This window comes from Cajanus cajan, chromosome 1, assembly GCF_000230855.2.
Source record: "Cajanus cajan strain Asha chromosome 1, NIPB_CcT2T_4, whole genome shotgun sequence".
Classification (NCBI taxonomy): domain Eukaryota; kingdom Viridiplantae; phylum Streptophyta; class Magnoliopsida; order Fabales; family Fabaceae; genus Cajanus; species Cajanus cajan.
Genome location: NC_138517.1, coordinates 84,689,707 through 84,742,988, shown reverse-complemented (window position 1 = coordinate 84,742,988; position 53,282 = coordinate 84,689,707). Strand labels below are relative to the sequence as shown.

Genomic DNA, 53,282 nt, shown 5'->3' with positions numbered 1-53,282 from the left:
ATATTAATTGCTAAAAGTCATATCAACTATTTGTTGTATACGTAGTTTGATTTTATACATGTAAACCTATTATGAAACACTTGATCCGATAAGTAAAGTGCTTATCCTAGATTTATTTTTTGGTAATGAAATTAGAAAGCAACTATGTACTGACTTTAAAATTGTATTATGTAGAAGAAATTTGAACATTATTTGAATAATTTATTGACAATGTATTTGTAAATAACTAGTGTGTTTAGTTCTGTATTCTTGAGCATTCCAAATCAAGAATTGTATCATTTAATTTTATGAAAAATGTCTATTATAACCTTTTAGGCTGCAATATGAAAAACAAATGAAAAACAATATGCACAAATCATAACTACTATAATGGGTGAATTTGTATACATAAATTTAAATAATTATTTTGTTGTATGAATTATGGCAAGAGATAATCTCATTGACTATTTCAAGACCACTTTGTTAAACTAAAACAAATCTCACTGATTGATTATGCTCTCAATGATAAATTCGTATTGTTTAGAAGTAGTAACATCAAAAATTATTTTATAACAAATAAAGAGTGAAAATGTTACTACACAATAAATAAATAAATAAATAAATATATATATATATTATCAATTTAATTGTTAAAAGTATAAATTCTTAATATCTTAGAATCTACGTCCAGATTATGAAAGTAAATAACCTAAATTTGATAGAAGGGTTAAGTATTGGAAATTTAAGATTTGAGGTATCAAACTAACAAATTATGTTATAATAGATCAAATTAAAAAAAAAATTTATATGATCAAAATAAAAATTCACTCATTTACATAAAAATTCACTCATTTACATGAACTAAAAACATATCTAAGTCTTTTTTAATTTTTAGAATTCGGAATTATTAGTTTTATTATTTAATTCCATTACATTACTAATATATATTTTGATACTATTAATCAATTAAAATAAATTAGAACAAATATTATATGTAAGAGTAATTATTACATATTTAAAAATTTTTAATTAAACGACAAATTATAATTAAATAATGGTGTATAAATTTTATACTAATATATATATATATATATATATATATATATGTATTCGTAACGGTTATATTATAACTTATAAGCGGGTCTGTGGATGATCCGGCCCATTTCTAGACCCAATGAAAAACCCTAAGAAATCTATTACAAACCTGAATTTCTATAAACCCTCCCCAACTGCTCTATTACTTTTGATTCAGTTTGCGTTTTTAATTTTGTGCTTAGGATCACTTTGTCCTCTAACAACATCAGGAATCTCCAGAAGGGTATCTATCTATCATTTCCATCGTTCAGTACTCAAATCCTACTCTTAAATTAGCTTTTTTCGATATCTTTTATTTCATAAATTTGGTTTTGCATTTCATCTTGTTTATTTATTATTATTTTTTCTTTAACGATAGCTTGACCCGACCTAGTTTGTGGTGCAAGGACAAGTGCTTGTTCTTCACATCACCACCAGGAAATCCCCATTTGGTGAAGGTAATTTTAGTTTAAATTTGTTCTTATAAATTTCATTTTTATGTACTTCTTTCTAGATTCTGATAAAAAATGCAGCTTTATGATTTTCTTTTGTAATTACTCGTATTCCCTTGTGCTTTTGGAAACCAGAAGTTGTCTGACGAGTGCTCATTATGGTCATGATGCCCTCAATTCCTTTCATTTTACTTGAATTTTATATATTTATATCTTATATATTTCAGATTCAAATTTTTCTGTACCTTTATCTTAATGGACAATATATGATTGTGTTGGTGATTTTTTGAAGCTGAACAGAAAAGAGAAGAAATGGGGTTAGGGCTGAGAGAGATAAGGTGTAGTGGAGAGCCTCTCGTAGACAGTGAGAATGGGGAGGAGTTGATGAGGGTGCAGCCTGGTGTAGGCATAGCCTTGGCCGATCTTCCTTGCGAGTCCCCTGGCACACTTTATATCACTAACAAGTATGTTATCCCTTATCCTCTCCTCTTTTTTCTCTTGTTCCAATTTTTTTGTATTGTTGTGTGCTCTATTCTGTATTCATTTACACTTTGATTTTACATACAGGCAAATAATTTGGGTGAATGATGTAGACAGGAGTAAAGGATATGCTGTTGATTTTTTATCTATATCTCTTCACGCCATCTCCAGAGACCCTGACACTTACCCCCTTCATTGTTTATATACCCAGGTATCTTTCATAATTATTTTCTATTTTCTATTTTATGCTTCTTCACTGTCATCTGTCTAATTTGTTTCTATTCTTCTAGATTGACATAGAAGAAGCAGATGAGGACCATTCTGATTCAGATTCTAATCATATTCAACAAGATTTGTCTAACATATCAGAGATGAGGCTCATACCCTCTGATCCTACTCAATGTAACTTTTTCTTTTCTTCATCACTTTGCACATTATACTTGCTTTCTGTACTTTTGCTTATGTGTCATCTCATTGTTTTTCAGTGGACGCTCTCTTTGAAACATTCTGCCGGTGTGCAGAGCTTAATCCAGAACCAAATGATGGTCAGCATTAGTTTTTACTTCCTCACTCTCGTGTTTTCTTCTTTTCTGAGTTATTTTCTTCTTTTAGAGGTGGAAGAAGAACATAATTGGATTTTCAGCGCTGACCAGATGGAAGATGAAGAAGCAGGTTTATATGCGGGCATTTAATCTTGATTCCTAGTACATTGTATAGGCTTATTGTATTATTCTTGAACGTATTTCTTTTCTTTTTCTATCAGAGGATGAAGGTTATTTGTCTCATAATCCAGCCAACACTATTGGTCAGTCAAATGGAGATCATGATCTGGCTCGTACTGTGCTTGAGGTAGGGTCTTCTTTCTTGTATTGACTCGAGGTACTAGTTATTTGTTTCCTTTTAATCTTAAAACTGTTGAACTAGAAAACTGTTTCAACTAGGGGGATACACAGTTGAATGAATGAAGCTACCCTTTCCTATCTTAATGTGTAGAATAAGTGATGTTAATACTTTCCTATCAGGATTAAGTGGCACATGTTTGTTTAAAAGAGAGTGTAGAATCTTAACTAACAATAATATTGATGTATGATGCATTTTATTATTTATTACGAAGTTTGGCAAGATTTGTTACTAGGCGTGGATGACTTGTGAGGCTGTGAACTGGGTATATCGTCATAAAAAGTTTTGAACTTGTCATGAAAACAAGATTGCTAGGGTTTTATTTTAATCTGTGCAATGTGCAGACATTTTAGATCTATGATGAATAATTTGTATGTAATAATTTATTTTGTATGATTTGTTTTCTCTATGCTCTCCTTGTTTATATTCATTTTAATTTATTACAGCTTCAAATCGATGATCGAAGATTTGAGGATGCAGAAGAGATGGAGGATAATGGAGATGGCACCCATCATTGAGTGTCGGCGTATTCTTCAAAGTAGCATTTTCTAGTGCTTATCATCGTTGAGTTTAGGTGTTTTCTTCAAAGTAGCATTTTCTAGTGTTTATCAAAAGTCATATCGACTGTCTATTGTGTAGTTTGGTTCTATATATGTAAACCTATTATGAAACATCTGATCAGAGGCATAGAGCTTGGAGTGGTTTTTATCTTGAGCTTTTTTCTCTATTATAAATTGCTGAATACCGAGTTTAAAGCTGACTATGTAGAAGAAATTTGAACATTGCTTGGATAATTTATTGAAAATGTACTTGTAATTAATTAGTGTCTGGTGCTCCATTCATGTGCATTGCAACGCAGGTTGAAATTAATTACTGTCTCTTTATTCCAACAAGAATTCTGAAAAACGTTTTTGTTGAGGAATAATTTAAAAATGCTCTTATTCAGTGCAAGTAATTCTATTATGCGCAGAGAGGATGAAAACATGAATTAGCAAGTAATTCATGTTCTTATTTATTAGTCATTTTGATCAGATAAATGTATTTTTTATACAAGTATTTTTAAGTTCGAGGACTTGGCCTAAATATCATCCTTTTTTTTTCTCTTAAAATTTACGTGCTAAAACCTAAAAGTAATAACAAAAATGTGTTTTTATTTAAACTACTAGGTTTAGGTTCAGCTTGTTGGCGAAAGGTTTAGAATATTTCGTTGTAATTCTTACAGAATAAAAAAAAAATGTGTTTTTAGTTGAAGTAATGAAATTTCTGAATTTTTTTTTTTTCAAATTTATTAAAATTTTAAAACATTATTAGTTTCATTTTATAATAAAAACTGAAAAAAAAAATAAGACGAGGAATATGAGAAAACATGCTTTTCTTCTTTTAACCATACTATTTTTCAGGTAACCATGGGAAAACAATATAAACTGTAAGGTTAAGTGAATGTTATAGAAAACATGCTTTTCTTCTTATTTATTTCTTTCCAATTAAATAATCAAAATTTTACTCAATTTTTTATTTATTTATACTCAAATTTTTTATTTTTTTCCGATCAATTTCTCACCTATAATTTTTCTCTCTAGCCTGAACAAACGTAATTTATAGGTTAAAACTCTTATTTAGTCCCTGATAATATTTTTTTGTTTCAATTTAGTCTCACTTCAATTTTTAGTTTCAATTTGGTCCTCAATAATTTAAATTATTGCAATTTGGGACTTCCGTCAAAATGATTTAAACAGAGTTAAATATTGACCACGTGGATGCCACGTAGATGGATGCCAAATTTCTCGAATACACCTAGAACCAGAACGACCCGTTCTGCTGTTAGAACGGACCTTCAAGGTGTATTCATGCAATTTTGGCGTCCAGCTATGCATCTACTGACATCTACTGAAACCAGAACGGCCCGTTCTGAAACCAGAACAGCCCTTTCTACTGTTAGAACGGACCTTCCAGGTGTATTCATGCAATTTTGGCATCCAGCTATGCATCTACGTGGTCAATAATTAACTCTGTTTAAATCATTTGGACGGAAGTCCCAAATTGCAATAATTTAAATTATTAGAGACAAAATTAAAACAAAAAATTAAAATAAAACTAAATTAAAACAAAAAAAAAATTATAAGGGACAAAATAGTTTTAACCTAATTTATAATAATGCTTTACGCCTTTACCAACATTGTAAAATAAAGTACTGGGATGTGTTTGAATAAACTTTCATCTAAACCTAAACGTACATTTGTCTAAAAAAGATACCTCACACTTATTTCGGTGAATTCTCTGACGGACCACTTTCACAAGTGGTCTATGGGTGCATCATCAATTTTCACCCTTAGATGTATCTAAACTAGTACACCATAATACACCTTACCACACTGGATCTAAATTTTTGATTTTTTTACTATTTTTTTTTAAAAATTACCCAAAAAAAAAAACACGTGGCAACAGACGCAGCTGCTACTGACACTCGGAACGGGCCGTTCTGAAATCAGAACGGCCCGTTCCAAATGAACAAATAACACATAAATATTGGACCAGAACGGGCCGTTCTAGATGACAAAAAAACACATGACGAATGGAACGGAACGGCCCGTTCCAATATCAGAACGGCCCGTTCCGAATTCAAAAATGACACATCAATAATTAAATCAGAACGGGCCGTTCTGAAAATAGAACGGCCCGTTCTAACTACAAATTTGTCACACGAATTTTTTAAAGCAAAATAATATATTTTTTTCCATTCTACTAAATTACATCTACACCCTAAACCCTAAACCCAAAAAATCTTATACTAAGGTCCATAATACAAGACAAAACAATATAAACTCTTGTACTACCAAATATATAAGAAAAGTGGTCATCCACTAAGGCTCATAATACAAGACCAAACATTATAAACTCCTATACTACCAAATATATGAGAAAGGTGGTCATCAATGTAAAGTCCAAGTAAAGAGAACCTTAGGCCCACCAAACCCATTGGGCTCACTAAGCTCAGAAGTAAACAAAAGTCCAAAGGCCCACAAAGCCCAAAACTAGGTCCAATAAGCTTAAAACCCAAAAAGTCTTATACTAAGGCCCATAATACAAGACCAAACATTATAAACTCCAATACTACCAAATATATGAGAAAGGTGGTCATCCATGTAAAGACCAAGTAAAGAGAACCTTAGGCCCACCAAACTCATTGGGCTCACTAAGCTCAGAAGCAGTCAAAAGCTCAAAGGCCCATGAAGCCCAAAACTAGGCCCAATAAGCTTAAAACCCAAAAAGTCTAATACTAAGGCTCATAATACAAGACCAAACATTATAAACTCCTATACTACCAAATATATGAGAAAGGTGGTCATCCATGTAAAGCCCAAGTAAAGAGAACCTTAGGCCCACCAAACTCATTGGGCTCACTAAGCTCAAAAGTAAACAAAAGTCCAAAGGCCCATAAAGCCCAAAACTAGGCCCAATAAGCTTAAAACCCAAAAAGTCTAATACTAAGGCTCATAATACAAGACCAAACATTATAAACTCCTATACTACCAAATATATGAGAAAGGTGGTCATCTATGTAAAGCCCAAGTAAAGAGAACCTTAGGCCCATCAAACCCATTGGGCTCATTAAGCTCAAAAGCAATCAAAAGTCCAAAGGCCCATGAAGCCCAAAACTAGGCCCAATAAGCTTAAAATCCAAAAAGTCTTATACTAAGACCCATAATACAAGACCAAACAATATAAACTCTTATACTACCAAATATATGAGAAAGGTGGTCATCTATGTAAAGCCCAAGTAAAGAGAACCTTAGGCCCACCAAACCCATTGGGCTCACTAAGCTCAGAAGCAGTCAAAAGCTCAAAGGCCCATGAAGCCCAAAACTAGGCCCAATAAGCTTAAAACCCAAAAAGTCTAATACTAAGGCTCATAATACAAGACCAAACATTATAAACTCCTATACTACCAAATATATGAGAAAGGTGGTCATCCATGTAAAGCCCAAGTAAAGAGAACCTTAGGCCCACCAAACTCATTGGGCTCACTAAGCTCAAAAGTAAACAAAAGCCCAAAGGCCCATAAAGCCCAAAACTAGGCCCAATAAGCTTAAAACCCAAAAAGTCTAATACTAAGGCTCATAATACAAGACCAAACATTATAAACTCCTATACTACCAAATATATGAGAAAGGTGGTCATCTATGTAAAGCCCAAATAAAGAGAACCTTAGGCCCACCAAACCCATTGGGCTCACTAAGCTCAAAAGCAATCAAAAGTCCAAAGGCCCATGAAGCCCAAAACTAGGCCCAATAAGCATAAAACCCAAAAAGTCTTATACTAAGGCCCATAATACAAGACCAAACAATATAAACTCCTATACTGCCAAATATATGAGAAAGGTGGTCATCTATGTAAAGCCCAAGTAAAGAGAACTTTAGGCCCACCAAACCCATTGGGCTCACTAAGCTCAAAAGCAATCAAAAGTCCAAAGGCCCATGAAGCCCAAAACTAGGCCCAATAAGCATAAAACCCAAAAAATCTTATACTAAGGCCCATAATACAAGACCAAAACAAAAGTCCAAAGGTCCATGAAGTACAAAACTAGGTTAGTGAGCCCAATGGGTTTGGTGGGCCAAAGGTTCTCTTTACTTGGGCTTTACATAGATGACCACCTTTCTCATATATTTGGCAGTATAGGAGTTTATATTGTTTGGTCTTGTATTATGGGCCTTAGTATAAGACTTTTTGGGTTTTATGCTTATTGGGCCTAGTTTTGGGCTTCATGGGCCTTTGGACTTTTGATTGCTTTTGAGCTTAGTGAGCCCAATGGGTTTGGTGGGCCTAAGGTTCTCTTTACTTGGGCTTTACATAGATGACCACCTTTCTCATATATTTGGTAGTATAGGAGTTTATATTGTTTGGTCTTGTATTATGGGCCTTAGTATAAGACTTTTTGGGTTTTAAGCTTATTGGGCCTAGTTTTGGGCTTCATGGGCCTTTGGACTTTTAATTGCTTTTGAGCTTAGTGAGCCCAATGGATTTGATGGGCCTAAAGTTCTCTTTACTTGGATTTTACATAGATGACCACATTTCTCATATATTTGGTAGTATAGGAGTTTATATTGTTTGGTCTTGTATAGTATATGACTTTTTGGGTTTTAAGCTTATTGGACCTAGTTTTGGGCTTCATGGGCCTTTGAGCTTTTGACTGCTTCTGAGCTTAGTGAGCCCAATGAGTTTGGTGGGCCTAAGGTTCTCTTTACTTGGTCTTTAGTATAGGAGTTTATATTGTTTGGTCTTGTATTATGGACCTAAGTATAAGACTTTTTAGGTTTTAAGCTTGTTGGGCCTAGCTTTGGGCTTCATGGGCCTTTAGACTTTTGATTGCTTTTGAGCTTAGTGAGCCTAATGGGTTTGATGGACATAAGGTTCTCTTTACTTGGACTTTACATAGATGACCACCTTTCTCATATATTTGGTAATATAAGAGTTTATATTGTTTGGTCTTGTATTATGGGCCTTAGTATAAGACTTTTTGGGTTTTAAGTTTATTAGACCTAGTTTTGGCCTTTATTCATAAGATGTTTGATGTCATTGAGGAAGGGGCTTCATATCTCGCTCAATTGAAAAACTATACTTAAATTTTAAATGTGATTTAGTAGAATGAAAAAAAAAAAAACAAATATGTAGCCAGAACGGGCCGTTCCGAATTCAGAACGGCCCGTTCTGGTTTAAGTAATCATATGTTACTTTTAAATCTGGAACGGGCCGTTCTGAAATCAGAACGGCCCGTTCTAGTGTAGTTTATCACGTGTTTTTTTTCTTTCTAGAACGGCCCGTTCTGTTGCATTATTCCTGTGTTATTTTTCATCTAGAACGGGCCGTTCTGGTTTCAGAACGGCCCGTTCCGAAAGTGATAGCTGCTGCATCCTCGTAATACGTGTTTTTTTTTAGGTAATTTAAAAAAAAATATATTTCAATAAAAAATTCAGAAATTTTATCCGGTGTGAGAAGGTGTACAATATATTTTCTCACTAAATCACAATCTCAACTATTCATTCTTTTTAATATTATATCTAGGGTGATTTTAGATGCACCACTCATGGACCACTTGTCTCTCTGGACTATCAGAGACATCACCCACTTATTTCACCGTTTTATGTTTCGGAAATTGGGATTGTTCGTTTGAAGCTTCAAAGGGAGATCCAAACATACAGTAGGTAGTAAGAGGAGGGAGAGACGCAGATCGAAATGGAAGCGGTGAAGAGAGTGATTCGGCAGCGTTGGAGTCTAAGAGATTATTCTCACCACTTGTCACGCCTCACACCCAAACGCTTCCTCGATCTTCATCAGGTTTTTTCCTCCCTCTGTTTCCCTCCCTTTTCTCACCTTCTTTTTCTCCAACTTTTCTATTTCATTTTTGCAGTTTGTAAATAAGGATGCAGTTGAGAAGGAGCGCGCTCGACTGTAAGTTCAATTTTCCTTTCCTGTTTTTTAGGGTTTTATCATGGTAAGTGTTAAACTGTGTGATGTTGACTAGGGTTTTTGTGCAGTAAAGATGAACTGAATAGGGGATACGTCGCTGATATGGCTGAGTTCAAAAAGCATGGTGGTAAGGTAAGCTATATCAATATGGGTTTTCTCGTGCTTAATTCAGGTTTCTATGTTCCAATCAAGGTGATACACCATTACTCATCAGCCAAAATTAACTTTCCAAACTCATGTTCTCAGTTTTTAGATGAGTTGGTCTGTTCATGCTTATCTGCTAGGCTAGCTAACCTCAAAACAGTTAGCTGTATATTGTTTGGAATATGGATCAATATATATTTATCTATAAAGGAAGTGGTTGACTGATTAGGCTAGAAGCATGTCTTGTGTGTACCCGTTCACATTTGTCTGTGGTTTGTGCAGATTGCTGCAGCTAATAAGGTGCTAATACCCGCAATGGTGGCCACCAAGTTTCCTGATTTTGAAGTCAGCTTCTCAGATGGTAAAACAATGAAGCTTCCTATCCGTGTTTCTGATGGTACAGTTGGTTCAGATAAATCATCCGTCCCCAAGGCATCTTTGGTTTGTCTCTCATTTCGAGCAAGCTCCCAGGTAAATGCATCATGGCAGTGTTTTGTAAACATATGATTTCTATTGTCTACGTTATTTCATTGTGTACTCATCTTACTGCAGCCGACACCAACCATGTATCATGTATGTCTTAAATGGTTGACACATTTGATGTTTCTTGCAGTCTTTCTATTCTATTTGAAATCTGAGCAGTATCTGCTATCTGTTGTCCACAGTAAGGGGAATTTAAATGTCACTGGAGAAAACAGTATAAAGAACGAGAGTTGGGAAGTAAAAGATAGGGTAGAAGATATTGAAAAATGCAATGAAAAGATACTTTTTTCCCCTTTCCAGGCTAAGTTTGCAATTCAGCTTCATTCTAAATGATTCTTGGTTTTTTATAGCAACTGTCATAAATTGCTACAATCATGGCATGACCTCCCCCCCTAAAGACGTGCCCTGTACACCTTTTAATTGGATAACAAGTGATTAAGGAACTAGATTTATGTTCTTTGTATTATTTAGTTTGATGGTAACAATCTTTTGGTTTGGTTTTTTGCTTACTGTTTCTACAGTAAATTCATTTCTCTGTATCCTTGACAGGCAATGATCGACTCTTGGAGCATGCCTTTTGTTGAAGCATTTAGCAAATCAAAAGACATTCATTTATATCAGGTACACTTATCTGTTTGTTTCAGGTTTTATGCATTTCCTTGTGGTTGATTGTGACATATTAGTCAGCTATTTATGAGAGCGCATAGCTGGAATATCCCTCCCCAAATATTTAGCTTCTTGCTTGAAACTTCTGAAGAAAAAGTGATGCATTTAGATTTTTTTGTGTTTGTCACTAGATGTTGACAATATTTATACAATATTAGAAGGTTATCATGGAATTATAGAACTACTACTTGATTTTGTTATGTTTTTCATTTTTTGATGCTGTTTTTCTGGGCTGCAATCATTGGCTTAGCTTGTTGAAGAGAGTTTCTTTATCAATGACTTCCTCTGTTAATCTGTTAGCCCTAGATGTAACCACATAGTGGGCTTTTCATTGAAAAATCTCATATAAATAAACACCAGGGAAAGAAAACTCGAGAAGTTATTACCAAAGTTATCATTAATGTAGTATAATGGTGGAGATTGGGGTGGTGTGGAGCAGCCTCTGGCCATCATTCAAGACCTGTACCTGAGTTTTTAATGTAGCAGGGATCTTGGCTCCGAATTGCAGCCTCTAACTGCGAAAACATGGCCATCTTGGTCACTGTAGTTGACAGAGGGAAATTTCCCTCTTTACCCGTTTTTTTGAGGTTAAACTTACTTTTTGTGGATTTTGGTCTTCTTTAGAAACATAGGACTTAAGGCGCAGGAGTCACTGTTTCTATCACCGCTCACTAGGATGAACACAATAAAGACCAAAATCATTTTCATCAAACCCGCATTTCTGTTTTTTGTCCCCTATTGTTCTAGTCTCTCCAACACAACTCTGTTACCTGAGACTGTTCTGGTCTTTCTCTCCATTTTACAACAGCTCTCTTTGTTCTCTATTAAATACAGGTCTTTCATTTAGTCTTTGTTCTCTGTTCTGTCCCTCTTTTATTTTTTGTGTTTCATATCTTCATTTTTTTTTCCTTTTTATATATTTGTAGTGTAAATTATTTAATTTGTATCTGAAAACTTTAGCAGCCATCCTGTGACCTGCTACACACGAGTGGTTAGTGGTTTTGGGGTTAAACGCTCAGCACTGTTGTTTGGGATTGATAACTACGGTAATAGTATTTTTTGACTGTAACTGAATTAGACTTATACCAGGCTTTTTAACACAGACCTCAAGCCCCTAAGAACTTTGTTAATTTTAAGTCCAAATCCTCCTCTCATTACTTGTGAATTCCAAGTACCAAAAATAATATTTTTGTGACAGAAATACCAAAAATAAAAGTTAGAATCAATATTTCATATTTTAATGTTCATTATCATTTATCTCTTGCTAACTCTAGAAACTATTGTCATTACTCTGGAAATCAATGTTTTTGACAATAATTGTTGTTGCCACCTGCCATGTCATTGCCATTGACCGCCTCCACCTACCACTGATTGCGTCTGGTGACCTCTACTGGCTTCCTTTAATAGAATTCCAATTTAATTCGGATTGTATTTCTATTTATCATATTTCTGTTTGTCCCAAACATACAAATTATGAATCCTAATCAAATCCAATTCCCAGAAATTTGGAATTAAAATTAGAATTCCTAATTGTAATCCAATATTATTATCTAAATAGACCCTTGGTGATAATTTTTTTGTTTCCACCTGTTGAATGATCAGCTAAAAATTTTCAATGAAGTTATATGGTATTTTTCTATCAGGTATCATTTATAGATTCATGGCTTTTATGTCGGTTTCCTATAAAACGTTTCCTTCTCTGGACAATGAAGAAACCTAATCATCCAGAAAGCAGGGATACGCTTCAGAAGCAGATGGTGTATTCATTTGGTGACCACTATTATTTCAGAAAAGAACTTAAGATATTGAATCTCCTAACAGGGTTAGAAGCCTTTTCTTATTCAATTCTTTTTTAGCCAATGAAGTTATTAGTTATGAAGAACACTGTTTCTAACATTTCAACTTCACAGGTATATCTTTCTACTTGATAATTTTGGTAGAGTAAGATGGCAAGGCTTTGGATTGGCAACAAAAGATGAACTATCTTCTCTTCTTTCTTGCACATCACTTATTTCAGATGAGAAATGAGGTAAGAGCTTGCTTTATCCGTTTTGATGACTTATGCTTGGTTGAGTCAAGTAAAATTATTCTTAAGAGAGTTTTTTTTTTTTTTTTTTTTTTTTTTTTTTTTTTTTTCTTCTTTAAGCAACAGGGGTAATCTTTTAAAACAATTCACGAATTGGGTAAAGCCGTGGTTGTGAAACAACCTTCTCTTAAAAGTCGTGTTCGTGAGTCATGTTCCACGAACACGACGTCTATTATTCTAAAAATAAATAAATAACAAAAGCCGTGTTTTAAAACACGACTTTTTAATATAATACACAATATTATTTTAACGTAAAATAAAAAGAAAAACTAAGAAAAGGGAAAGTCTCGATTTGAAACATGACTTCCCCATTTTTTCAATAAAAAAAATTATGAAGGTAGTGTTTGAAATCACTACTTTCGATAAAATAAGAAAAAAAAAGATGGTAGAAGTCATGTTTCAAAAACGCGACTTACTATTTTGGAAAAAAATTTGAAATCCACACATTTCGGGAATTTTGAAAAGGTAAAAGTGCCTTTTTTGTTTGTTTTTTCACTCATCGTATTTGTTGTATTTTATTTATTTATTCTTTCTTTGTATGAGTGTTCGCGGTGATATTCTGTATTTGCAGATATTTGGGCTATGATAGACATGGATGAGATTTTGCAGTTTTAACCAGTCAGTAGCACAATTCTGGAGTTATTATTGCCGGGAGGATAATTGGATTTTTTTTTCTCTTCAATATTTTTTGGCATATTTTTCTTCTTTTTAATCATGAGTTGAAATTCGTTCAAATAATAGTGCACGGAAACTTTCAAATTTATGAAAAATAATAAATTTATTTTAGATGGAAAGTGACATATTAAATGTTTATGAATTAAATATACCGACTATACACCTTGTCAATATCAATTATGCAGTTTTAACCTAGCAATTACTTTCCGAAGGGAAAATATGATATACAAGGAAAGAAATTGTCGAAGCTGAAAAGGAAAATTTAGCGCTGCCTCATTCCAGTTCCCAAAGGGTACGGGTAATGATTACGTCTACTACGCTAATGATCCTTATAATAAGTTCGAACATTTCACGAGTCACCTTATCCTCTTTTTATGCACAAAAGCTTGATATAAACTTGTCGAAGACCGTAAAAGCTAACTTTGACGAAGGCTCGAAGTTGGTTACATGTCCATAGAGGGAGTGCATCAAGTTATTTTCAGGGTAATTTTGAGAGTTATTTTCTTTTCTCCAGCTTTTATTTTCTTTTAATTGAATGGTTTCAACAGTAATTTATGTTGGTCTTTATGCTAACTGACATAATAGAACTAATAGAGAAAGATACACTATAAATTAGGCACAATGTTCGTTCTGAAAATTATTCAATTGATGGATGAATGGAATTGTGTACATCTTATCATTAAATAGGGCATGTTTGGGAATAAAGGGTGTTTATGGATTGAATTTTTAAAAAAGTCAAATTGAATCGAATTAATCTATGTTATAAAAGTAGATTGGATAACTGATTATTTTTATAAAGTAGATTGATTTGAATTTATAAAAATATGGATTGGTGTGTTATAATTATGTACATTATATTCATATGAGTTAGTTTTTTTTATTATAGAAGAATTGAACTGAATTGATATATTTTGTAAAAATGAATTGGGTAATCAAATCGGTTTTGTAAAATGAATTGATTCCAGTTTTTTCTCAAAATGAATGTTATTCTTTTATATGAACTGGTTTGGTTTGGTTTAAATTTTTTTACATTCTTAAACCTGACTGTAGTATTTTGCTCTTTCTCAGGCGCAATATTTTGTTGAATGGGGCTTTTTCAACTGTAAACAAACAGGCATAATGGCCATAAATGAGAAATGTCAGTTGCCTAGTTAGCAAAGTAGGGAGAGTGTGCATAAAATTGACATTTCCCGTAAACAATGTGCTTAGTATTGTGAAATACTAGAGAGTTTGCTGCAATGTGTGGACACTATGTAGGTTACAAAACTCACAGGTAGTAGTTGTCAAAACTCTATTCTGCCTCCGATGACGAATGAACAAATGTTGTTTCTTGGATCTCCACGATAAGCATCAATACAAAACCAAAATGTGGAAGTGATGAGGACCGATAAAAGAGACCTCTCCTTAGACAGCCTTTGAGACATTAGGAGAAAAGAGCTGTAAACATCGTCTTATCAAAACATGATCTTACAAAAGAAATCACATTCTCACATTTGTTTTACATTAACTTGTACTAAATTACATTATTTAACACATTCCTATTTATAAGTTAAACATTATATTTTTTTCTTTCCTTTTCGTGGTACACCTTTATCTGTTTTTTTTTTTTTTTTTTTTTCATTATCTATGTTATCACATGTCTCCCTTCCATTTGGTTTTAACATTTATATTTAAATTTCCCGGTAGTTAACTGATATATACCGTTGAATGATATACTTTTTATTTTTTTATATTTAATAATATAATTCATGTCGAGAATAAATATTGTATTTTTTTAAATAAATTAAAAACTTAAATATACAAGCATTGATTCTTATCTCTATTATGTTTCTTTAAAGTCAGTCTTAAATATGACATCTTTTCATCAATCATTTTAAATATAAATTATTTTAATAAATGACTTTTATTAATTCTTCTAATTTAAATCACTAAACATGCTAAATGCAAGGAATTATTATGATGAAAAGGCCAAAGGAGACTACAATTCATTGTTCACGTCTCCTTATACTTTGATCCTCTTTCTAAGTCCCCGTTTTGATGATTTTTACCTATGTCCTTTATAATATACTTGATAGTTTTTGGATATACCTGTCCGAGGAGAAGAAAATGGTACTTGCAAAAGATACTTCAATGTTCAAGTTAGTTTTCAAGACCAAACAAATCAATGATAATTAATTTGGTTATAATGAAAATATATTTTTCTTTCTTTAAACATTACTATTTATACTAATTTTATTGGGTCTAGGCCTATAGGATACACTCATTAATGATTATAATATTTTTAATAATCCTTTAAATTTTATTAATCACTAGAACATGTTGAGAAGACTTTGACTTTTTAATTATGTCAGGTCTCTTTATATACTATCATTATTAATCAAAATAAGTATAATAATTAATGCTCGTATACTTAAGAATGTTTTCTTTAATTTATTTTGATTATAATAAAATACAATATTTATTCTTGTAAAATATTATATTATGTAAAAAAATATTATCCAATGTTATCTATATCCACCAACAAAGTTTAAATATAAATATTAAAGTTAAATGAAAAGGGGATATGTGGTAAAACAGATGATGAAAAAAGAAAAAGATAAAACAGTGGTAGGAAAAAAAATATACAGTAATGTTTGGGTTATAAAAAAAAAAGTGTTTAAACTGGTCTTAACCTATCTAATTTAGCATAAGTTAACCAAAAACAAATGTGATTGCGTTGTTTTAGTGCGGCGTGTTTGGGTATCGAAAAAGCGCGTGAGATGGAAGAAGAAGAAGGTGTTCCGGTCGAAGCAGGCACCTCCGACGGCGCAGTGAGTCGAGCACGGAAGCTTCTGTTCCGGAGGATTCTGGTAGGGATCAAAGACGGAAGGTTCTTCCTTGGCTCCTTCTACTGCATCGACAAGCAAGGCAACATCATCCTCCAAGACGCCGTTGAGTATCGCAGCACTCGCCAATCCTCGCCTTCTCCCATGGAGCAGAGGTGCCTCGGCCTTATTCTCATTCCTTCCTCCTGTCGCACCTCTTGCCACGTCGATTGCTCTCTCCAGGAACACTTCTCCCTCCTTTCTCTCCGCCCTAGCTAGGTTTTCCTTTCTTCCTCTTCAATTGTTGCTTTCGACTTGTGTCTTGTGTTCTGTAATTGGATCTGAATTTCCTTTGTTGAATTGCGAATGTAAGAAATTGTGGAGAAATGTACCGATTGAAGTGTATGCTCTATTCTTCGGATGGAGAATTTTGGATTTTTGTGTTTTGAGGTCAATACACTTCCTACTAGAGGCTTAAATATAATTTGAGTTAATTCATGCCGATTCTACACTGAATTTTAAATACGACTATATCTTAAGCAAATTGTCCATGGTATATAGCACCTTAATTGTTAATTTTCAAGTCCAAGCATAATCAGCATAGCTACTGTTTTACGTTGATGCATTGAGTGAACATTTTCTTGATGGTTTTGGTTTCTTCTTTCTCAACAATCAAGTTTAAAAAGTTGTGCACGAACCGGAAACTGTTGGTTTTAATTTTGGATAAACAAAGTAATTTGCCATAGCATATTTTTAATTGATTGATATGAGTCATATTTAAATACATTCAAATAATTAAATATAAAGATTATGCTTCATAATCTTAGGGACTACTATTTATCGTGGAAAATAAAATAGTAACTCACTTAAAGTTTAGGGCAACTCACTTAAATTCAGAAACTAACTCTAACAACACAATAACTAATTTAACTAGTTCAAACTAAAATTAAAATTGTTTTGACAACATTTACAACATATGTTCTTAACCGGTGCTCCTTGTATTGGAGGTTGCAAACTTTACCATCTTTCCTAAAAAATCAATCTACTGATTTACAATATCTTAGAGAATACAACAATTTAATCTTTCGTTTTTGGTAAAAAAAAATTATGTTGAAATTCTATTGTTTCCTTATGTGACTGGGTCATAATATCTTTTAACTTTCAAGTTCTCAGCCAAGATTTTTAAACATTTTTCATCATGCTCAATTTTTATAATTTTTTTTCTTTATCTCTTCCATCGGCAATATACGTCTTTTTGTGTGTACTCTTGAATACTAATTTCTTTCTCTAAAATAGATTTTGTGATGATACCATATTTTTGGTTTCACTTCTATGCTTTCTCTTGATTATACAAAACTTTTTCCTTTGTTGCTGCCAACCTTGCTTTAATAGAAAAAATAATTTGCTCCTCCTCCAATGAATTTAGAATAAAACTATTTCCTCTCATTTTTATATCTTTCTCATAGACATCTTTAATCAAACAATGTTTGTTTTAAAAAAATACTTTATAATCTTTCTCAATGAGCTGTCCAATAATCAATAAATTCTAATCAATTTTAGGAACATACAACATATTAGAAATGAATTTTGTACTTGAGTAGGTTGAGATTGCTACAATTCCTTTTCCAATCACAACAATGTACTTGTCATTTCCAACTCAAACCTTTGATGTGCTTGCATTACTTAGTTTTTGAATGGATCCTTGTTGTTTGTCATATGGTTTGTACAACCATTGTTAATAAGCCACTTTTGACTTGATTCAATGCTAGAGAAACATGTAGCAACAAATAGATACTCCTCCTCCTCTTAATCAACAACGTTTGCCTCCTCCTCTTTATCAATAACCTTTGCTACTTCATCGTGTGGTCGATTTTTATTTTTGCAAATAATAATTTCATGTCCTGTTTGATTGTACTCATTGCACTTAGCATTAGGTCTTCTCCAACACCTAAATGGCGGATGTCCTTTCTTTCCACAATGTTGGCAAGACAGATAAGATTTCTTCCAATTTCCTTTTGCATTGACTAATGTTGACCTTGCTCCTATTCCATCAAAATCCTTGTTTTTCTTGTACTTGGTCACATTTTACTACTTGGATAATAAGGCTCCTTCATTTGTTGATTCCTCCCTCATGAGCCTTTGTTGCTCTTTGGCTTGCAAAGTATGTATAACTTTTTTCAAAGAGATCTCAGATAAATCCTTTATATTTACTAAGACAATTATTGATGCTTCATATCTCTCAGGCATTGTAATTAGAATTTTTTCCACAATTATGGAATTTGCAAATTTATCACCCAACAATCTAACTTTGTTAGCAATGTCAAACAATATGTTCGAGAAACCTTTAATTATCTCAAACTTTTTCATCTTTTGCGGTTTGAATTTCCTAATCAAATTCAGTACTTGCATGCCTTAAATTCTCTCATCCTCTACATACTCTTCTTTTAAATAATTCCAAATTGATTTTGTTGTTTTGTGGATCATGATTCTAGTATAGATAGGTTGAGAAACACCAACAAATAGGCATGACTTTGCCTTTACCTTGGTTTTTTTTTGTCTCCTCATGATTCTTTACTTGGGCCTTGGTGGGATTTTTTAGGCAGCAGATGTACTTCATAATCCTCTTCCACCATATCCCACAAATCCAACACCTCTAGGTAAGACTCTATTTTCACTACCCAAAAATCATAGTTCTCCTCATCAAAGATAGTAGAAGTAACTTGCGAGTAACTTGATTCAATATTCATTTCACAGGTCCTTCAAGAAGAGCTCAAATATCGATTGTTAGTTTTAATTTTGGATAAAGAAAATGTAAAAAGAAACGTAATAGGAAAGACAACGTGACTAAGAGTATTTTACAACTATAGAAGCATATTTTAAATAATTAGTATGACTCATATTTAAATACATTCAAATAACCGAATATAAAGATCATGCTTCATGATTTTAGGGACTGCTATTGATAATGAAAAATAAAATAGTAACTCACTTAAAATCAGAAACTAACCCTTTAACAGACAAATTCAAACTAAAACTAAAATTGCTTTGATGACTTCTAAGACACATGTTCTCAACAGAAATGAACAATGGTCACCTGTTGACCTTTTTGATGAAATGAGAAGGAAGATCTTTTGGTCTTTGTTTGTAGAAGACAAAATGGTGAGTTGAACTAAACAAATGCCAAAAGGGCTGCAATAGTTAACATGGAAACCTTTGGTGATAATGTTAGGTGAGTTAAGTCCCGGACTTTATCAATGCTTATAAAGTTGCTTATATATTATTTACCAACAAAATTTCAGATCGACAACAGGAATCTAACCTACGTTTTTTTGAAACCATTATCTTAATAAGGTTACGGTAGATTTAAACTTAACCATGCCAGCATCTCTCAGCACCATTGAGAGAAGACCAACATCCACAATCCGAAGGCAATGACATCAAGTCATTAGTGGACCTCACCAAAACAGACATGTTTAATAAGTTATTTAGCAAACTTATAAATTAGTTTGATTGAACATACTTTAAATTGAAATTTTAAAATCCCCAAGAATTGATTAGTTCTTCTTCTTGTACGCAATAACACTTAAAAATTCATTGATCGTATTATCACAAATTTAAACACAACACATTTTGTTTAACAATTCTGTAAATGAGGTGCCTTTGTTGACTTTTTTTTCAGTGTCTCAGAAAATAAGAACTGCTGTGAAAAGCAAGTTACAAAATTTTTGGCAGAATTTACAGAGTTTTTTTAGAAAGTTCAAGTGTATAAGTTAGGATACTCATTTCAACTTTAGAACAGACATGGTGTTTCATGTACAACTTGAATGTAAAATTGATATTCAAAATTTAAGTTTATGCAATGTAAGATGAACAATCAAAACCTATTGCTATAAGGTGTTCCGTAAACAATAAGGTATGGTACAGTTCTGATAACTGTGTCGATGGGAATCGCAAAGTTAACACCTGATGATACTCCAGTCCCTGAAATGCATCAAAAAGAGCAAAAAAACATAATTCAGTTAACAATCTAGTAGTCCAAATTATTCTAATTTAGTGTTGATAATGCTGCTTAAAGTAAAAGGAAGGAACTCTTATTCCTTCTTTAATAGAATATGTTATGGAAGTATATTCATAAAAATAGAAGAGGAAGAGCATCTTATTACCTTTCCTAGTGAAGGTGGCTGTGTTTACTCCAATAACATGGCCGTACGAGTCAATCAATGGTCCACCTGAATTTCCTGTTCATATCCATGCACAAATAAGGTCATACAGCTACATAGTCTCATGACAATAGGAAAATACTGAAATCCAAATTAATATGAAGAATCTTTAGTGTGTTTTAAACAAACTATTGTCTCAAAATTGGAATTTCAGTCAACAACAAAGTCATGATTTATACATAACATCTTGACATGGGAAAACGGTTGGATCTAGTGATTTTTCTCAAGTAAAACGTTCTAACCAATATTTTTTTTCGCCACAGTATATTTGTTTCCCCCATTTAGATTAGAATGAAGTGAATTTTCCAGGTTTGATCTCATAAGGCAGTATCTTTGCCAATAATGAGCAGCCATCTGTACTAGATATAAAGATAACGAGCTGGCATTGTGGACGTCCATGTCATATGTAGCAAAAATACTGTATTTTCTTGTGTAGATTTCTATAAATTAATCCAGAATCATTGGGTAATAAAACCAATTTTGTTGCAGCAGCTATGGTAGCTATGAATTTAGCTTAACTGGTGAAATCACATCAACCAATATTACATGCACAAACCATATTTTAAAAAACATGATGAGATGAGAGAGGTTGAAATGTTGATATTATCCAGTCTCAATCAACTCCCAAGAAGTTGTAGAGTGCATGGGGAAAAATAGAAGTTATTCTTTTTGTTAATGTGCAATATAAGTTAAGGTACAAATTATAGTTTCCATACATTAACGTAGTTCCTCAAATTTAACTTAAAGAGGGAACAAATATTTGTGGATGAGGGCCTAACATAATCAAATTCAATTAAGAGTATAGCTTACCTGCATTAATTGTTGCATCAGTTTGAATAGCTCCTCTAATGGCCCTTCCATTTGGTGATGGTATCTCGCGGCCTAAACCACTGACCACCTGCATAATTTACATCAGACAATACAGAATGATCACATTATACTTTTTTGGAGCATCATAAATTACTATAAGGACTTAAACCTAGTGCCTGCACCCAAGTTCAGGTGGCTTATAATGGTTACATGTTGATTGCCTGTCAATTAGGCATTATACCGAAGAATGCAACAAATCTTTAAATAGGACAGCACATAAATAATTTCTTGAAATTTCACCCACCAGTTTTCATCCTTCTTCTGCAACTACTTTGCATGATTGGATAGAGATATTAGATTCAAATTTATTAAAAAATTACCCCTGTTGTGAGAGTGTTCTCATATCCATAAGGATTTCCAATGGCAAAGCAACTCTGGCCAACACGTAAATTGTTAGACTGACCAAGAACAACAGGCTTTATATCGTATCCATCAACATCAACCTGCAAATGGAACAAGTGTTATGCATATCTTACAGTGACCTATGATGGGGTTATTTTTTATAGTATTTGTCTGAGGGGATATTTTATGAGTATAATTTTTATAAGATTATTACACAAACATATTCCACAATGATGAGATATTGTCTGTTTTGGGCCTTAGCCCTCACGGTTTTGCTTTTGGTCATTACCCAAAAGGCCTCTCAATCATTGAAGTATGTTTATGCTATATAAGTTGATATTTTTTATCATATTTTATCGATGTGGGACTTGTTTGTATCCAACAAGGGACCTAACTTTTCATGCAGCGGAATCTGTCTTTATATATCACATTATCATTATCATTCTTTTTTTATAAGGGTTATTGGTTGTCACCAAATCCAACCTGCAACATTTTTTTTTGTAAGGGTATCGGTGTTATTTTATAGTATTTGTCTAAGAGGATATTTTATATATTATTTTTATAAGGTTATTATACAAGCATACTCTACAATGATGATATATTGTCCGCTTTGGGCTTTAGCCCTCACGATTTTTCTTTTGGTCATTACCCAAAAGGCCTCTCAATCATTGAAGTATGTTTATGCTATATAAGTTGTTATTTTTTATCATATTTTATCGATGTAGAACTTATTTGTATCCCAACAACCTACATACGGAGAGAGAAAAAAATGCATAAGTAAGCTGTAACTAAGATTGCACTATATTAGCTTTATTAGGTAGACAAAAGAAGAGGAATGAAAATCTTCCATCTATCTGTTTATTTCTAACATATAAAATCTAAAGCTGCCACATCAATTTCTTTCACACTCATTTTATGTTATGTCAGCAACTTTTCACTGTTCTAGGCTCCTCATTCCCTCTCTTTTCAATTCCTTGGAGCACATAACCAACTTTTCATTTCTAGTTACTTAATCGTTCATTGTCTTCCTTTGTCTTTTGTAGCTTTGGTTATTTTATAAATGAGCATGATTTAATCATTATCAACCTTATCAATTACCGAATAAGCACTAGCCATTTAATCCTCAACTTCAGTTTCCTTGTCTCCCCGACTTTCTTCTTACTCTGTTTCTACTTTTTGTATGACATTCGTACTTATCTCCATATCTTTTATTTTATTTATCCAACCACACCCTTCTTTGTCACGATTATTCCTGATATCATTAGTGTTGTTCATCAAGGAAAAATAGTGAAAAAGAAAGGGTAGACATATTATATTTTAAAAGAAACAATTTTTATCTGCATTTCTCGTAGTCATTTTTTTGAAAAAGTTGACAAAAATCAAATTTTTATAAATTATTTGCATGCTTATTTTTCCAACTGATCATGTCCACATGCTAAGCTCACTAAACATTTTGATGAACAACAAATTTTATTGCGAGAAATCAAAGGATATTTATGATAAATCAGAAAGTTTTCATATATAGTGTTATTTATAAGCCTAATATATTGACAAATTGATTTTTAAATGTCATCCATGCAATGTGTGAGCTTACATCTTGTTCTCTTTAAAACTAGGGAAACTGGCCTCATGAATAGATGCCACATTTTAACTGATATCAAAAGGGGCTTAGTTACATTACCGATTTTTTTCACAGAGAAATGAGAGGCACATGAAGAAGGCTGGCTATGTGATGGGTGATATTTATTTGCTACAATCTACTTTGAAGTGAGTAGTCAATTAAAGAGATACTATATGCAGATATACCATTAAATTGTTCCAAAAAAGGATGATATATCAGCTCAAAGCATTCAACTTAAAGCAGATGCAGAATCTATTAGCATACTCATGCCACCAATTATTTTATCCACTTTCTGAATTTGTAACCATGAAAATTGGTGTCCTTCTTTTGGTGTGATTTTTCCAATTCATTTATGTTTACCATGAATGGGAGCAAATCTACAGCGCTGATGAAGAATTCTACATCAGCCTCTGGCTACACTATGCAGTGCACTAGTTTGGTTTTCTATTACTAAGGACCAAACAAGTGCATTTTTGTACCAAGGTAATAGGTTTAAGTGTCTTCAACTTAGAGGGATGATTTGTTGTCATTATCATAAGATGAAGGGAATTTACAAAATGGTAAAGCCTGTTTTGTCCAAAGATGCTGAAGTCATTTTTATTTTGGTCATAGCGAGATCTTTTGACATCTGTGTATCTTTTGCTGATGCTTCACCCATTTCCATTTTCACATCACTATCATAGCAAGCCAACAAAATATCTAAGGTCCTAGCGTAGTTGATTCCATGTAGGAATATCGTAGATGGCTTTGTCAAAAGGCTTGTGGTCAAAGACATTAAGCGAATTTTTTTTTTACCGGACAGAATAGTACAGCTTTTGCAGCATAAATCAAATCTGTCTGCATATTTGTACATGATAAATACCGACATAGTTACTTACTTGGCGTTTCAGTTTGTTGAACATCAAATCTGTTTGATAATTTTTAGAACCTAAGAAGGGAAAATTGATGCCTACACTAATGTTTGCTAATACAAAATATATCAACATGCTCAAAGGAACTTTGGACTGGAAGATTTAGGCTTTCACATTATGAGGGTCCCAAATGCCCTTATAATTAAAAAAAAAATGCAGGCGTTGAAGTACCAAATGAGAACATGTCAAGACAATGGATTATAAAGAGGAAAAGGGGAGGAAGTATTTATGAGTGAGAGCATAGAGAAGATGCCACAAGAGTGAAAAGAAACCACATGTTCAGAAAAGGAAGAAAATGAAGAAAAAAAGAAGAGGATTGGAATGTATACCTTCAGAACAGCTAGATCGTACGCTTGATCACACCCAATTATCTTCCCTTCCCTGTAAAAGCTATTCCCTTTGGCATCAACTAGGAACACCTGTAGTGTGTAGACAGGAGTATGAACGTGCAATACTATTGCTACCCAGATAAATGCTAGTAAACAGAATCATATATCTCCCACCTAAAATATTATTAGGAGTTTAATGGAATTAACAGCATAAGGGAAAACCTTACAACGCTGTAAACCACTTGTATCAGTAGCCAGTTTATCAACAACATGGTAATTGGTAACCTGTCCACCGGCAAAAACACATGACTACTTTGAACAATCACCAATCAGTAACATGTGCAATCAAAGACTACATGTAATTATCTATAGCATGCGAGAATCTACAATTAAGTTAACCATTTTCATGAATTTTAAAGAAAAATGCTCAACCAGTCAACAGTAAAATAAGATAAACGAGTAGAATCATATCCAAGTGGGGAGAACCAATTCCCCCTTGTGATTTGGCTTTTCTTACTATGTGACCAAATTTATCCCAAATGAAACCTGAACCAGTGCCTTCCAGTTTTGCATCTTCATCTTCATTTAGCATGTCTACCTTGGAAGAGCTCTTGGGAACTTTAGTCAATTCAAGGTCTTTAATGAAAACAACCGAAAGTGAAGTATCCTGTGATAATCCAAGTTTAATCAAAAAGGAACAAAAATCACATTTTGAGGATGTGATACAGAACAAATATAAGAAGAGCATTCAACCAAGGAGTGTGTTACTATGTGAACAAAATTGGAGAAAAGGGGTTGGTGTGATGTGACCTGAAAGAGTTGCACAAGATGGTCTTCTTGTTGCTGAAGCTCATCATCATCTGGCACGGGCTGTGCAAGTGAAACTGGTGTTGAATTGAGAAGTACGAGGCTGGAACCAAAGATTACGTCTCGACGCGAAGTAACAGAGGGAAAGGTCTTTGTTGAGGAAGGAGTAGGAGCAGTTAGCATTGGAAGTGGAAAGAGGTTATTTTGGAGAGAAAACAGTGCCATGTCTCAGAGACACAATGGAGATAAGATCATCCATTCATTATTACTTGGCTTTTCTTGATTCCAGTTACTTTTACGTTCTTTTTACAATGCTGCACATAAATTATGAACCAGACTTTAACATGCTAATCCAATTTATTAACAACTAGATATTCACATGAGTTGCAGGGTTAAAAAATGTGTAAGTTACATTGGAAAGAAAATAAATTATCTAAGTAATTTAATATTATATTAAAATTTATAAAATGTTTATGTAAGATATTCACATAAAAAATTAATTTAAGTCACAGAAAAATAATAACATATTCTTGATACGTTGTTTAAGATTATTTTTAGTAGAGAAAATTAGCACCCTAATATATATAAGATGTAATATACAAGTGTGCTTGATAATGTGTATGAATAGGTGACAGGAAAATAATTAGAAGGGGTTAAAATAGTTGAATCTTAATAAGAAAAGAGATTTTTTGTTTCATACCTTGGTGCGGTAGATGGTTGAACCTTTTGTAATAGAATTTTTTTGAAAATTTGTTTTCTAATCGATATAGTAGAGATGAAGGAAAGTCTTATGCAAAAACTATAAGGCCTAGTTTGCTTTGAACATCTTATAAAAATTAGAAAATAATATTGAAAAATATGTATGGTTACATTTTAGAAAACATTTCTTTTTTAAAAATCAACTAAAATCTCAAAATTGAAATAACGTTATTTTTAGTTTTCGAAAGGAAAAAGAAAACATGGTAGCATGTGGTAATATTTATTGATATTTATCTTTTCTTTTCTTTTCAAAATATATGTTCTTTTTAAGGTCATTGTTTCTAAAAAATTTTACTCGTGTTTTGTATGCTCTCATTATTCCTACTCTAGTGAGATCAGAGTATCATTACCTGATGTCTCATATATATGTGATTGATCTTATCTTTAGGTTTAGAGAAATTGTTGTATGATATCTTAAGAATATATTCTAGTGATTGTGTGGAGATATTGTTATTGATTAGTGGAGAAACTATTCTTGATAGTTGGAGATATTTCGTTAGATGAATATAATGTGCTTGATTATGATATTGTAGAATATATTCACGCCAAAATATCCCGCTAACCGTTAAGAGTTAACTGCCTAGGATTTCATAATGGGCTGAAGGCTCAATGTGGGCAAATAGGAGAAACAACTTGACCTGATCGAGTTGGGTGATACATAAGCCCCCCGAGCTCCAAGCTCTTTAGAGTAAAGTTGCCCTTTTGTCTTAGAGATATTGAGTTTTGCTGGCAAGGGCGAGGTGTAGAGGTTAGATCATGCTTTGACTGGATTCATTGAGGAAGGTTAAATCTGTTGCACTCGAAGTGCTTGTAGAGTTGATTAGGCTGTAATCACTTAGGATCTCAAAGCTCGTGATTTTAAAGATATAAGAGCTTGTTCAGTCAAAAATCGTGCATGAATGTTGAAGAGGACCGCGAGAGCTCATTTGCATCGAAAATCACATGTGCATGAGAGCTTGTTTACTCGGAAATCACACAAGAACATTGTAAAGGAAGGAGAGAGCTTATTTACTCAGAAATCACAAGTGCACGAAAGCTCTTTCACTTAGAAATCATGCAGGAATGTTGTAGAGAAATGCGAGAGTTTGTTTGTTTGGAAATTGCATGCGTGTGAGTGCTTGTTTGCTCAGAAATCACACAAGAACATTGTACAAGAATGTGAGAGTTTATTTGCTTGGAAATCGTGCATGAACTCAGACATAAGAGCAAGTTCCCTAAAAAATTGCGTGTGAAGTTGAAAGTTCATGTTATGAATGCAAGAGTTTGTTTGCTTAGAAATTGCATTTGAAGTCAAACACAAGAGCTTGTACACCTTTTAATTCTTGGTTCTTTTATAGCAATTGTCTTATATTGCTACAATCATGGCATGACCTCCCCCCTAAAGACGCGCCCTGTACACCTTTCAATTGGATTACAAGTAATTAAGGAACTAGATTTATGTTCTTTGCATTGTTTAGTATGTTTGATGGTAACAATCTTTTGGTTTGGTTTTGGCTTACTATTGCTGCAATAAATTCATTTCTAAGTATCCTTGAGAGACAATGATTGACTCTTGGAGCATGCCTTTTGTTGAAGCATTTAGCAAATCAAAAGAAATTCATTTATATCAGGTACACTAATCTGTTTGTTTAAGGTTTTATGCATTTCCTTGTGGTTGATTGTGACATATTAGTTAGCTATTTATCCTTTGTTTGCTTGTTACCTCGTTGATTTTCCCCTTTTCTCTTGTCGACAATGTCAAGTTCAATATTCATGTTCTCCTCATTAATCGTGGGTTGGAAATGAAATCGTTTATAGGAGGGTTTTCCGAGTTTGACTAGCATCATGGCATTGATGCCGAATGCCAAGCTAAAAGATGTTTCCTTAGTAGTTGATTGGGGAGGTCAATGGTATGCCTAGAGTATATTAAGGAGTTCATCTAGCCATGCTCCTTTGGAGGGTCCGAGGCATGTCCTATGCTTGTTCATGATAACTTTCTTGGCTACCTTAGCTTGACCGTTAGCTTGTGGGTGCTCGACTGATGATAACTTGTTTAAGATGTCAAGTTCTCTAAGGAAGTCTTTGAATTTGTTGTGTATGAATTGTTGTCCATTGTTAGTGGCTATGGCTTGTGGAAGGTCATATCTATAGATCATGTTTTTCCATGAGAACTTTTGGATATTGTTTGCAATTATCGTTGCTAGTGATTCGACTTCAATCCATTTGGTGAAGTAATTGATGGCGACTATGAGAAATTTGACTTGTCCTTTAACTACTAGGAAAAGGTCTCAATATCTAATTCCCCATATTGCGAAGGGCCAATGAGAGTGAATGCTATGGAGTTCTTCTATCCGTTGGCGTGTGAGTGTGCCAAATTGTTGGCAGGTTGGGCATTTCTTAGTAAAGGTTTGGTAGTCAACTCAGGTGATTAGGTAGTAATATCTTGCTCGAAGCATCATTGTCTCCATTATCGTGGTGCCTAAGTGCATTCCACAAATGCCTTCATGTATCTCTCATAGTACATAGTTTGCCTGTTCTTTATTGAGGCATTTTAGCAGGGGAAAAGTGTGTCCTTTTCTGAAGAGTTTGTTGGTTATAACAACATATCAATATGATTGTAGTTTTAGCCTTCAAGACTCGGTCGACTTGACAGGGAGTTTACTCGTTGTGTGGTAATCCCAAATTGGCACCATCCATTCTTTGTTGACGGGTTCGACAATGTTAATACTGCTAATAGTGTTGATACTAGGTGAAACAATAGTTTCTTATATGATTGTTTTGTATTGTCCTAACTTCTTTGTGCTTGCTAGTTTTAAGAGGAGATCAACCCAAGCGTTTTATTCTCACGATATATGAATGATTTCAAACTCCTTGAATTCAGCTAAGTGCTTTGGCGAGTAGATAATATATTTTTTAATTGAAGATCTTTTGTTTGGTATATCTCGAGTATTTGTCTAGTGACCAACTAGGAGTCGCTATAACACTTCAATTTTTTGATATTGATCTTGTGAGCGAGGCGAAGGCTTCATACTCAACCTAATTGTTGGATGTTTTGAATCTGAACCTGACAGATTACTCATGCATAATTTCATCGTCGTTCTCCAGAATCAAGCTTGCACCATTACTATTCTTACTAAATGAGTTATCTACTCTTAGGGTCCATTAGTCGTTCTTTGCTGTGGGTGTGGGTATGAGTTCTGCTACGAAGTTGGTAAGACATTATGACTTCATGGGTCCTCGTTGTTCATAACTAAGGTTGTATTTTGATATCTCAATTGACCAAGCTATCATTTGGCCAACAAGCTTGGGTTTCCTTAATATTTGCTTTATTGGGTAGTTATTTTTGAATACCACTTGGTGACTTTGGAAGTATCATCATAGATAGGGAGCTATTGTGATCAGGGTGAGTATGAGTTTCTTAATGACTTGGTATTTGATTTATCCTTTATGGTGGGTTCTGCTAATGAAGTACACCGGTTGTTGTTTGTTATCTTCTTGGATTAGGTCATAAGAGGAGGGGTAATCCTTGCGTTGGTATGCACAATATAGGTGGTGTTGCAAGGAAGGACTTTAAGTGTCTAAATGCTTCTTCACAGGGATCGCCCCAAGTGAATTTTGTCAAATTTTTTTAGAAGGTTGAAAAAGTGTTTGGATTTTTGGGCCATGTTAAGGAGAAAACGAGCTAGTGACACTGGTCTTTCGGTTAATTTTTATATTTCTTCTACTATTTTTGGACTTCTTATATTGATAAAGTTTTCACATTTGTTAGGGTTGGCTTCAATGCCTCTGTGGGTGAGCATGAAACCTAGGAATTTTCCCCATGAACTCCAAAAGTACACTTTTCCAAATTGAGGCGCATATTGTGCTTATTAATTTGAGCTAGGATTTTAGCTAGATCAGTGACATAATGGTCAAATTGTGTGGATTTTATGACCATGTCGTGAACGTAGACATCCATATTGAGACCAATTTTTTCTCGGAAGATCTTGTCTATCAATCTTTAGCATGTTGCCCTAGCATTTTTTAGGTGAAGGGCATTATTGTATAGCAATACTTGACATTGCCAGTGATAAAGGCTATCTTTTCCTTGTTGGGTAGGTACATCATGATCTAGTTGTACTCGAAGTAAGCATCTAGAAAGCGGAGCAATTGGTGGCCAAAAACACTATCAACAAGGAGATCAATGTTGGGGAGCAGGTAGACATATTTTGAGCAAGTCTGGTTTAAGTCAATGTAATCAATGCACATGAGCTATTTTTCATTCATCCTTTTGACCATTATGACATTGGTGAGCCACATTGTTAATGTGACTTTTATGATAAAATCAATAACTTTGAGTCTCGTGACTTCCTATTTCGTTGGGAGGTGCCTTTCTTCACCAAGTTTTCATTTTCTCTAGGTAATTGGTTTTGCTTGCTTGGAGATAAAAAGTTTATGCATATGAAATCGGGTTGATCCATGGCATATCGACACTATTCCAAGCGAAGAGGTTAACATTTTTAAGTAAGGTTTGGATAATGCCCAAACGTGTGACAGGGGAAAATTATTTGCCAATCTTGGTTACATGGTCAGGTTTGGGCTAACTTGAAGGTCTTCCAACTCGTTGGTCGATGTTGGGCGACTGTCTTCATATCCAGATCGAGGATTATGTGGGGTGGCTATGTCCGTTAGTAAATATTTAATGTTTACTGGCTTGACATGTTCGTCCTCTCTGAACTTGGTTAGGAGCTCTATGTAACCTCATGTGTTGATCATGTGGCTAGTGAATCCTATCAACAGTTTATCATATGGGCCGATGATGTCCTAAGGTAGCTGCATTTGGAGGAAAGTTTTCCAGTTTAAAATATTGGCTTAGGTAAATTGGGCAAGATAAAGGTAATCAACTTGACTTGACCAAGATTATTGCACAATAATAATAATAATAATTATTATTATTATTATCTTTACAATTATCACTGTTACTATTATTACGGTCGCTATTATTGTTATTGTTGCTACAACTGTCATATAAGATATAAGATGATAATAATAGTGGTGACATAAAAAAAATAATGATAATAATAGTGGTTACAGAAAAGAAAAAAAAAAAAAACAAAACAAAACAAAACGACGGTAAAAGTGGTGGCGTTACTACCATGTTGCTGTGTCACCACGGTTGTGAACTGTTCTGGAGTAGCTTGCAAGACAGTAATAACCTCTTTAAAAACCGAAACTGTAACATCAACAAATCCTAATTAAAGCCGTCTCACAGTGTACACCCATCTTAATTGTACACAGTACGTACATACAAATCCTAATTGTTGGTTCAACAGTTGCTTTCACCTTTAACACGAATCCACAATAAAGATGTACGCCTAATATAGATAAGGCCCTCAATATATGGTTATATTAATATTGCAGATTTGTCACACAAGTCCAATATATCCATATGTGGCCACAATTTGATTTCTACAGATAGAAGGTTATTATCAGTTTATTTAATTCTCCATTTTTCTACTAATGATTTCTTTTTATGGTATATATCTTTATGAAAAAGGATAAAAGGAGTGGTAATTAGACGAAATTAAAGGTGTACACCCTCCAAAATAAATAGTCAATAGAAATATGTTAGATTATATACCATGTATCAGAGAAAAGATAATTAAGACTAAGCTATTCAACATTTAAAACAAGGACAGTTTGGAACATTCCTCTATAATTTTTTTTAACATAATTCATAATTATTACTCTATACATTCTAACGCACTTTTGGTAGACCTTCTAAACATCTCTAGTTGCCTGAGATCTAATCTGCCTATTGAATTTCTGAATAAACTCCTCAATCCTTCTATTAAGATCCTCATTTGACATAATGGAAAACTCATTATTTTCTTCCTCAACACTTGCTTCAACCTTCATAGTCTCTGACTTTTTCACCTTGTTCACCCTCGCCTCATGCACCACATGCTTGGCTCTATTATGTCTATCAGATTTACTTCGTCGGTAAATTCTTGCAGGGATTGCTTTCTCCACAAAATTTTCACTACCATCACCTACTTGCAAGTTATGAAGTGTTGGTTTTTTCTCATTGGAGCACCCACTAGGTTTCTTAGGTTGATTTAGTGCCACGATTTCAAGTACACGTTCAGGGATATTTTGAAAAGAGATAGTTTCTTTCTTCTCCTCTAACAGCTTATGACTACCTAGCTTTTGTTTGGGAATAATGCATTGTTTATCAACTTTTGCATCATATGAGGAGACATAGTTTCTGGCTTGACTATGCTGCACATACTCTTCATAGAGATCTTGTTTCTGTTTGGAAGAAGAGAATGCTCCATAGTCAACAGCAATGATGAGGATGAGGGTGTTGGACATGAAAAACCAAAAGATGTTGTTGTTGAGGAGGGAATAGGGAGATAGGTTGAAGGTATAAAAGATACATATGTAGATGAAAAGAGAGAAAATAGAGGCAAGGAAGGATAGACTTTTTGCTTTAGGGTATGTAGATACATACTCTTTTGGTTTGTAGTACTCTTCCTCTAGATATAGTGGTTTGGCCATGCAGGAGGCTAGGGAAGTGACAGGAGTGTGAAGCTTGTGTGATGAGGCTTATTTTAGAGTGTTTATAAACTTGAGGTTTGGTGGGAGTTCAAATGAGAAGTGTAGAGCTTATATATATATATATATATATATATGTGCGCAATATTTGATTCATGATTAGTATCAAATGATTGATCCACTACAAATACAAATATACCCTTCACTCTCAGGTTGGCAAGTTTTATTTCCCTTCATATATCATTTGAATCATGATACAATAAAATATTGAACAAAAATGTGCCAGCTAATTTAGTGAATAATTTAAACCCTATGATCAGTTGAATCTTGATTTCATCAGTATTATACAGTTGTCTTAATGATCATAGTTATGTTAAAGCAGACACATATACCCACTAAATTCACGGAGATGAATCATGAATATGATAATTCAACCATATATAAAACTTGATGTATTCAACATTATATTATTCACAAGGAAGAGAAATTATAGGTACAATTGGCATTATATCTATAAAATAGATACAAATATCTGAGTTTAACTATCAAAATGGATATAGATACCTTTTGGTCTATAGTTTTGGGTATCCTTTCAGCTCAGTTTTCTCTCAATTATTTTGCATGATAGCTATGCAAACTAAAATTTATTATGCATGAAAATGAAAAGAAATTTGGAAACAAGAGGAAGTCAAAATGTCATAACGTCATGATAAGTTAGCATTGATTGTTCAAACGCAAAACACAATGGCCGCAAATCAAGTGTTGATTCACGGATTATCATGTCTTTGATAAATAATTTAATAATTCGTCAAAGATATAACACATTCATACTTTTTTTTAAAAATATGTTTTTATCCTTTAAAAATTGACTCTACTTAGTATTAATTCTCAAAAAAAAAAAATTCTTAATTTTAGTCATCTAAATTTATATAATATCTATTTTTAATTAATTTTTAAACACCATTAATTTTTCTTATTAAAATAGGTCACCCCATTACTTAAAGTATCATCAGTTTTATTAACATGAAAAATTTTAATTTAAAATATTAATTATTTTAAGATTAAGTTAAGTTTTAGGATAAAAATTAATTTCATTTAAAAATTTTCAACTATTCATTCTTGAACCCAAACATGAGGTTCTAGTAGTGATTTATTTTATTTTTTGTTTTTCTATTTAGCTTTCACCCTTAGTGTTGTTTAAGATAATTTGCATGTTGAAAGTTTTGAGAGTTGCAGAAGGTGAAAAAGTATCATCGAAAATCAAAATTTTGAAATTTAATTGGGAGAGTCTTTGTTTAAGTAAAAAAAGAATTAATAAAAAATATATACCTACGTTTTAGAGTAAATAGTAGAAAATTTTAAGTGTAAAATTAATCTTTATCCTAAAATTTAACTTAACCCTAAAATAATTAACATTTTAGATTAAGAAAATTTATATCACTAAAACTAATAATAATTTAGATACTGAGATGACCTAATTTAATAACAACAGTTAATCGTGTTTAAAAAAGAATTAAAAATAAATATTATATAAATTTAAATGACTAGAATCAAGAAAAATATTTTTGAGAGACTAAAATTAGATAAAAAAATTTAGAAGACCAAAAACATATCTAATCCATTTTAATTTTTTCTTCTTCTCAGATATCCCAATCTGTGACAAATATAAATTAACTTTTATCATTGACTCGAAAGATTTTTATTCGTAACGAAAATTAGATGAGATTCATTCTTAATTAAATAAATTAAATCGTCTTGTGAAACGTAGAGAGTCTAATTACTACCGATATAACACATTCATATGCTAACAACAAACCCAAACTTTATATACTGCTAGCTCAAAAGTTATTTTTTAAGATATTAAGATTAAGTTCCCCTGAAAAAAGAGTTATTAAGATTAAGTTGCTTGTTTCATTACGATTGTAGGTATGGTCTTTATTTATCCCTTTTTGCATTAAAATAAACAGAAGCCTTTTTGATTAGATTGAGGAATTCTCTAGAACATATATACGTACATGGAGGAAGAGATTGATGATCATGAGCGTATATTTTGTATTTTATTATATTCTTTCATATCATATGTATCTATTTGTCTATTATAGAATTCACTATGATTCTTGTTTTCTATTCTTTTTTAAATTTATAATATGACGATTATTTATATTTAAACTTGTATGCAAATCTAGAATACAGATTCCCATAGTACTAAAAAAAATACAGATTGAGCAATATGCCAAAGCCAACTTAAATTGAATAAATAAAAAATATTAGTTATCCAATACAACTCTCTTTCTGTTCAAAAATATGGAAATTATACTTCGTAAAGATATTTCCCGCTGTAATCTTGTAGTAGTAGCCATAGCCATGAAAGTGAAACTAAAACATGATTGAACCAAATGTCGGAACGTGTGTGAATTTAATAACCTACACATAGACGACACTTGTGCGATGAAACGAAAATTTAAGATTCCTATGAATGATAAACAAGATGACTAGTTATAGATGCTGTCTAGCTAGGTGTATCATTATCCGCAGGATTGCTGAATTATGACAAATAAACAAAAACCAAAAGCCAAGCAATCATTTACTAAAGTCTGCGTAACTCTTGCAATATAATGGTGTTTGTGGGTCCTTTCCAACAACTCTCTTCGTTTGTGTAAGGTTCAAAGCTTAACACATGTATAGCATGAAACCTTAAAATGATCAACAAGTGGCAAAACCTCCTTCAGCAGCCACGGGTTTAATTTGGGCCCCATTTGATTTGATCATTTTTAATTACCATGTAGGGCAAATACCTTTGTTTTGCTTGATGAGTTTAAATATAGTTACATCCAACACCATGATGGTGACATTAGATTGTGTGGCACAGATCTCAAAATTTTACTCCAAAAAAAAAAAAAAGTTGTAAAATAAAGGTTCCTTAATGAAGCATGTGATTTAGTGGTTATATGACATATAAAGGATCAATCTAGTGTTTTTAGAATTGTTTTTTATTAATGTTAAAATCCTTGAATTTGTTGCTCGAATGCTTAAAATGCTTTCCATACTTGTGCTTAGGTGCTGGTTTTGAAAATCACTGGATCCTTATTAATTTATTTAATTACGACCATGTTAGGCAACAAAAATTCGTGGGATACTACATTGGAAAAAAGCGTTGTCGTTTTAGAATTGGTTAATTATCTCTTTCTTGCGTGATCAAATCATCTTAAAGATTGTGCTTAATTATAAAACCTTGTTTAATAGAATTTTGTAGTAACTAGAGGAACACACCAAAGACAGACAGATAAAGATGGGGTTTCGTATGTTTCATTGATGTTTTAATCTACTATATCACCGGAAAGGAGGTCATGATTTTGGGTTTGTCTGAATGATGGACTTCTGTTCAAGTTCATTAACATATGCTTTTTTAAATTAAAAAATGTAAAATTAATAAAAATAAATAATAAAATTGGTTAGATTTCATTCATAAAAAACTTTTAATGATTTAATCATTAAATTAAAAATTCTTAATACATAAATTTAGTCTGCAAATTAAAAAAAAATCATTTGATACTTTGTTATATAAATTTAAATCAAAATATAAAATGCTTTTATAGTTATCTATTAATTTGAATTAATGAAACAAAATATCATATAATTTTTAATTTTTTTTAAAAAAATTTGTAAACTTGATTTATATATTAATAAATTTTAATTTAACAGTTAAATCATTTAAATTTGATATAAAATGTGAGTTATTGAGTGAGGTAATTTTACCAAGATTTACTCTTATGGGATGTTTGGTAGCTATTTAAAAAAAATTCTCAAAAATATAATTTTTGGAAACTATTTTTATCCCAATTTTCCATAAAAACATTCTTGAGTCTCTTGATGATATTATTCTTTATTATCATTCCAATAAAGGTCACGTGGCCCACATCTAGTTTTTCCCAAGATTTCAATAGAGTTTTTCTCTCTATCACTTGCTTGATAACCAATATCATTTTTTGATAGCGTATATGATTTATTCTCCTAAAGTAAGAATGTACAGTAATAACTTTTAAATATGTCAATATCTTTTATCTAGGCTATTTTCTAGCATATCTTATGTTTTATAGTCTTGTTTTTGTCAAAAATTAGTATTCAAATTTTGTCTAGTTAATTAGTAGAGTTCTTTTAATTTTTCATTGGTTAAGTTTTGAGATACAAGGAGAAAGAACTAAATATAACATATATTATGCTTTAAAGTTCAACTTTTGTCCAAAAAAAAATAACATTTTTATTTTGTTCGGTTAATTAGTAGAGTTCTTTTAGTTTTAGATTTTTTTTTTTTAAATTTTGAGATATAAAGAGGAAGAAGTCAATAATGTTTGATTTCTGTTGGATTATTTCTCTTATCCTTTAATTTCTCTTATAATATAAAGATTTGGGATTGGGTTGCGCAACAAAGTGTTGTGTTTGATCTTTGTTGGATTAAGGTACGTGCAATTCATTTGTTGAATAAAATAGTCATCGGTTTGAGTTGTTTGTTTTCTAGTGTTTTGTGTGTGTATTGATATGGTTTATAATTATTTGTAGGACGATACACAAATTCTCACTGCTTCTGGTGATCAAACTATAATTAATTGTGTTATGTATAAGTTGAACTATTGTTGATTACTAGCTTAGGATTGCGTTACAGAACTTGTTGATAAGATTTAGATGGAATTAGGAATTATGATATTGATTTTATTATTATTGAGTTTGAATTGAATATGGATTTTGAGTTTTGTAATTGAATATGTTGTTTTACTAGTAGGTATTCTTTGAAAAAAAAATTTCTACAAATTAATGTTCTTATGGTGTATTTTAATTTTTTACAAATAAATTTAATTATGGGATGTTGAAGAACGGAAGTGTCTTGGAGTTTTGACTAGGCACACAAGAAGTTTGAAATCTACGTGTTCTCATCCAAAATAGTGATATGTTTTTGTTTTACTTGCATTTCTGCATAGCTATGGATTTTTCTACAACAGAAAGTGAAGAGTGATGTATTATTTGTAATATTTGTCTTTTATCCAATTTATTATGATATTATTGTCTATGGTTCAAGAGATGGATCCTTCCGTATTTGGAACTTGATGCAAGTCCACTGCTAGGAGTAACATACGGTATAAGTGACAATATTTTCTTATTCGCAAAACTCCTGTTTTCTTGATTTGTTAATCATTAGTTTGTATTGATTCTTTAAAAATATTTTTTTATCATTTGTTTACCTTTCTAGTTCAATGAGTGAGCACACATTTCATCTCAGATAAAACAAAGTTCGAGGGAAATGTTAGTTTCCGATGTATTAGTGTTCCTCACATCCTACAAATTAAATTGTCTAACATTTCCTATTTTTCAGGTTGCTTCCATTACATCTTTTCTTTGTCTCAACAACCAAGTTTCCATCGCTACTATTGCGGTAGTGGATAGATTAGTTGGAAACAGTACATTTCAATATAAACATATGATTTTCCAATGTTTTTACTTGTATTAATATATTTTTCTAAGCAATTGGTTTATGTTAGAGTGTCGAAGCTTTGGGATTTCATAATTTTTAAAAATATTGTCACTCAGATATGTCCTTGTCCTCAGTCAATTGAAAAGGTTGGTTGGAACTGTGATGTAAAGAGATAGTATGTTTCTTTATTCATTCAGGAAGTTGTTAATATAGTGTTGAATAAATTAGATCATGATTGTGTGTTTAGTAAAAGGTTATATAATCAACTTATGATTTCAAGTACAATATATAGTGTACTATAGTACTAGTGTTCTTATTTGAAGTCATGTATAGTGTACTACAATACATGATTAGAAATCACAAAGAGATTTAAAGAGAGTTTATTTTATACGTATAAGTGTAAAAAAAATTATGTTGTAAACTAATTAGAAACAATCCTTGATATAACTTTTAAAGTAATTATTACAAATCAAAATTCTTTAGTTCATAATGATAAATAATATTATTAATTCTCTTTTTTCATAATTATAACAAAATTCAATTTTCATTAAAATAAAATAAGTTCTCTTATTAAATAGATAATAATTCTTTATTATAATTTTAATTAATTTGAGGTGAGGTAAATATTTTAAAAAGTTATAAATAGTTTGTTTAAAATAAGCATTGGTGACAATTCCTTATTTTTTAAAATATATTTTCATCGTCCCATGGTGACTTTAATTGTTACATATGGTGATTCCATTGGAACTTTCAAGAGTCAAGCATTTTCAAAATTAATTAAGTAAATTATTTGTATCTTTTGATTTGTTTATCTCACTTTTTTGTTTTCTCTTTTTTTTTTTGTCTATTTTTGTTGTATATAGTTTATTTCATTAACGTATTATTCTTTGTGTTTTGTAAATATATTTTGCATATATTTAAACCATAAAATAGATGACCTATTGTTATATATGTATTATTTATTTTGCAAGTTGGACGGATTAGAAATTGCTCCTTTCACACACTTCATTTACATGTTTTTTCACATTTTCATGAGCGAAATCATATATCCAAACCTAAATGCAACTTAGGATAGAAAGAGATTGAGTAGTGATAACTTTCTCGATATACATATTGTTTGATTATCACAAAGACCTCACCTAGAATTTGGTTTTTTCTTGATGATATTATCACTTATAATAATTTACTTATTTTTGCGTTTAATATTTTGAGGTAAAACCTTTGGCTATAGAAACCTATCTTAGGATCCCAAAACTACTTAGAGGGAGGAACACATTAATGGCCACAGAACCGTCAACTTTAGGAAAATCCTTGTAAGTCATAAATGGAGAAGTGTCTTATCTTTGCATTCAAAAATAACATGTGCATTAAAAAAAGCAAATATATACATATTTTTTTCATATTGCTCATCATTTTTCTTCTTTTACTTTTATCATATCTCGTGTTTCTTTTTAAATTAAATAATACTCACAAAAAATATCTATTCATACATGCATTCATTTGAATTTTAAAATTCATTCATAATATGCATAAAAATAGCATTATGAGATATCATCCATACATTGATTAAAACTTGTAAGTATCATCATTCATTAAAATTTTCGTTACTTTCGTTTCTTAAAGGAGATGAAAAAAAAATTCTTTTTCTTTTTCATAATTCAAGTTAGGATTATCATTCCCCTTAAGCATTTAGTCTAAAAATACATCTCATAACATTTAATACTTTTACAATTTTACATGATATTCACGCATTAAAAAAAATAAGCATCATTTAAATTGAACAATATCATTACATTAAACATATTCATTCTTATAATAACTCTTTATTCAAACATACTCGATCATCATTTTTTTAATTGGGTATTCTTACCTTTTAAAGTTTTTGTAATTAAGTTTTTGAATTTTGTTATGGTTCTACTAACTTTTGAATCTCAATTACAAATATTATAAAAGATTAAGATCTAATTATAAATCTTTTCAGGAATTTAATTAAAAATTCTCAAAAATATTTAAAAACTTACTAATATGGTAAAACAATTTGAAATTCGTAAGATTATTATAAGATGGCCCTATATGCATCTTTGACTAATTGATATTTTTAGTGAAATAGTTGCTTTTTAGTTGAAAATTTTATATCAAAATAAACAAAATTAAACACATTTTTACCATTAAATGATAGTCTTTATTAGAAAACTTGAGTGATCATTTTTAATAATTTGTTTTACTAAAACCTTATTTAAGAAAAATAAATTTAATTATACTCAAACTAATTATTTATAGCGTATTTGTTTTAACAAGAATATGAATTCCAAAGTTCCATTCAACAGAAAAACTATCTCACATAGTTTTTTCATTTAATGGAGTGTCCGGACGTGACAACAAAACAAAACATGCCTTCAGTGTATGTTTATTGTATTGATAAGACACAATTCTAAGTAATTAAATGAAGAAGTATGTGAAAATAAGTTTCTAAATGAATGTAGGTTTTCTTCTCCAAACTAAAAATCCAACACATTGTGTGATTGTACCTAATTTCTCAAGCATTATACGAGTATTTTATAAGTTAAACATAATTATTGGAAGAAAAAAAGTCATTATGAAAATATTTGTTTATAATAGAATGTTCAATATATAATATTTAATAATTTATGAAGTACGTTAATAAGATATTAAATAAAAAAAATTAAAAATTAAAAAAAAAAAAAAAAAAAACAGTATCACTTTATTCATGTGATACAAATGGTCCCCTTTAACATCATCACATATGTTAAAAATTGGATGGTGAAACTGAAATTACCCATTTATCAATCATGGAGACCAAAATTATCCACCTACTAAATTAGGAAAAAAGTGTAACTAAATCCAAATAAAATTGATAAATTACGTACCGTAGAACAAGGAAGACAGTAATTGATAATAGTACTGAGGAAAGGGTAAAGAATAGCAGTTGATGAAGTTTTTTTTGACGTGGGTACTTCAAAAACTGAAAAAGCTTGGATTGCATAAGTTGATGGATTGAAGAGAGAAAGAATGTAGGTGTAGATCTGAGTTGATGATCCCTCCTTTTACTTTACCTTTGTTGCAGGCGCACAAAGTCATGTCTTTTCAATGCTATGCATTTATCTGCATTAACCAACCATTAAACTGTTCTGGAAATGTATATTACCTTTTATAGTAATCCATTTGTCTTTCCCTTTTCCATGCAAACTAACACTGTCATACTCACAATTGCAAATTTGGGAACCCAAAGGCTGACACAAAAATGAGATGCTTAAGGTCCCCTTTACATTCTTCTCCTTTGCCATCAACTCTATTCAAGAAACCTTATATAGAGAAAGTGGATCTTGTCCTTTTCATTTTCCTCCAAGCCACCACTCTTTGCAACTCCATTTTGTTACTTTGTCTTAGATTGAGCTTCAAGTAGTACTAGTAGTCTCACTCTCTCACACACATTGTCTCAAATGGCCTCTCTCTCTCTTCTCCTTGTTGGTTTCCTTTTGTTTTCTTGTGAAATGATAGGAATGAGGAGCAAGGCACATGGGGAAGAAATGGAAATGGAAGAAGAGGAGTTATTGGGGTTGTTTGAAGTGATGGAAGCTCTTGTTGATGACCCTGACTGGGCCCAAGCACACCCTCAACCATGCACTGACACACCATGGCCTGGAGTTGAGTGTGAAGTTAGCGATGAGACACCAATCTTTCATGTCACAAAGATCCACATTGGTCCCGATATACTCTCCCCACCTTGCAAATCCTCTTCATACCTATCTCACTCCTTGCTCAAACTCACTTATTTGAAAACACTTTCAATTTTCAACTGTTTTGTTGCTTCACCAATCACTCTACCCTCAACTCTCTTTGGTCCTTTCTCCACCTTGGAACACCTTGCTTTGCAGTCTAATCCATCACTCTCTGGAGAAATACCTCCAAGTTTGGGAAGTGCTACTAGACTTAGAGTTCTTAGCCTTTCCCAGAACAGCTTCCAGGGAAACATTCCAAGGCAAATTGGTGGTTTGGTGAGTTTGGAGCAACTTGACCTGAGTTATAATAACTTCAGTGGTCAAATCCCCAAGGAAATTGGAGATTTGAAAAGTATTGCCATTTTGGACCTAAGTTGGAATGAAATTGAAGGGAACTTGCCTTGTTCTATTGGACAACTTCAACTTCTTCAGAAGATGGATTTGAGCTCAAACAGGCTAAATGGAAAAATACCTCCTGATTTAGGAAACCTCAAGAGGTTAGTCTTGCTTGATTTGAGTCATAATTTCATTGGTGGACCTATTCCGGAAACCTTGTCAAATTTAGAGCTTTTAGAATATTTTCTCATTGATGACAACCCCATCAAATCAGAGATACCCCACTTCATAGGGAACCTTTGCAAGCTGAAGTCAATGAGCTTCTCAGGTTGTGGGTTGATTGGCTCCATACCCAATTCTTTCTCATCCTTGAAGAACCTTACAGCTCTCTCCCTAGACAACAATAGCCTCAGTGGATCAGTTCCTCCAAATCTTGGCTTGCTCCAAAACTTAGACCAACTTAACATCAGCCACAACATGCTGAATGGAGTTCTTCAGCTCCCTGATGAGTTCATTGGAAAACTTGGTAAAAGGTTGGATGTGAGAGGAAACACTGAACTTTGCATCAGTGATCAGCCAAACAAGAAGAACGTGTCTTCATATTTGGAAATCCCCTATTGTGCAAACATGAAACCAAAAAGTGGCAAATCTTTTGCTGAAGAACCACCAGAAGATCCAGCAGGAATCAAGCCATCTTTGTACCAGAGCAACATAAGTTCAAGCTCATCATGGCTGGATTTACAACTCATCCTGCTTACCTTGGGAGCAAGTTTCTATTTTTGCTGATTAGTCCCTTATCATGGTTGGATCTACAAGTCATCCTGTTTACCTTGGTTTTAAATTTTACCCTTTCTTTCCTAAATTTGTTTTTGTGACACTTGGAATGTATTTTATAAATATCTTTACTCGTATATTATCTACATTAAACTGCATTCATAGACATAGTCGTATAATAGGTATTGTTCTACTGTTCTTGTTGGTGATGTGATGTCCATGGAAATTACATTATTCACATAAAAAAATGCATGCAGTTTTAACTTTTTAAGTAATGCTTATTAGCGGCTTCATTGAATAGGTGTGCTTGCATATGCATGAAATGGTGAAAGTAAGAGATTCACGTTTGGACTTTTGTGTTTGATTTTTTGTATTTTTTGGGAAAAGCTACCTCTTAACTCCCAAGTCCTACCCTCCGAGTGTTGTTGTCTGTAGCAGCCTTTAGAAAGAGTGGTAGGAACACAGTACTTACTGTCGGTGTCTGGTATAAATGAGCATGCTGCAACCACCCTTGTTACTATGCCAACATAAAAATTTAAAATAAAATAAAAATAAAAAAAAAAAGATGCACACCTCAGAACTCGTTTTGGCAGAGAGGGAGACACAGAGAATCTTGTAAGAAATTCCCAATCTTTACCTGCAACTTGCAAAGTTTTAACACAACACAGGAAAAAATAAAAAGAAAAAGTGAATGCACCGTTTCTCCTTGTTCTCACTTCTCATCCATCACCTATTTATGTGTTCTGCAGGGTTGTTTTATATAATGGTGTAAATTAATTTATAGTTTACGCTAGATTTTTATTATTATATTATTTCATATGTAGTTATGTGTCACACGAAATGGCAATTTGAGATATGAAACAATCAATTGAAAATTTGTGGCAATGAAATTAGTAAAAAGGTAATCTTACAAATTGGTATTTCAATCTCTATATTTTTGGGTCAACTCTGCCATCTCCTATGTGTAGTATGTAACTCGTTCTAAGAGGCCCTAGATGATGTGTTGGCCTATTATTCAAAAGCTACCAAGGCACAACTAAATGAATGTTTGCCAGTACCATGAGAGGAATGGAGTTGTCAATGTCATCCTTGTACGCATGCAAGTTTTGTCTGTACCTAGATGGCTATTATGGGGTGCTACGCCTTTGGATTTATCAGCAACGGGACACAAATCTTTTTCACCTCTTTTTATTTGTTTTTAATTCAGTTCATGTAAAGCATGTTGTTCAACGGTAGGAATTGATCCACGCTTAAGTAAGGTCAGAGATTTGAATCTTGTATTGTGTATACAGTCGCGTTAAATTTTCGGGCCAACTATCCCACCCTTTGAAGTATCTCCAATCTAACAAGAAAACTTTTTGAGATACCTCCAACCTATCAAGAAAATTAGTCACGGCTAAAAAAAAACTCAATCCATTATATTTAGATACGTTTAATGTGTAATTTTGTTTAAATTATATTTTTTTCTTTTTTGACAAAAAAAGCAACAAAATTGTTATGGACCTTTTAAAAAATATTTAATTTTCAATTACTTTATAAATTAAAAAATTCTTTAAAAAAGACCAACGAGGTGGGCCTTTAATTAGTTTATGCTTAGCTTTCATTAATTTTTAAGGAATTTAGAAAAAAAATATTTTGATAAGCTTTTCCCTTATGGTATGTTTGGTAAAGAGAAAGTAGCATAGAAAAGGAAGGAAAACGTGAGAAAATTGAAAGTTTGAATATGTTTGATAAGAGAAAATCGAAAGGAATTACAATTTTTTGTGGATCTATTTTAAAAAATCTTCTCTTAAAAAATAAAAAATGTGTGAAATTTGATTTCAGTTATGTTAGTCCCTCTTTTTTTTTTTAAAGTACTTTTGAGTTATCTTTATCTTGATTTATATAAATATTAATTTCACTCTATTTTTCATATAATTTTATTCTATTAAATAACTACAAATTATATTTTATTTTTTTATCAAATTAATTGTTATATATTCTCTCTCTTCCAAACAAAGCATCAGTAGTTTCTTTTAATAAAGTTTTAATTATAAACTATATTGGACAAGGAAAAGTTGTAGGTATATTGTATATACGGTAAAAATTTCACTTTAGTTTAAAGTAAGTATGTTTTCTGCAAGTATGATAATAGTACTTGTTCTTGTAATCAATTACAAGTACAGTTTTGTTCTTTACAGTATTCAGTAGAGCATACTGCTGTCATCGTTTTACTTAAAGTAATATAAAAAATTAATGATATTAATTATCACTAAAAAAACTAACTCCACTTTGTAGATTAAAATGTTCTAGTAATGAGATAACTGGAATAGATATGTACATTTTTAATATATATGTTCTACTATAAATTAATTCAGTAACAAACACGAACTATTTTACTTGGTCGATTGAATTCGTATTCCGCAATACTTGGTCAAAAACAGATAGAAGCTTTGAAAGCATCTTAAATTCAAATTAGCTGGTTTTTATGGGCCGTTGATGGATATGAATATGGACTCTTCATCTATTAAAAAAAAAATGTATATGGACTTGTATGGATATTAGTTTTTTTTTTTTTTTTGTGTGTGTAATTGTGTGTAATCAACTATTGTAGGTAAGAATGGTAACAGAGTGGGATGAGTACAAGTTTCATTATCTTATTGTCTTCTTTCTTGTTATTATATTTATACTCATTTTCGTCTTTATATTCAATGGGTATAAAATTTGTATTATTTTCTCTATTCTCGTTAGATATCGAACATACTCGTACTTGTTCAAAAGTTAGTTAATTTTTTTGTAAAAAATATTAAAAAAATAAGAATTTCAACTTGACATAAAATTAAAAATAGAATAAAAATTATATAAATATAAAATAAATTTTAAAACAATAAATTAAGTTTTTAAATATTTAAAACGGATATATCGATACAAAACAAGTAAATATATACCTATTTCATCCTCATATCCGATTTAATAAATCAAATATTACTCACTCATATTTATATTCAATCAAATCAAATAGTTTTTATTAAAATTGAATTATATTCAATCAAATCAAATAGTTTTTATTAAAATTGAAACAAGTATTATTTATGAATACAAATCTTCTTCCGGTGAAAGTTAGGAGTGACGTGGATGATGGGCTTGAACTTTTAATTTGAAATATGTCCTTTCTCAGCAATCTTTTTGGATCAATTCTCAATTTATGAATTATCGTTCACGCTGCAATAGTTAAATCACGAAAACAAAAAATAAATATTAAGAAATTAAGTTTAAAACAAAAGATATTGATGATAAATACTTTTTTTTTAAAGTCGATATATTAGAATGTTAATATTTTCAAGAAAATTACTGAAAACCTTTTGTAAAATTTGGTAATTTAAAGTAATGATAGATTAGTTTATTAAATTGGTTATAAATGCCACGCATCAAAAGGATTCCAGTAAAGTGCGGATTGGCGTGAAAATTTCATTTGGCAATAGAACGATATACTTGAAAGATAACTTTTATGTGACATTTATCTCATTATCTGTTATGTATATACTAAAATTAAACTTGTACCCTTTTGGCTAGTTACTAGAAAGTAAGTTTCGGCTGGCCTAAACATTGCTTAATTTAGAGGATGTTTCGACTTAATTTATATGCTTTTTAAAATTTGAAGTTAGTAGATAAGTATATCTTCCTAATTATTTGTCAAGCGAGTTAGGTTGAGATGGGTCAATTGAAATATCGCTTAATTTAGAGGGTGTTTTGACCTAATCCTTATATTTTTTAGGTTTGAGATTGATGAATAAGTGTATTCTCTCGACTATTTATTGAGAGGGTTAAACCTAAAATTGACCGATCGAGAATACATGATTGAATAAGTTAGTTCTAAGGACGAGACAAAATAAATCCAACACAAATATCTGACATAAAATCTCACCTCTAATGACCACGATCACACATCAAAATAGAATACCCAATAATAGGTGAAAATCCTACAAAATCCCATATTTCTTAGCACCTATAAAGATACAATAGGTAGGTATAAAATTCAGCTTCTAGGACAAATATAGGTAGGATAAACTTGTTGCATTGTAACATAGTTTGTGATTGTTTATTTAATTTTATTAATTAAATAAATATTTGTTGATGTGTTGTTTAGTATTTAATTTTAAAATTCTAAGGATTGAGAAATTCTTATAAGTTTAGTATTTTAGGGATTGTTTGGTGTTGAGGTCAAAGTTGGCCAAGTTTAGGGGAAGGTATATAAAGTTTTCTTAAGATTTAAACTTCATAAGTTTATTTCTTCAAAAATCTAGAAAGAGGTTTGAAAGAAATAGGCTCTAGAGAAAAATGAGAATATTCTTCCTTTTTACTTCATAAAAACACTTTGATCCTTTTCGGAGCTTAGATTGTAGCTAATAAGTTGTGGTTTGGAGTTGAGGATTGAGAATCAGAGATTTGTAGTTGTCGTATAACGAGTGCCTGAGGGGTCGTGTTCTCTATTGTTTTTCCTCCTTTTTTTCTTATTTGGAAGATTCGAGGTAAGGAAAACTTATAAATTATTCTTTATTATGTTGCATGTAAAGATTGGTATTCTTGGTATTTTATGTTCTTGGTAGAATGAAAAAGAAATTAATGATCTTACTTCCTTGAGTGGTTGCATGTTGCTTAAATTGATGAATTTGAGCTGATTAACATGTATGTATGTTGAATTTTGGGTTTTTCTGGTGATTTGTGGGTAGATGGAGGTTTGGGAAACCTAAATTGCGATTTTACAAAGTGTAGAAATCGCCATCGCACTAAGCGCAACATCATGAGGCCAAGTGAGAATGCATTAAAGGCTTTGTCACATTTTTTTCCAGGCATGGGATGAATAGCATCAGGCACAAGTGAGCCAAAGACTCTCTGTCTCATTTTCATCAGACGTGGGATAAGTGGCATCGGGAGTGAGTGAGCCAAAGGCTCTATGTCTCATTTTCGTTAGGCGTGGGATAAGTGATTTTCATCAGGCATGGGATGAGTGACATTGGACGTGAGTCAACTAGAGGCTTTTTGTCTCATTTACTCTAGGTGCAGATTAGTGACGTCGGACATGAATGCTTTAGAGGTTGTCTATCTTAATTGACATCGGGCATGAGCTTGATCATGTTGAGCGTGAGTATGTTGATTGAATATTATGGTTTATGAACTGTTAAATATGAAGAAGTAAGTTACTTTATTATTGATAGTAGCTTATTGTGTTGAGTTGTATAGGACATGCATGAAGTATGTTGTTGTGTTGTGTTGCATGTGATATACATGAGGCATTAGGCTATGTTGTTTAAGCATGTTGTTAAACTATGTTATAAACTTAGGACTAGAGAAGGTGTTGTTTTAAAAGTTGAAATATTTCATTGTATGGATATGTGTTGTGGTGCTCTAAAAAATCAATTGTTGAAAAACTCTTCTTAAGTTTGTTGCCTCTTGAAGTGGAGTGTTGAATCTCCTATAAACCCTTAATTGATATTAGGGGTCAGGTCAAGTCATATTGGTTTAGAAGTGATCAATTTGAGTAATGTATGAAGTCAAAGGGTAAAATCATTAATTGATAGAGGTGTTCATTAGATCAATCAAAGGGTAAAATCTCCTATAAACCCTTAATGTATGAAGTGGTCAATTTGAGTAATGTATGAACCAAACCAATTAAATTGATTCAGATTTTTTTTTTTGTTCGAGTCCAACTCGAATCAAACCAATTAAACCTGATGTTGATTGGTATAGATATCGGATTTACACATTTAAAATTCGAACCAAACCAATTAATTTATATATTTTATTTTTATTTTTTATTTAGTAAACAATTAATATGCATGTATCATTTTGATTATTTTGAAGATATTTTTTGTGTAACAATATGTAATTTTTTATATTTATTATCTCAAATATTTAAAGAAAACAAGAACTATATTGTAGTATATTGAATGTTATTTTCACACACTATAGTGCATTTAAAATTCTTAAGTCGATTAAGAAAAGAAACTAAGAGAAACTATATCATAAATCTATCAATTAGTTCATTTTTTATAATATATCACTTTAGTTAATATTTAAAAATCTATTTACTTTGATAATAAAAAAAGTGATTTTTTAATTTTTTTTTAAAAAATCATTGAATATCCAATTACCCAAACTGAATCAACCCAATCAACATCGAATTGATTCGGTTTGGGTTAAGCAAAAAAAAAATATGAAAGAACCAATCCAAACCAATTAAATTTAATTGGTTCAAATTGGATTTTCACTTAAACCCGAATCAACCTAACTTGAGAATACCCTTATTAACTGATTACATAAAATGTGCATAATATATGGAAGATAGTCGACAAGTTAATTTCATATAGGCTTACTTGATGCATACTAATGTCGTGTAAACACATACCCAAGTTGTTTTGTTCTTAACAGAGATATTAGACTTTTCTAGTTTAAGTGGCGAAATCAGAGAAATTATGTTATATTATGAACTAATATCCAAATTTTTTGTTAATCTAGCAAGTCAAAAAAGATCGTGTTGTTAAGTTAGTTTGGTAGGGTCAAATCATTTAAATTGTTTACTTGTGTTGTAAGAGATCTTTTTGTTGAAATGTGTGACAACACATCATGTTGTGTTGCTAAGTTGATGTGTTGATAAGTTGTGCTGTTCATATACTAAATTGATATAACAATAAGTTGTATAACTATATGGTAAGTTGAAAAGTTAAGTTGTAAATTTGTGTTGTTATGTTTATCTGTGTTGCTAAACTAAGTCTTGGGTTGTTGTTGTATTGTGTTGACAAAGTTGTTTGTATAACTAGTTTATTATTTATATACTATGTTGCTTTCTTAATTATGAGTTTATCCTTGTTGTTGGACTATAATGATCATTTATTATGGGAATAGAACGAGATTAGACTAGAGGACGAGCAAGTTGAGGTGTCATGTTGGAGATGGTGATACTTTTGGTAGAGATTGTTCTCACACAATATATGTAGCAGTTACTTGATCGACAACTTAAGATTTTATGTTTAAATGTTTAGATAGTTATTACATGTATATCCAAGAACATTACATGTTAATTATTGGGAATTAAATTTTTGTTTTTTATTGTTTAATTGTGGAACTATAAAGTGTAAAGCGTAGTAATTTGCTAGATTGTTACATAAATACTCTAATTTTAGATTGTTACATATACACTCTAACTTTAGACAACCGACTAGATTATCTTTAATATGTTTTATAGATGAGAACAAAAATATTGTTTTATTTTTTTTTTAACTTTCATTTTAGTGGCGTTATGTTTCTACTACTATTGAGAAAAAGTTTAAACAAAAACATATGAAGGAGAACATACATGCCACAATTATGGCTTGGCTTTCACTCTAATTTATGTATTCTTCTCAGACAAACATATTTGCTTTCGTCGCAGCTCTACACATATCCACTCTATGAAACAACTAGAGCCTTATGTATTAGAGTTCAAAAAAACAAAGGAAACAGAAAACTATTTCATCCTCCAAACTACTTTCTTATTTTATTTTTCTACATATTTTAGTGAGAAATTAAATTTAAGCGAAAATTTCTAGAGGTACCAAATCACATATTTGTCATAATTGAGAAAATAAAATACAATTAATCTTATAATTTAACATAAAACGGAATTGTTGAGTAAAACGTATATATATATTAAAATGTTATTTTATTAATTTCACATTATATTGTTAATATTATATATATATATATATATATATATATATATATATATATATATTTCAATGGGTTTTGTCTTAGATTAATTACTAATCACTACAATGAAATCAATCTCTCTTAGTTATCAGATTTTGGAAGCAAGCAAAACTTGGAATAAGCCTGGCTTTGTAGCTATTCCTTCTGTAATCTTAGTTTCTAGAGCAGATTGCAATGTATGGTGTTCATGACCTATTCATCTCCTAATTTGGCCTGATTTAAAGGAACTTTTGACAAGTTTAAGACCAACTGTATTTTGAAGAGAGATTCGAGTTATTAATCAATTTGTTCTAATTAGTCTAATATTATGTTTTTTAAATTATGTATTAATTAACAATATCTTTTTTAATTTTATAAATAATTATACAAGTATTAATAATATAACTTTTTGATTTTATAAATATTATTTTTATTAACATAATTTGATATTTATATTGATATTATTTATTTTAAAATAAATATCATGAAATATACCTGTATATATTTATTTAATCATATAATTTAACATATATAATGTTTAGATTAATATATTTGTCACAATAAGTCAAATGAAGCTAGTGTTATCTAAGTATTACTGACCGTCGCATTTGGATTCACATCATACTCTTATCAAAATTTTAGATAAATAAGGATATAAATACGCTCTTTCTATTTTATTTTCTTCCTATTTTCTTATTTCTCTATATTATTTGTCACATGAATACATTTCCCCGTTTTTTTACATCTCTCTTTTCATTAATTAACAAACCCTTAAAAATTAAAATATAGTTCACGTTTAGCATTTTCACATTTGTTTATTGCCCAACACCACACGGGCCATGTCGGCACAAGTTAGTTAGCTTTAAAATTAATATATAAAAAAACTCCATTAATTTTACTATTAAAAACTCTATCAATTGACATCAAAGTGGTAGGTTTATAATTTTACGATTTTGTTAGCTTTAAAATAATTACAAGAAATAGTATTTTATTAAAGAAAAGTTCAATAGGCTAGGCACATATTGTTCCTATAATTTTTTTACATTATTAATTAATTAAAAATAGGATTATTATAATTTTTTTAATAATTATTATAAAAGTTAATTATTATGATTTTTTATGATTAAAAAATTTTTATTAGTTATTACAGAATTTTCTAAGTTTCACTTTTCATTTAATGAGTTTTTATTAATTTTATAGTTTTAATATATATTTTAATTAATAATAGAGTTTGTATTAAATAATGTATGTTAATTTTTTTTAATTCCTATAATTTAAAATAGATGATTTGTCTTTATATTTGTAATAATTTAATCTTTTTAATTTTTTATTGTTAATTTTTTTTATAAAATTGTCTTTTCATGTTGATATAATAAAGATATTAATTCAATTGTATATTTGATGTTGAATTTTATTATATCTAATATTAAGACATTTTTTTTTTACTTTAAAAAAATTAATAACATTTACTATATCACCACAAAATATAGACAATGTTACAATAAAAATTACAAAAAAATAAATATAAATATAAGAATTAAAAATATTTATCTTAAATTATAGTTATAAAAAAAATGAAAAAGAGAAGTATAATTATAAAGATTATAAAGACAGACGACTAAATATGGTGCTGGTGCACATTGCATCCCCTAACAACAATTGAGTAATTAAAGTGATTAAACGGTAGATATAATTAACTCACTTTTGCCAACTTATAAAAAACTATAATCATAATTAACTTTTAAATAAAAAATATGTTTTATAATTATACAAAACAAATAATATTTTATATATTTTTATTATAATAAAGTGGAAAATCACATTTATATATATATATATATATATATATATATATATATATATATATATATATATATATATTCTTAAATTCACTTTAGAAGGAAAAAAAAAAAAAAGTAAACAGAAGAGAGCTAAGATAACATTTGTTTTGAGTTACTAAGTATGGAGGTGAGAATGTTTATTCTTACTTTTGTTAAAATGTCATGCAATAATATTTGTAGGTTTCTTTTATTCTTGAGAAAATGATATTTCCATGAGTAGGAAAATTTTATTCACATGATAAGTGATATTCCTTTGAGAATATTAAAAGTTATTTTTCTATATTTAACCTTATAACTTTCATTTTTATTTCAGTAAAAAAAAGCTTCCAATTTTATATATATGTTTTAGTTAAATTATTTTAAATTTTAAAAAATATTTCTATGAACATTAAAATCAACCAAACAAAAGAAAGTTTTGCACTGACCCAGCTGAAAAAAAAAATTATTGCAATTATAAATTTCATTGTTTAGTGTTTGATAAAATGAGAGGTGCTTAAATTCAATTAAATTATAGTGTGGTTAATTATTCAACGATGTGTATGTTTTGGATTTTGTCCTTTAGTTTTAAGAGGTTTAAAGGTACATATTACGCAATATTAACACATATAGTGTATGGTAGGTATATGAATATGATTGCTTCCTATTTTATACTTTTAAAGATAATAGAAGATTAATCAATTGAGTTTGACTTATTTTTGTCAACATTTCGTTTATGATCTTATTTAAGTAGGGAAATTAATGTTAACAAAAAATAATGTATAGAAAATAAAACTAGTTGGAAGATGAAAGGAATCAACTCAAAAAGTATTGGTGGGGCTTAACTTGACAGTTCACACCTTG

The 53,282-nt window shown here is 31.3% G+C and overlaps 6 protein-coding genes across 17 annotated transcripts; 4 read left to right on the top strand and 2 right to left on the bottom strand.

Annotated features, from left to right (window-relative positions):
* The first annotated feature begins 1,138 nt into the window (after positions 1-1,138).
* LOC109815307 (nucleotide-sensitive chloride conductance regulator (ICln) family protein) lies at positions 1,139-3,708 on the top strand. 6 transcript variants are annotated; one of them, XM_020379995.3, is made up of 9 exons: positions 1,139-1,297; positions 1,461-1,511; positions 1,806-1,969; positions 2,073-2,196; positions 2,276-2,387; positions 2,471-2,530; positions 2,598-2,657; positions 2,749-2,834; positions 3,332-3,708. In XM_020379995.3, the coding sequence occupies exons 1-9, from the start codon at positions 1,154-1,156 to the stop codon at positions 3,401-3,403; spliced, it is 873 nt and encodes a 290-aa protein (XP_020235584.2). In that variant the 5' UTR covers positions 1,139-1,153; the 3' UTR covers positions 3,404-3,708. The 6 variants fall into 6 exon arrangements, with proteins under 6 accessions (XP_020235584.2, XP_020235582.2, XP_020235581.1 ...); XM_020379993.3 differs by having other exon boundaries at positions 1,448-1,511; positions 1,798-1,969; XM_020379992.3 differs by having other exon boundaries at positions 1,156-1,297; positions 1,433-1,511.
* A 5,270-nt stretch (positions 3,709-8,978) lies between these two features.
* On the top strand, positions 8,979-14,977 carry LOC109815304 (ATPase complex subunit). 7 transcript variants are annotated; one of them, XR_003805670.2, is made up of 10 exons: positions 8,979-9,218; positions 9,292-9,332; positions 9,419-9,482; positions 9,777-9,965; positions 10,527-10,598; positions 12,287-12,465; positions 12,554-12,672; positions 13,590-13,696; positions 13,790-13,887; positions 14,473-14,977. XR_003805670.2 is itself a non-coding variant. In XM_020379986.3 (8 exons), exons 1-7 carry the CDS (start codon positions 9,117-9,119, stop codon positions 12,669-12,671), a joined length of 765 nt encoding a protein of 254 aa, XP_020235575.2. In that variant the 5' UTR covers positions 8,979-9,116; the 3' UTR covers position 12,672; positions 14,473-14,977. The 7 variants fall into 7 exon arrangements, 5 of the variants coding, with proteins under 5 accessions (XP_020235575.2, XP_082921766.1, XP_020235573.2 ...); XR_003805669.2 differs by having other exon boundaries at positions 13,590-13,887; XM_020379986.3 differs by lacking the exons at positions 13,590-13,696; positions 13,790-13,887.
* A 1,059-nt stretch (positions 14,978-16,036) lies between these two features.
* LOC109815314 (Small nuclear ribonucleoprotein family protein) lies at positions 16,037-16,706 on the top strand. The gene has a single exon (XM_020380005.3). It carries the CDS (start codon positions 16,164-16,166, stop codon positions 16,485-16,487), a length of 324 nt encoding a protein of 107 aa, XP_020235594.1. The 5' UTR covers positions 16,037-16,163; the 3' UTR covers positions 16,488-16,706.
* A 3,264-nt stretch (positions 16,707-19,970) lies between these two features.
* Positions 19,971-25,588, bottom strand: DEG5 (DEGP protease 5). The gene is made up of 8 exons (XM_020379965.3): positions 25,312-25,588; positions 25,019-25,168; positions 24,724-24,786; positions 24,502-24,591; positions 21,619-21,741; positions 21,239-21,326; positions 20,372-20,446; positions 19,971-20,189 (listed from the first exon to the last, which is right to left on the bottom strand). The coding sequence occupies exons 1-8, from the start codon at positions 25,531-25,533 to the stop codon at positions 20,083-20,085; spliced, it is 918 nt and encodes a 305-aa protein (XP_020235554.2). The 5' UTR covers positions 25,534-25,588; the 3' UTR covers positions 19,971-20,082.
* A 6,084-nt stretch (positions 25,589-31,672) lies between these two features.
* Positions 31,673-32,682, bottom strand: LOC109815301 (cotton fiber protein). Its single transcript, XM_020379982.3, has one exon. The coding sequence runs from the start codon at positions 32,584-32,586 to the stop codon at positions 31,807-31,809; it is 780 nt and encodes a 259-aa protein (XP_020235571.2). The 5' UTR covers positions 32,587-32,682; the 3' UTR covers positions 31,673-31,806.
* An 8,779-nt stretch (positions 32,683-41,461) lies between these two features.
* Positions 41,462-43,168, top strand: LOC109815318 (uncharacterized). The gene has a single exon (XM_020380010.3). The coding sequence runs from the start codon at positions 41,509-41,511 to the stop codon at positions 42,907-42,909; it is 1,401 nt and encodes a 466-aa protein (XP_020235599.2). The 5' UTR covers positions 41,462-41,508; the 3' UTR covers positions 42,910-43,168.
* Positions 43,169-53,282: the final 10,114 nt, after the last annotated feature.

What these genes read in the sequence shown, in the direction of transcription:
- LOC109815314 (XM_020380005.3), top strand. Translation starts at nt 16,164, where the DNA reads ATGGAAGAAGAAGAAGGTGTTCCGGTCGAAGCAGGCACCTCCGACGGC.
- LOC109815304 (XM_020379986.3), top strand. Translation starts at nt 9,117, where the DNA reads ATGGAAGCGGTGAAGAGAGTGATTCGGCAGCGTTGGAGTCTAAGAGAT. An exon ending in AAGACATTCATTTATATCAG is followed by an intron (nt 10,599 to 12,286) that starts GTACACTTATCT and finishes TTTTTCTATCAG; the next exon opens with GTATCATTTATAGATTCATG. An exon ending in ATATTGAATCTCCTAACAGG is followed by an intron (nt 12,466 to 12,553) that starts GTTAGAAGCCTT and finishes TCAACTTCACAG; the next exon opens with GTATATCTTTCTACTTGATA.
- DEG5 (XM_020379965.3), bottom strand. Translation starts at nt 25,533, where the DNA reads ATGGCACTGTTTTCTCTCCAAAATAACCTCTTTCCACTTCCAATGCTA. An exon ending in GGGATAAATTTGGTCACATA is followed by an intron (nt 24,787 to 25,018) that starts GTAAGAAAAGCC and finishes GCCGGTGGACAG; the next exon opens with GTTACCAATTACCATGTTGT. An exon ending in GTGGTTTACAGCGTTGTAAG is followed by an intron (nt 24,592 to 24,723) that starts GTTTTCCCTTAT and finishes TACACACTACAG; the next exon opens with GTGTTCCTAGTTGATGCCAA.
- LOC109815307 (XM_020379993.3), top strand. Translation starts at nt 1,154, where the DNA reads ATGAAAAACCCTAAGAAATCTATTACAAACCTGAATTTCTATAAACCC. An exon ending in CATCAGGAATCTCCAGAAGG is followed by an intron (nt 1,298 to 1,447) that starts GTATCTATCTAT and finishes GACCCGACCTAG; the next exon opens with TTTGTGGTGCAAGGACAAGT. An exon ending in ACCCTCTGATCCTACTCAAT is followed by an intron (nt 2,388 to 2,470) that starts GTAACTTTTTCT and finishes ATTGTTTTTCAG; the next exon opens with TGGACGCTCTCTTTGAAACA.
- LOC109815318 (XM_020380010.3), top strand. Translation starts at nt 41,509, where the DNA reads ATGGCCTCTCTCTCTCTTCTCCTTGTTGGTTTCCTTTTGTTTTCTTGT.
- LOC109815301 (XM_020379982.3), bottom strand. Translation starts at nt 32,586, where the DNA reads ATGGCCAAACCACTATATCTAGAGGAAGAGTACTACAAACCAAAAGAG.